General features: G+C 32.4%; 2 protein-coding genes and 1 long non-coding RNA gene across 3 annotated transcripts; all 3 read left to right on the forward strand.

Moving 5' to 3' along the window:
• Positions 1-5174: 5174 nt before the first annotated feature.
• Positions 5175-13588, forward strand: LOC132749751 (uncharacterized). The gene is made up of 3 exons (XR_009628463.1): positions 5175-5319; positions 12772-12798; positions 13556-13588. It is a non-coding gene; the product is annotated as an uncharacterized LOC132749751 (long non-coding RNA).
• Positions 13589-13844: 256 nt separating this feature from the next.
• LOC132749760 (uncharacterized) lies at positions 13845-43918 on the forward strand. Its single transcript, XM_060739653.1, has 5 exons — positions 13845-13865; positions 19816-19927; positions 28216-28331; positions 43450-43627; positions 43773-43918. Exons 3-5 carry the CDS (start codon positions 28296-28298, stop codon positions 43916-43918), a joined length of 360 nt encoding a protein of 119 aa, XP_060595636.1. The 5' UTR covers positions 13845-13865; positions 19816-19927; positions 28216-28295.
• Positions 43919-50203: 6285 nt separating this feature from the next.
• Positions 50204-62681, forward strand: LOC132749761 (uncharacterized). The gene is made up of 7 exons (XM_060739654.1): positions 50204-50611; positions 50743-50864; positions 52196-52385; positions 53259-53393; positions 53897-54259; positions 58344-59015; positions 59960-62681. Exons 1-7 carry the CDS (start codon positions 50341-50343, stop codon positions 60250-60252), a joined length of 2046 nt encoding a protein of 681 aa, XP_060595637.1. The 5' UTR covers positions 50204-50340; the 3' UTR covers positions 60253-62681.
• The last annotated feature ends 9408 nt before the right edge of the window (positions 62682-72089 follow it).

A 72089-nucleotide genomic window follows, 5' to 3' on the forward strand; every position in this document is an offset into this window, starting at 1 on the left:
GATGAAACTTTTTACCACTTTACATTGTCTTATTTTTACTGCACATAAGATGAAGATATAAGGTAAAATCTGATCGCCGTTTAACTTTGAAACTTTTGGATAAAAAACATTTAAAATGACAGTTTTAGTATTGTATTGTATAGAGATATCCACATTCTATATATTACCGGTATTTATACATATTATTTCCAAAAATGTACCTATTCTTAATAAATCCAGCTTGAACGTTTGACACAAAGGTATCTAAGACTCTTTTCAGTCTTTTGCTATACTACCTGAGGCTATCTAATATACTACATGTAATAAAGTAATTGGTCTTCATTTTTTTAATTGCACAGGTTTGCCCTTATCCCTTTAATTCCCTTATGGGCCTGTTTTAGTTAATATTATTTCACATTACATGTCCCACTCCGTTCACTCCAGGTTTATGTTTGGTGCCTTCTGGGTGCCCTACTTGGGTGTGTCTAGGGGCTGCGTCCTGTGAACGTTGCCTTTGCCATGTTGATCTTTATTCTTGATTTTTTTATTAAGAATGCGTGTTATTGTTTCTAGTTTTTGCTTTCTCACAATCAACATTATATGCCAAATTAATGGTTTTTATGACAAAATTTCTATTCTTTTCCAAAATGTTTTAAAATTTTGCTGTAAACTAATCACAGTCCATAAGCAACCAAAATCTCTCATGATCATTTTTGTACTTTGATAAATATTGAACTCTTAGAATTACAAGCATATAATATTTTGATAATACATGTATATGGATTTTATCATTAATGACTATTGTTTCATTTCAAGGAGAGAGTTTCTAAAAAAGCGTATAGCTTTCTACTTAATCCTTTTTGCGTTTTACTGTAATAATATTGTGTATATACATTTGACTGAAATAAAATATTGTTTAAACCAAACAAGCCGTGCTTTTGTTCTGTTTATATTCTTTATTGTAAAGGATAGGAAACATTCAAGCTTCAATGCTTAATCATCCGTATAATAATATCGCAGTTTCATATTCACTATCAATAGTCGATTCGTCAGTCAATATTACATCCTTATACAAATTTTCATGAATACAACATGTTTGGGTAAGTAAATGCTCTTGCTCATATATCAAAGTTCCGTTTTAAAGTTCGAGAAATGGAATAGTTTTTTGCTGACCATTGTGATTTTTCTAGGTTTAATAAGTAATTTGTTGGCTTTACTCCAAACTCAATACATTGTGACCTTTCCCTTGTCATAACACCTTTTATTATGTCTCCTTTAGTCAATTCAATTGAATTTGTAATAGTGGAAGATCTTCTTTATTTTCTGTTTTTATGCCCCCCGAAGGACAGCATATTAAAATCGGACTGTCCGTCTGTCTGTGCGTCTTCACTTCATTCGTATCCGGTAACTTGTCATACAATGAGGGATTTTGTAATAGCTTGGCACAAATATCTACCACATCAAGACGATGTGTCGCGTCCAATGTATTGTAATCTTGTTATCTGTATAAACTCCAACACAATAGGTCGACACAGTGTATATTCAATTGCCATTCAGTTTAATTGTTCTTAACTACAATAGTACATTTACAGATAGTTCAAAGTTTATTTATAATCATAAGTTCTAAGTCAAACATATTAGACAATGAGCTATAACTGCGTACCGAAATTAAGTGAATGCCAGCTAACATTAAAAACGACACTAGTCCGCTCACTGAGTATTTATAGGAATAACCATCTATGTTTAAGTATAATAAAAGGTGAATTATTGAAACCAAATTCTCCGCTTAGTGACAGGTAACAAATAAACTTATATGTATGGATTCCGTATTTAACGCCCACGGTGACTTCAGTTTCAGTTAACTACCAGCCAAGCTGTAAATCTTCTGCCGATGCCCTGTGTCTTCTCAGCGACGAGCACGCTCAAAGGGAAAGTGAGAAGACTGTGTGTATACCACACTTGCAAAAAATTATATAAGTATATAATTATGCAAATAAAACAATTTTCAAACATCGAAGACTATGTAAAATGTGTACTGCAAATATTTGTGCACATTATATTTAATCAATAAATTACATACATTTATTTCTTATTGGAAAATTTGACTTAGAATTTATAGAAAATAAATTTCTAATTACCTCCCTTTATTTACAAGAAATGTTAAACTGGGTTATATCTTTATAAATGATGCGTATTTGAAATTAAAATATTGACAGATCTTAATTTGAGCATCATATGTGTGAAATAAAACCATGAAAAAATTATTGTGTTACAGGATCTTTAATAACGAACGTTTAATCAACCTACCATATTATATTGCTCTAAATAATATACTTAAGTTCTGCTAATAATAGATTTTAAAACCGTTTTAGAAATTTAGTTCTTTCCTAAAATTTATCAAACGGAATGGGCTATTGTTTACGAGACACTTAATTACTAATGACCGGACAAGCGGTCCACCTAAGTATTCAATTATCTTTGAATATTTCTACTAACATGACCAAAGGGTTTTAGTTATAACATAAGGCAGGAAATCCGTGCTACAACACACTAAGACACATGTCCCTACCTCATGGGTCATGGTCACTATTATAACATTTTGATGTTTTGTTGCCTACTACATCAAGACAATGTGTTGCATTCAAGAACCACGTCCCTTCCTCAAAGGTCAAATTCACACTAACATTTTGAAGTTTCCCATGATCACAATAAGATTTAAAAGGTATACACATTCGTTGTCGGACTGTTACCACGTCTCTACCTCAAAGATCAATGTCACATTAATAGTTTGAAGATACTCATTATGACGAGAAGAGTTTGAAAATAAACATTTTTGTCCGGACAGTAACTTTGTCATGCAAAGATTTAAATATAATTTGGCAGGAATGTCTTCCATATCAAGACGATGTGTCGCGTCTCAGGCTCATGCCCGCTTGTTCATCCGTGTGTCCCAACTTACACAACAATCGTGTCCAGGCTATAACTTTGTCATGCATTGAAGGAGTTTCAAATAACCTGGCACAAATGTCTACCACATCACAACGTTGTGTCGTGTCTAAGAACCCCGCCCCTTCTTCAAAGGTCAAGGTCACACTTACATTTTGAAAGTTTGTGCTTTTACAATTAGGTACACACATTCGTTTCCGGACTGTTACTTTGTTGTTAATATAAGGAATTGAAAAACTTGGCACACATGTCAACCACATTCAGACAGTGTGTCGTAGACCCATAATTATATCACTACCTAAAAGGTCAAGGTCACAGAGGTTAAAGGTACACATTTGTGTAGAAATTGTAGCTTTGTCATGCATAGAAGAATTTTAAAATTACTTGACACAAAAGTCAAACACATCTTGAAAATGTGTTTCATTTAAGACTCATATCCGTAAGTCAAAGGTCAAGGTCACAATAACAGTTTCAGGATTTCACAATCTCACAAGTAGAGTTTAAAGATACACACATTTGTGTGTGGACTGTAATTTTTATGCGCGAAAAGATTTTTAAATAACGTAGATTTTAAAATAACGTAGCCTATATGTCTACCACATGAAGACGACATGTCGCATTCAAGACACATGTCCCTACCTCAAACGTCACTTTTACAGTTAGAAATTACTCATTTCTCAAGAAGAGTTTGAAGATACACATTCGTTTCTGGACTGTTACTTTGTTTTGCATTGAAGAGTTTTAAAATAACTTTGCAAAAATGTCTACCACATCAAGGCGACATGTTGTTTGTAAGACCTATTGTTCCTACCTCAAAGGCCAATGTCATTCTAGTTCTATAAAGGTATTTATGCTCATAAGAAGAGTTTGAAAGTACAAATAAATTTCAAAACTGCAACATTGGCATGCATTGAAGGATTTTAAAATAACTTGGTATAAATGTCTACCACCTCAAGATGACGTGTTGCATTCAAGACCTATGTCCCAAGGTGGTAAATATGCTATAAATAGCACTAAATTCCACAAGAACAATAGATATTAAGCAATTCATTCTCTTTTCATTTCAAAACACATTTCTGCAATGCTTAAGAAACATTTTCGGGGACAATAGTCACTTTTGCGTGACAGCTTTTGTTAAACTTACTATATTATAAACTTCTTTAATAATATTTTAGTATTTTTTTCTTTCCTTACCTTATATGAGCTATTGGAAATTGTTTTACCTCAAATTTCAAGAAAAGAGAGTGTGTGTGTGTGTATATATATATACACATGTCGACTTGTCATTTATATTAATATGATGTGTAACAGTATTTATTTCAACTATACGACACAACGAACACCAAAATGATTACAAAATGAAGGGATGAAAAATGACGTCTTTCTAAAATTTTTTACAAAAGGACACACTAATTTTTGTTCGTTCTTTTTAAAAAGTAATTTATTATCGCCAGACTTTATTTTTCTATAATTGACAAGTGTGCCTTGAATATGATGTGTGATAAACACCTGCAGATGACATACTGACCCAGGTGATAGCCGAAAAACTTATTTTATTCCTTAATTTTGTTTAAGATTTGTTTAAACGTTAAAGTTGTTTGCTTTTAGGGGTCCAACCTTGACTAAAACATATTTAGACTTGATTCTTCTTTTTTTTATCTTGAAAATTTGAAAGAAAAAAAGATTTTTTTTTTGGCCCACTTGCACATCAAAATTATGAATTTATGTCACGAAATACTCGTGCACTGCACAAGTAATATGACTTATGACTACTGCATATTCACACTACACAGGATAAAAAAATATTCTTACCGCTATATGTAAATAAGTAGATAATATAACACAACTACCTTTAATTCCATTTCATTTGCATCTTTAGTATAATTGAAAAAATAAGGGGGGCGGGGGGAGGGGGAGTTAAACTTGTCAGGCTCGAACTCGTAAAAATTTTAAGTTTTATTGCATCCAAATGACGACCAACTTTGCCATCAAGATATTTAAAATTCTTTTTTTTATCTTCTACTATATTCTCTTCTAAAAATAATTGTTTAACCTTTTTAGACAAAAATTGTAAACTTTAGTGTACACTAGAAATGCAACGTCACTCTTACATTATCATAAAGTCACTGTAAATCGAAACAAATTACAGACCTTATTGAAAAGACCACCAAATATTAATAAGACAGTAGTGTCAGGCAATATCAGATCAATACAATACCGATATCTTTACGCCTGACAGTCTATACAAAATGTACAGACTAAGTTTGTCCTGTTAAAGTAGGACTTATTTTACCTAACATTTATTATTGGGGAGTTTTATTTTTTTTATACGATTATTGTGACAACTGCAACCTTAATATGGGAGGTATTAAATCTAAATTTCCAGTGAAAAAGGTACTTTTTTATATTACGAAATGTTCTATTATTAACTGGTTTAAATTACTTTATGCACTTGTTTATTTAAGTAGATCTACGTGTACATGATTATAATGATTATAATTATGATAGTTTATATATTGATAACCAACATTGATTTTCTTATCTTACCTTTAAGCTCTTGTAAATGTATGCTAATGTTAAAGATAGTGACACCTCCAACCACAGCGTAAAAAACATGACCAATTTTGTCAATATCTCTTCTATCATTTATCGAATATGTCACTTCATTTAATTAAATTTTTAATTATTTTAAATAATGATAAAAATAATGATGATGATAATAAATTAAATAATGATAACATAATAATAATAAAAAAATATTATTTGTATTACATGTGTAATCATTATTATTATCATTATTATCATTGTTATTATCATATTATTATTATTTTTATTAATATTATTATCAATTTTATAATAATAATAATAATTGTTATTATTATTTTCCAAGAAGAACCCGTGTGTTGGAAAATAATTATAGACGCAGGACTGATGATATTTGATTCAGATATATTTTATTTAATATAAGCCCGTGAGTGGGATTGTTACGGCAACACCCGTAACCGTCTAATTTATACTTTGCCGCGTTATAATCACAAGTGACTACTTTTTCTGTGAAACTTTATACATATCATTTATGGCAAAAGATCTACATGTTAATGACTGCAACATAATTTATATATTGATAATTCATCAATGATGTTCTAATCTTTCGCGCTTGTGATTATTCATGTATGCTATTAGTAATAGAAAGAGCACCGAAACACGAGGCTATCTGATTTGTACGAGGGGGCGTAGCCCCCGAGTATAAATCATATTGCCGAGTGTTTTGGTGTTCTTTCTCTTTTGTATCATAGTCAAACATAAAAACACGTTCCCTGTTGTCAAAATTTTAAACCCCGGGAAAAAGTTACCAATGAACGAGAATCTGAATATGATATTTCTCCCTCTTTCCCTTTCTCTGCCGTCACTATATGTAAACCCCAGCAAAAATGAGCCAATCAACGGGCATAATCTGGAGTGCGGGAAACTGATACCTGCACTCCAGTTACCGCACTGTGCATGTAAATGTATACGATTTAACTCTTACACTTTTTCAACAGAAAGGTCCCCAAACTATGATACAACTAGAGGAAGTAACACCTCCATGCACAACAGCGTATATGGCCAACTTTAACAATATCTCACTTTTGTCATGCATCGAATCTGTCAATTTTTGTGCCCCCACATTAGTGGCGGGCATTTAGATTTACCCTTGTCCGTCCGTCCTTCCGTCCGTCCGTCCGTCCGTTCACTTTTTTGTCGCATGTAACTCAAAAAGTATTTGACCTAGAGTCATGAAACTTTACAGGAATGTTGAACAGCATGTGTAGTTGTGCACCTGGGTATTTTGGTCTGGATATTTTTAGTATTTTCAGAGTTATTGCCCTTGACTTAGAAATTTTTTGCAATTTTCACTTTGTGTCGCATGTAACTCAAAAAGTATTTGACCTACAGTCATGAAACTTTACAGAAATGTTGATCAGCATGTGTAGTTGTGCACCTGGGTATTTTTGTGTGCATATTTTTAGTATTTTTAGAGTTATTGCCCTTGACTTAGTAAAATTTTGCAATTTTCACTTTGTGTCGCACATAACTCAAAAAGTATTTTACCTAGAGTCATGAAACTTTACAGGAATGTTGATCAGAATGTGTAGTTGTGCACCTGGGTATTTTTGTGTGCATATTTTTAGTATTTTTAGAGTTATTGCCCTTGACTTAGTAAAATTTTGCAATTTTCACTTTGTGTCGCACATAGCTCAAAAAGTATTTTACCTAGAGTCATGAAACTTTACAGGAATGTTGATCAGCATGTGTAGTTGTGCACCTGGGTATTTTGGTCTGGATATTTTTAGTATTCAGAGTTATTGCCCTTGACTTAGTAAAATTTGGCAATTTTCAACATGTGTCGCACATAACTCAAAAAGTATTTGACCTAAGAGTCATGTAACTTTACAGGAATATTGATTAGCATGTGCAGTTGTGCACCAGGTATTTTCGTCCGGATTTATTTAGTATTTTAAGAGTTATTGCCCTTCACTTAGAAAATTTTTGCAATTTTCAACTTGTGTCGCAAGTTTCTCAAAAAGGATTTGAATAGTCAATAAACCTTATGGGCAGGTTGCTCAGCATATTTTAGATTTGCACCTGGGGTTTCGCTTGTGGATTTATCCAGTATTTGTAGAGTTATTTCCCTTGACTTAGTAAAAAGATTGACAGAACAGTGTTGCGGTGGGGGCACCCGTGTCCTATGGACACATTTCTAGTTTATATTTTTTATTACTTTAAAACTTATTATTATTGCTACTAAACTCGGTGGAATACATGCAACTGTGTGCTAAATTCAACATAAATAAAATTAAAAATACCATCGATTTTCATTCCTGTTAAAATATAACAAATACGCATAACCATTCTCATTTTTACAACTATCTTGAGAACTTAGTTAAAATGCAATTAATCAAATATCTCTAATGTCTTTGTTATAAATTTTGCTTTTTGGGTGTTGTTTTTACAAATATTTATGAGAAAATTAAAAACATAATTACATGTATTCATAAGGAAAAGATGTGATGTGCTGGCTTCATAGCCCTTGATTTTCATTTACATTTAAATTTTCTTTGTCCTCCGCCATTTGTTTGTTAAGGGCACACGTTAATCATGGAGACTGTTCACCGCTTTTCATGGAATGACACGAACAAATCACGTAGAAGGTTACATGACCACGGCTGTATGTTAAAATCCGTTGTTATTTCTAAGACTCTAGAGTCAAAAAATGGTCCCTCCCAGTTGTCCCTTTGATAAACAATTACAGAAATTACTTCAAATGATATTGGCGGCGGTAGGTGATTATTGAAAATTATTCAATATCTAAATAAACAATTAGATTACCGTTTGAGATTTAAAAAAAAACCCATAGAATGAGTGGATTTGAAATGGGGTAATACTAAAACCACAGTATATAAACCAGTCAACTTCCTGTACTCGCAAGAAAGATACAAGTAAAAGTAAAAATATATAGGCTCCAAAGAAGGGTACACGTGCTTGTACTTGCAAGACAAGGTACATATTGAATTATATATAGGCTCGTAAGACAGGGTACAGTGATTTTGTTTATATACTGTGAAAACAGACAAGTCATTGTGGAATGGTTAATTCCAAAGCATGCCAGCGGCGTGTATACAATGAAAACAGGTCATCAAGGAATCTCTTACAACTAAACTAAACATAATACAAGAAAAGCATTGATGCAAAGCATCAAAAGGCGTCCAAGCAAGAAATGCAGGAAGTGAAGATGAACTAGTAGACATATGATGACAAGATATTCTAATAAATTTTTCAATGGTAAATTGGTGTATATCACTTATGAATGAGCGGACGAAAGACATTGTTCATTATGAACTTTGGTAGGCATGCTAGAGATTAGAATATTACTTGTTTTTTCCACAGGAACTTGCAATTTTATCAATACAATGTATTAACGATAATATCCAAAATATACGGGTCAATGATATTCAAAATATACTCCTCATATGGTATAAGTTTATTTATACTACATAGGGGGGAATTTTTGGATATTATCATTAATATTTGTGATTTGATAGAATTTCAAGTTCATGTGGTATTTTCTTTGGAACATACAAAAAAGTAGTCAAAATCAATAGATCTTTTACATTTTAGAAGTAATAAAATACATGTATACTATTATGTTATAATTGTTATTTTTATGGTCATAAATGTAATATCGTGATTATTAATAGCAACGAATATATACAATCCTTTATAATCCATTTGCGTAAGGCATGATCAACACCACACTTGTGCATTGTCCCTTATTATGTAATTCCTAAAAGCGAAGAACCCATCTTAAGGTATCTGTACACACTTAGTAAAAATATGACACTGGTTATATTACCATGTTGATCATAATTGTTTTATTATACAATAATTGTAATATCGATTTTATATTGTTTTTTAGCTCACCAGAGCCGAAGGCTCAGGGAGAGCTATTAGTATCAAAGGGGGATGCTCCGGCGTCCGTCGTCATGCGTCAACAATCGTCTTCTTCTCAGAAACTACTAAGCAGATTTACTTCAAATTTGGTCTGTAGCATCCTTGTGATAGTCACACTTGAATTTGCTCATGTCATTCCAATTGGCCCCTTTTATGGGCCAGCAAAGCTAAAAATAGAAAAAAACCTTTAAACATCTTCTCCTACAGAACTAATGGATGGATGATCACCAAACTGTGTCTGAAGCATTCTTGGGTAGTCTGTTATCAAGTTTGCTCATATCAATTTAATTGGCCCCTTTTACGGGTCTCTAGGGCTAAAAATAGAAAAACCTTTAAACATCTTTTTCAATAGAACTAATGGATGGATGATCACCAAACTTTGTCTGTAGCATTATTGGGTAGTCTTTTATGAGTTTGCTCATATGAATTTGATTGGCCCATTTTAGGGGCCGCTAAAGCTTAACATAGAAAAACCTTTATACGTTTGTTTCTACAGAACTAATTGATGGATGATCACCAAACTTTATCTGTAGCATTCTTAGGTAGTCTTGGCCCCTTTTAGGGGTCTCTAGGGCTAAAAATAGAAAAACCGTTAAACATCTTCTTCTACAGAACTAATTGATGGATGATCACCAAGCTTTGTAGCATTTAACAGGAAGTGTTTTATCAAGTTTGCTCATATTAATTTGATTAGCCCCTTTTAGGGGCCGCTAAAATTAAAAAAAGAAATATGTTTAAACATCTTCTCCTACAGAATTAATTGATGGATGATCACCAAACTTTGTCTGTAGCATTTTTGGGTAATCTTTTATCACTTTTTGGGTAATCTTTTATCAAGTTTGCTCACATAAATATGAATGGCCCCTTTTAGGGACCACTAAAGCTAAAATTAAATAACATGTTTCAAAGTTGATGGTGTCATATTATTACCATAAAAATTCGCTGGTCTCTAGTAAATGCCGGTCAATATAGACCGGAAGAGACCGGGAATTACCGAAATCAGACCGGCGAATAGTACATCCGTCTATAAATAGATATTTGGAAGGTCATCACTCTATTTGCAGCTTTCGGATGCATGTACAACAATAACATACCATGTACTACAATATGTTTAATAATAAAACCGTAGAGCGCAAGTAATAGAGCGCGATTGATTGACGGAAGATTATTTCATTTTAATATGTTTGCATTGCGAAACTCTCCAGTTCGCTATTCATTTTTAATAATCAAAACACCCACTAATCGGAACGATTGGCTATTATGACCGACTTAAAGGCCCGAGAAGTTGCAATTGCCCTTTCACAAAATCTGATTTCATTCCATAAGAGGCGCCGCGCTTCGACGCGGACGCCAATAATAAGAATATGGATAGCAAAAGATTTTTGAAAACCCAATGGTACTGAATTATCTTAATTTCGTCTTCTACTTTGCTTCCTCGGACGCTAGTAGGTCATAAGAATTTTTTATGGTTATTTAGTTTTTCATTATATATGCATGATTTTCCGGGTTTTTATTACCATAACAACTGTTTGAATAACGCTTAACCGTTAACCGTCTCGTTTCACCATCAAGGGCACCCTCCTTTATATGTTTTGTTTCTTGCTACATTCTACACTTTTTGCGTCTTTGGAAACAGTACATTTTCGGAAACTTTGGTAAGGATCTTCGGATTTGTTTTGATCTTCAGTCTTTGTTGAACTATAATCCCATTCTTTTACTGGTTTAAAAGCCAATCCGGTGAATTAAACTACAGTTTGTGACTATTCTGTTGATTAAGTGTAAAGCGCTGCTTTGAAAATGTGCGGGTTTTTAGACGTTATTTATGACAGTTCATTCTGAAATACCATTTTCTCAAACACAATTTTCTTGATAATATATTTTCGGCATTTATCAACTAAGCAACATATTTTGAATCACTTTTCAGATGAAATATGATAAATAAGATCAACAAGGAAAGGCGGCGTTCAATGAAAGCCTCCTTTATTGAAGTGCGTAATGTTTTCTCACGAGTCTGAAACATTAAAGTCCGATAAACACCTCTTACAACTGGTATCTAGGAAGTTTTATCTTTTATTTGGAGCTTACCGCGACTTAGAAAAAGAACATTTTTGTCTTGATGTAGGTATGTGAATGTTCCATAAGCATTTATCAATGCATTACACCAACAAAGCAACCTAAAATTTGATATTGTTGTTTTCATTACTTCCTAGGGGTCACCCATTTTATAGATGTTTATATCGTCCATAACACATTTCGCCACGCTTCGACATGACGTTGATTTTTCAAGTCGTCTAATTCCTGGTCTTTGCTACATACCATAGCAATACCCTAGCAAACACCACAGTGATGATAAGCACGTTGTAAATATTAGAGTTAAAACCTTAGTCTTTAATTCAACCAGTAATTAATCATCCTAGTTTGAGCAGAGTAATTGCAATCAAAGCTGGATTTCGATATTCTTTGAGACACCACTGTCTAAATAAAAGAAATTTCCTGTAAGCATGTAAACTAAAGACATTTTATTTTAATATAGTACAGAAGTTGTCAAGTTTAACATTATTTAATGTATATTGTAAGGTTTTGTTGAATTTAATTTCTCTTTCCATGAATCCAGTGATACCTTAGATAATGTTAACTTGAGTACTGCCCTTTCTTTTGTTAAATATCATTATATTACTAAAACAAATAAACAGTTTTTACCAGTGAAGAAATATATATCATACATTAATATACTATTGAGAAGAACACTCTATACTTTAGTTTAATAATATTTTATTGTATATTTGTACATGATACATCATTGTCTTAAGCATACATACGATGTACATAAAAAGGGCTGGACCAAAAGTCATACCAAATAGGGACCTCCTCCACTCAGTGTGTGTTCTTTCCGTTGATGATACATGTATTGCCATTTTAGATGGATCAAACCTTCAATTATTGACTTTACCTTGATTTTTGTTGTTATTGACCATAAAATGTTATTTAAGAATTTTATCAATGGAATGTCTTCATACTTGAGCACACATACCTTAAGGACAATGTTTTCAAGAAGTTCAAAATAATTTTAACTTGCCTCATAAATGACTGTGACCATGAAGTATTTCAGTAGATTTTATATAAACTACTGTGAAAATAATTAATTGATTGTCTTCATACTTGGGCATTACAATCATAAGACCAATCATTAAGACGATTTAATTGAACTTGACGTGGAGTTTGTTTTAACATAAAGAAGTTAACACAAAAAAGACATGCAACGGGTGCGAAATTCTAGTTTAGTGGCTGTTTGATTAAGAACTGACATTTTCACCAAGCTTTACAAGTTTACAGAAATTATTTTTATCCTTTCAGAGCATTTATAATACAAGAAGACCAAATGTAAGTATTTAAGTTTTTTTTTTGTTTTACTGAATAAATCTTGTATGAATGACCTGATAATTTGCAAATAGGTTTTTGACGGCTATTGCTATTGTAGTATTAAGAACATCATACAATTAGGAATGCCTTACAGCAAGAAAATAAATGTTCTCATTATTTATTGTGTTGACACCTTTGCTTATGTATGTTGCAAGAAGTCCGCGTGTCGGGCATTATAGGTCGAAAATATGTACTGCCGTACGATGTACAATGTTAAAATGTGGTAGAATTCAATTTAGAAGAACGAAAAAAGAACAAAAAAACCCCAAAAAACAACGAAACAATCAGAATAGGCAAATGATTGGAAAAGGACTTAATAATACAAAACGATAGCGGTCAAAAACCTATTTGCAAATTTGCAAATTTCAAGGTCATTTATACAAGATTTATTCAGTTAAGCAAAATAACCAAATATCAAAAGTGTATTTATAAACGCGTTGAACAGAAATCAGACTAATAATCGCTAAAATCGTTTTTAGGTTAAGTTATGAGTATATTCTTTTGTTATCTTTTTGCCCCAGTTGATGTAATGTTATTGTGTCGTAATTTATGGTTTAGGCTTTTTGACCTCAGTGGAGTCCATTCAGTTTTCTAAAATTCTGCAAGAGATGAAGAGAAGTTTTTATCTTTGATTATTTATCAAATGTAATACTTTCACATTTCTTCAATACTTTTAACAATGCTGTTGCATATTTATTAATTGTTTTTCTTGTTTCAGGAAACTGTCCGGTTTGCTGGATATCTTCAGGAAGTAAGTGGTCTTAAAATTAGACATACACAGTTGGTTTTGTTTGTTATTAAAATATCTTGTCGGTTCGTTTTATTCGAAATTGAACTGAAATGCGCAACTGTCTGTATTTATTGACACATAAAAAGGCTACAAAAGTTAATTTTATTTTTAAAAAATTTAGAAATCTTTAATCGCATTATTATTATTATTATTTTTATTATTATTATTATTATTATTATTATTATTATTATTATTATTATTATAAATTCAGAGCATTTATGGTGTAGGGAGGCCAGATGTAAGTATTTTTAAAATCATTATTCTTAGAGAAATCAGTTTTTTTAAAAATATTTCATCAAGAATTATTTTCTTCTGTTTGATGTATTGCGTAAGTTATGTTTCTCTTGAATGACATGTAACTTGCAAGTGTATTTTAACCAGTCCACGAAAATATTGATAATGCACCAATATTCATTGTAGAAGGGAAAGTCATTGATCAAGAATTGTCATACCATTTACCTGCATGATAATGATTATAAATTATTTTTTCAGATTCACTCTCCTTGTTTTGTTTTTGTTTTTTTTAGTTGTTTTTGTTTTGCCAATTGAAAAGGTCTGATTATGTTTTCCCTTTTCTTAAATAAAGAATTGAGCATGCCAAAGTTACATATTCTCCATTTATATAGCTTGCAATGAATTTTTTACTTTCACGAACCTGTGGAACATCACGGCATTGAATGACAGTGACATATTCATTGCAAGCTATACTTAAAGGTATACTATAATCAAATTTGACGTTTGACGGTTGACAGAAGATAGATTGATATCATGCAGTTTGTTAAATATCTCAAATTTGATTTCTTTTCATCTGATATTACTTTTGGATCTCATGACTATTAATTTATTCATTGTTTTTACTTAGATTACAATTGTTATCTGGTTATATTGAACTTAATTAAGGCCTGATTATATTACAGACCACTGTTTGTCTATAATACACCAAACTATTCGCATAATTAAAAATAAAATACACTATATTAAGGAAAATATTTTGATATGCTATTCTTTACTGAGACACACTTTCAACAGATATAAAGAATAATGTTCTATTACATGAAGGTTATAACTATATGTTTATAAAACATAATACTGTACTTCTTGAAGAATTTCTTTTTATAAGTTCCAGCCCATTTAAGATCTCAAAGATGTTTTGGTCTAGAATGTTTCCTCCCAGAAACACTTTGGCTCAAAAAAAGAAGACAAAAGTAAACCTTTTTAATATGAAAGTATATAGCCCCCCTCACTATACGTTAGTGTTTTAGAAAAGTTAAATGTATGTATCGAATATGCTTCAGAAATAGGTAAAATTATTGTAATAATAATTAAGATCAACTTAATTCAAACAATAGAAAATTCCTTAACACGATGCCGACCATAATAGCTCAGCAAACTCATGTAATCATTCGCGTACTTTAATGGACCCAAATAATTCTTCTAATAATATTTTACTGCATGACTCAGGAGTTTGAATGTCGTGTGTAGAATTATAAAAAGAATTATTACAATAAACACAAACAACAGTCTTTTTACATAATGATTCAGTTGATGCAGAATGTCACTGTTATGATAACGTAATACCACTATTTAAAAAGGGAATAAGAAAATTCCATCTAATTATATCATTAATCATTTTTCTCGGTAAAGTAATGGAAAGAGTAATTTCTAAATATTTATATAATAACCTACATTTAACAGAACATTTATCGAAGTATACAGATAATTATCTGATACTTTAGTTAACAAACACAAAAGTTTTATAGATAAACAGATAATTATCTATTATTTACCTGGTAAGTGTTGGCAGTTCTGGGCACTTTTTAGTATTTTGGAAGTGAGATTCTTATCCTGTATTTATTTATCTAACAGAAGAAATATCAAGCTAGCCTGATAAATATATGTTATTTATCGTGTTAACACAAAAACCAACTAGTTAGTCAAATAGTTAGCTCGATATAATATGGTAAACTGTTGGAAGAAAATCTGCCATCATACTTAAACCAATTTTGGAATATGCGTCAATTTTATGGGATAGCTAAACTAATGTAGAGAAAGAAACTGTAGAAAAGATGCAATATAAATATATGTAATAATAGTAACTGGTCTTACACGTTCTGTTTCATGTGATACATCTTTTAATAAAGTCCGTTGAGTTTCTCTATTAGACCGGCGGATAATGCAAAAATAGACTAAGTATAAGTTTATAAAGAGAAACATGGGTCTTTGTCAACTTATATTTCTGAGTTATTCCCTACGGAAGCGTATCAGGGCCTCCACTTATCTAAAAGTTTCACGTCATGTCAACTTGTTTCTTCTCGTTTTGACCAAATACATTCCATGAAGATGTTATGATTAATACGTAATACATAAAACATTCCGTGAAGACGTTAAGATTCATACGCAATACATAGATGTTTTTAATCATTGCAAAAAAACTTTGTTAAATTACGTGAGCTATTTGTCAATACGAGTAACGTCTTTGCGTCTTACTAAATGTTTCAGCAAAGTCGTGAAATCAAGAAGTGTTGACAGGATTTTTGTTGAAGAGACAAAAACTTCAAGCAAATCGAGAAAAATTCAGTTGCAATGCCTAAAAGCTTCTCATATTTGTTAGTAAATTTTATTGAGAAATGCAAAAACATCTTATCAATGCGAATAAAAATAAGTTGACTTGGCGCAAAACATCTCACCGACTGTAGGCCCTGATACGCTTCCGTAATTCCCACCAATGGTCAAGAAAATAATCATTATGATCTGAGAAATAACTCGAGCTATTTAACTATACAAAGACGTATAGAAATCCATTCTAGATCTATAATCTCTTAATGCACGTGTTAAACTATGTAATAACTTTCACAAACCATTCGCGATGCCCCAACCCTCTCAAATTTAAAAAATGTAATGAAAAATCTTTTTTAATCGCCTGTTGTTCTCAAAATATTTCAAGTGGAAAACGTATTTCTTCAATTCAACATGCTAGAATAAGAAACCGGTGCTGAATTATTTACGTCAAAATCCATTATGTGCCTGAAGTAGTGGAATGGAAGATGCAGAGCACTATTTTGTCTTAAATTAAAACAGGTTACCGAATAAAGATGCAACTTATTTTTAGCTACTAGACCTTTTCAGCCCTTAAATGCAGGAACACTTTTATTTGGAAACTCATTATTTTATCATGCCGGAAATGAATTTGACTTTGTGAAGAACAGGAATTTATTTAAAAGTCTGAAAGATTTAAATCTAATTGATACATCAAAGTATAATTCAAGTTACAGACATATCAGGACTTGAACATGAGACCTTCCTATCACCATGTCAGTCTATACAAAGTCTAGGCTGCTTTAACGGCTGAGCTATCTCGAAAACTCGTAATTTATAATGATATATTTTTTCTTTATAATGATTTTAATTTGCCTTTTCTGTATAATTTTCATACAAAATAAAACCTAATCACCTGTACCCTACTTTTTGTTCCGTTCTATATTCATTTTTGTATTTCCGACTTTAAAAAGAAGCCGATAATTATATTTTAAATACATTACCTACTTATTTGAACCCATTTGCATCTGTCAAAGATATTAGAATCCAGAAAACTCTGTTGGACTTTATTTGAGTGGTCATTCTACAAGCGTAGATATCTAAATGATAGACATTTTCAGCGAAAAGGTGTTTAGAAAGATTTCTGTTTTATAAAAAATCCAGTTAATTTCGTAACAATATTACCAAACACACTTATATGATCGATTTAACCGTGAAAAGAAATTTTGCTGCTCCTTTAACATCGGAAAACCTTGCCTATTATTCCTAATTTGAGTATGTCCGCGGACAGATGGAAATAGCCGAACTATTTTTATTATCCGCAGTTGCAATTCGACCAATCAGAACTTCTTACTTTCACGCCATTAGAAAAATATTATTAAACAATCCCCAAAAGCTGCAAATAGACCTCTCGCATGCCTCTTTTTTAACTTGTAACGTTCAAGATAAAAAAAATCACTCCTTTGTTGGAACGTGTTTCCGAAAGTAGATAAATGCCGAAAAATAACTGCCGAATTTTAAAAAAAAATTTTACTCCCTTTTTTCTTAATTCCACTAGAATTCCGTGATTTGCAACTATTCTAAGGAAACAATCCGAACAATTTATATTATCAAAACAAATGTTGTACAAAAAGTAATAACTTGTTGCCAAACCCATTTGCAATTCACTTATCTGACATAGATTTTTGTGTTATCTATATTTTACATGCATTATTTGTTGCAATAAAATATCTTTAAACTAAACTTATAGAAGTTTCAAACGAAAAGTCTAATGGTTGAGTAGTTATCAAGTCCATAGCAAGCGGAAATTCCCTTTTCCTCGCATTTGTCAGTTTTTTTTTTTACTTTTGGACAATATGCCGCTTTTGAAGGAATGGCACTATCGTGTAACATTGAATGTTCCTTGATAACCCCCATAAGAACACATCTGCGAATGTTTGTTTCTAAATTCAAAATTTCACCATTTTCGTGGTTAAATGTTGAATTTGCTAAAGCCGGTGATAGAGGGGGGGGGGGCGTGAATGGTAACTTGTACGTTTCAGTTCCGTCAATTAACAGGCTCAATAAAGCAGAGCCTGCAACATTTCAAATTTTGCCGTGTTTGGGTCTCTCTTAAGCAATATTGTTTTTCTCTATTTAAGAATCCACCATAATTTCACTGACTCGGTTTTTTAACATATCCTGAATCAAAAGAACGTTTTTATCATAATATTATCTGATTTTCGAAATTTAAATGATGATAACATAGAAAGTGAATCTGAAAAAAAAACAACAACAACAAAAAAACAAAACAAATGTATGAAAAGAATAAATCAGTAGCATGTGCTTAAAGATCCTGTATGTTTTGTGATTGATATTGTTAGTGTTTGTATACTTTGTGTGTGTATTTGCGTTTATTAATACTCGCCACCGGTTGCCCATATGGGCGAGTCCTCCAGAAGAGTATTAGTCATTTTAGATTTTTGGAGAATAGTGCAATTACAGATACAGAAAGATGCCCCAATTCCAAAAGCTTCTCCTGGTTCTTTAGCGTGCCAAGTGTTTAAGCACCCATACACGGGACCTCGATTTAAAGTCTCATCCGAAAGACTGATTAGTAATTTTAGTTGGCCAGCCCGGGAATCGAACCCACAATGTCGAGATTACAAGTCTCGCACTCTAACCGATTGAGCTATGCGGGCTGGCTTGTATACCACACTTGCAAAACATTATATATGTATATAATTATGCAAATAAAACAATTTTCAAACACCGAAGAATATGTAAAATGTGTACTGCAAATATTAATGCACACTATATTTAATCAATAAATTATATGCATTCATTTCTTAATGGAAACTTTGGCTAAGAATTTATAGAAAATAAATTTCTAATAACCTCCCTTTATTTACATGAAATTTTAAATTCGGTAATATCTTTTTAAATAATGCTTATTGGAACTTAAAATATTAACAAATCTTAATTTGAACATCATATCTTTGAAATAAAACCATGAAAAAAATGTGTTACAGGATCTTTAAGCAGTATGTATATATACATATACATGTATTGTCAGGTAGTCTCATTCTAGATGCAGAATGATTTTAAAGAAAGTTGAACATACACACATCTTTAGAACCGTCCGTGTAAATATGGATAAAATCTTCTTGCTCTCCTTATTATATTAGATATTATGAAAATGTTACTTAAAATTGTCAGCCGAATCGGATGATTTTTGAAGTAGAGTGGCCACTTTTAGCTTCTGGGGCATTGTAAGTCCACAGAGACATGTATCTCTCATATCCCTTTTGGGAAGAAAATTGTTTTTGATTATTTAATTTAAATAGGTATTTATTGGCTAAATAATGCTGAATCTGGTAATAAATATCGTAACTGATATTTTCAAAGTGTGTAATTAAATGAAAACTAGACGGTAAAAGTATTTAATATTTTACAAGATCGACCAATATACTTCTTTAAAAAATTTAGGGAAACTTTGATAACAGAAGCACAAGATAATATTATTCAAGGCCATCTTTTTCGTGTGAAAGAACTCTTGAGAGAATATTATTTTGAAAGACAAGTAAAAGTATACATTTATTATCAATATGTACAATGATGTAGTTGTATCAGTTTTTAGTTTAGTGATATATTTGTAAATTAATGAAAATTAGGACGTCTGGATAAAAAGGAAACCTGACAATGTTTCTCCAAAGACTTCACCAATCATTGTCAAGGAAACAGTCATCTGGACAGAAGGAAGGGGGCGAACACTAAAACGACATGGTAAATATGACTATTTAAATGATTTTAACATTAAGAAATGATGTCTGTTAATTCAACAATATTACATTTATGAAAGCTTTAACATAGAGTTTTGCAAATGAACGATGTTGAATGTGAGCAGGGGAATCGTTGTGCGAAAAGCCTTTTTTTTGTTTTTGTGAATAGTTCTGTTTGCATGAATGACCTAGATACAGTGTTTTTTTTAAATATATTTAAAAATCCTGGTCACAACCTTTAAAGCCTTAAACTATGGATAAATATATATACGCGTACATTGTTTGTCAGTTGCATTTGCAGTTTTTGCAGCTACACAATGACGTCTAAAACATATATGTGCAATTATATAATAAACCACAACATTGTAGGAATCGGAAAGATTAATTTCTTTTGGATATATTAAATTGTAACAAGCTTTCCGTGCGCGACGACAGTCATTGACGTTCCTGTATGTATGTCTTCTTCTTCATGGTTTGTGATAGGCATTGTTTTAATTTTTTTGGGGCAAACATCGTTAAAACCACAAAGGTAGATATTTTTCTTTTCAAAATATTAAAAAATCCTATCATTTTAGTGCATTCTTTTCGAATTCTTTTCTTTTCCTATTGCTACAGTCATTTTGCCGTTCCCAATCCTGTTGCTGTTGCTATCTAGAAACATTTGTCAAATATTTTAAATCCCCTGTCGCGTTGCAGGGAGGGTATATATTAGGAATGGCCTCCGTCCTACCGTCAGTCCGTCTAGGCGAACTCGAGGCGCTTGCTGGGTTCCCAATACAATTTGTAGAGCGCTATAAAGTGGTTGCTCCCTCAAGGTCAAGTTTACACTAAAAGGTCAAATGTTAAATGTTCTCCATTTCGTATCTGATCGATTCTTTTCAAACAGCTGAAATATGTTTTTTAAATAACTTGGCACAAGTGATCACCAATTTTGAGACGATTTTCAGAGCGTAATAATTGGACTGCATCGCCCAAATCACACTTAAAGGTCAAGTGTTAAAACTGTGTATTTCTTGACCGCAACATTACTTTTAACCGCTGGAAAAATGAAATATCTTAGTACAAGTGACCACCATTATGAGACAATGTGCATAGCGTAACAATTTGGTTGCTTCCCCCAAGGTCAAGGTCACACTTAAAAGGTCAAGTGTTACAAGTGTACATTTTGTGTTCGTTCCATAATATCTTAACCCCTGCAATGTTTTAAGGTAGCTTGGCAGAAATGATCACCATCATTACACGATGTCAGAACCCAACATTTAGGTTGCTACCCCACGGTCAAGCTTAAATGTTCTTCATAACGTTTTGACTTTATGGTATATTTTAAATAGCTTGGCACAAAAAAACTATAATGCTTATTTTATGCATGGCACAGCAACAAGGTCATTGTTGTTTAAAGGTCAAGAAGTACACATTTATGTCCGCTGCGGAAAGGGTTTTAGTTGTCCTTCAGACTGCCTTGTTCATTCTTTAATTGTTTTTTTTTCATTATTGGTCATAACAATTATGTAGAACAGACATTTAAAGATCAAAATTGGCCATTCTCTTAAGTAATAAATGACCTGCAAAATTTTCAATTTTACCGCATTTGACTTTATTTGAGAATTCTGTTTTTCTCTATTCTTTTCGAATGTCATATTATGATTTTTTTATGGTATAACTGGCTATAACTTTGTTATTTATAAATGGATTTTGGTAAACACGGTTTCGTGCCAATAACTTGACATTCCAATTAAGGGCATTGGCCTTCAAACTTTATAGGCGCATTGGTCTTCGGCAATTCATGACACCTTTTTATTTTGAACGAAAGCGATCCTATACGATTTTGACTTAAAGTTGGACAAAATAACACGTTTGGAAAAACTATTAGTGTAAGTTATTCAAGTTTGACTTTGATCTCAAGTAACATAGACCATCAAGGTCATGTTTAGAATTTGATATTTTACCGTAAGTTTGACCTACAGTTAAAACTGTGTATTTGTCCTACAAAATCGCTCAATAGATAGTTAAATAAACAATTGTATACCACACTTTAGTTAAATTGTGCACATTATATGTATTCATTAAAATATATGCATTCAATTCTTATTGGAAATTTTGACTAAGACTAGATAAAAAATAAAATTTCTAATTACCTCCCTTTGTTTACATGAAATGTTGAATTTCGTAATATCTTTATAAATAATGCTTTTTGGAACGTACAATATTGATACATCTTAATAGACCTTTCTATCTTAAACGGACTTCGTAAACGGACTTCGTAATACGTAATAAACTGGGGGATTTTCTCAAAAGATAAATGATGAAAAGATCAATAAAACTGTAATACATCGGTTTTTTACATGCTATTTATAGTTTTTCTATCAACCATCAACAAATTAAAGATGGAGACAATATAACCATAATTTATATAAAGACCCAATAAAAACTAACAAACGAACAAACTTCATTTATATACTCTATTGTAGTGTTAATTTTTCAACCAATGACAAAAAAGCGATGTTTTCAAGATATGCTAGTAAATATTGGTACATGGTGTGGAAGCAGGACAAAACGTAAATGTCATCATATGTATAATATGTAGTAACGCTTCAGTGGGCATTGCACGAAATCTCGAGTGTAAGAATTATACAAAGGTCGCCATCTGAATTCACAATAACTATGCGTTGATGGTGTGGAAGTGACAGAATCAAGAGTAATTCTTGTGTTCTTATATATATCCATTGGTCCCAATATTTCGTGTGATGTTCCATCTATTGCACCCACTGCAGGTTTACAGTTTATCCCAGCTGCCATGTTTATTAAACCATTGATTTATGATTGGCCGAGTGATGTAATTCACAAATGCTGTGTAGAATGCACGTATAAATGTGCGAAATTCAACATGTACATACGCGGTGCACACATTGAATACTAGTATGGTGGCAAGTGTTACAATTAAGGGTTGGATAACGATGTATTCATATCGCAAACAATAAAATTATATTTACTGGAAACAGTTTGTGGCGACTGTAATTTCTAAGTTTATGATATCTAACATATCTATTAATGTTTCTGATGCGTTACAAGTAAGATTATAGAAAGTGTACATTTTTTCTGAGAAAATTTGAAAAACGTTTCTTTCGGAATATATAATCGAATCATTTGAAAATAAACGGTTGCGAATATCTAGTACAGTGTGTAGAGATGGCATCATTACAGCAACTTAACATGACCATGCACTAAAAGTGCTGCTAAAAGTAGCCTTCGCCTGCTAGTGTTAATTCTGAAAATCAAAATACAATGCAAACAGTACAGTGTTGCAGCAAAATGTAGCACAATTGTTGTCTAACATAACAACAATTTAACGACACATGTATAATAGCAATGGACAGGGTTTCCTACTCAAAGGTATTATTGTAAGAAAATCGGCAACTTTTGATGACCTATGGTTTAATGTTAGCCGGTATAGCATATGTACTATTATTGTTTCTTTCTAACGCTCGAGAATTTCGTATATTTTCACACTGAAGCTTTACTACATTTTATACATACTTTGGTAACAGAGATATTTATACAAATAATACGGCGATGATATTGGAGGAAGTTATAAAGGTCCGCAGCTCGCACACAGTCTACGTCAGAATAACGATGATAGAGCTGTTAAAGACCAAGTTCAGCACCCAGTGCTCGCTGTTTCAAATGTTGCAGTAGGTCAACGTAATCGACCGGCTCATCGCATGAGTCATAGGCGCTCCCATGTTAATCAAATAAGAGAAAATAGTAGGCTCTCTACAGGATATAGCCCCCACCCCCAACAAAAACAATCCAAAACTACTCTGTGAACTTGGCGTCAGCATTGACAGCAGTAACGACATTTACCTTTAGACACTACAAACTTAATGGCATGTTGGTCTTTGGTTGAATTAGCACTACAATAAGGTCTATGAATTAAGAAACTGGTATTGTCCATCTTTAATATTTTGATATGTTGAAATCGCAGCATCACAGTTTTAGCGTACTGCTCATTTTATCTTATTTTCGAACATTTATGTTTTGAGAAAATCCCCTAATTATTCCGTATTAAGAAGTACGTTTACGAAGTCCGTTTAAGATAGAAATGTCTAGTTTGAGCATATTTATGAAATTAAACCATGAAGAATTTATGTTACAGGATCTTTAAAAATGAGCTCTTCCTAAACAATAGTTCGGATTTGGCCAAACCGTTTAGAAAAACCATTGGAGGGACCTCCTAAAATAACTAGGGCTATCATTATAATAGGTGATGAATAGCACGTCCCGCGGCCTAAACTGTTTGAAATATAATTTGTCTGACACAAAATTCGAGCTTAACATATATTTTATAATGTTTCATTTGTGTACTTATAATTGTTACATTTATTGCCTATGTCGCCTGTTAACCATTATCTTTAAAACATAGGATAGATATATAGAAAAAAATAGTCATATTTGAATGAAATCTCCATAATATAGTATAATCATGAAAGTTTATGATAACAATTATTACAATCTTTTTATCTAATTAAGGGATACTCATTTGAAAAGGAAGGTAAATATTTGTTGTAAAAAAAGGCAAGAAGTGTTGAAATTATATGAAACATACGTGGTCTGGAGCAAAATTCCGACTAGACCTGCATTCTATGATGTTTCATCTATGAAATAAAAATATTACTTCTATTCATTTCCATCTTTAGGTCAGATGTCCCTAATGGGCCGGTAAGGATCTGTAAAATTGACAACATAGGAAAGTTAAATACATTAAAAGACACCTTCAAAATCTAAACTAAGAATACCGTATGAATTATGAATTATTGATATTTTCTTAACTAAAACTTTGCTAGGAGAAAGCCACTTTTTCAAAAATGAGCAAACTCTAAATAATTTATAATAATTATACTTATATTAAATGATTTCCTATTAATTGTTGTTAAGATACAAATGATAGCATTCAGATAACAAATCACACGACAAAATAGTTGTTTCTACGCAAAATGTTTGAAATATATATACAAATGTTACACTATCCCACCCATTTTAAACACTCATTTGATCATTCTATATTTAAAAAGTCTCCCTTTTTAAAAATACTTATTCAAAACAACCCCTTAACTTTATGATTTTAGTAACAATGACGTTGTCTTTGACCTATAGAAACCAAAAGCAATGCCAAGCAATATCTGTACAGTAAAATTTAATAACAATATCTCATTTCTAGCTCTCATAATCTGGTAACTATTTTAAATTTTACTGATGGCGTCACAAAGCCATCCCAAGCGAGGTCTCTATACAAGCTAGCTATATATACCAAATATGATTATAATATCTATTTCCATATTGTAATTTTTGTCCAGAAACCGTTTTCTATCTTTGGTAAAAATTATCTCCATCCTAATCCTAGGGGGTCCAACAGGAATTCGATGGTAGGTATCTTCATAAAATTGTAACATGCCGAGTCTAATTACAATATGTCATTCCTATCTCCTCTAGTCATTACCTACAAACCATTTTCTCTATTTTTAGTTACAGTTTTAAGACCGCCTCCGTGATCGAGGGGTTAGAGTCGATGACTTCTAATCAAAATACCTCTCTGGCGTGGGTTCGATCCCCGGGAGATGCTTTGGTAGTTTAGTGCGGAGGAAGGTAGTCTAGTACTGGTGTAACTCTCCAGGAACGATGGTTAAGAAACTACCCGCCTGTATGACTGAAATACTGTTGGAAAAAGGCGTAACATTAAACAAACAAACAAACAGTTACAGTTTTCTTGCTTTTGAACCTAGACCTTAGTCTCTTCATGATCATAAGCTTGCTATATGCCAAGTGTTATTACAATATCTCATTCTTACTTTTCTTATATGCCAGAAATAATTTTTCTTTTAAAATTTTTATAGTGAATTTGACATTGACCCGAGGAGGTGCTAAAGCAAAAACAACCGCGGATTGCCTTCATATAAGCTTGCTTCACACCAAGTTATATAACAATATATCTTTGCTTACTCATCTGAAAACTATTTAGGTTACATTGACTTTAACTTTGATACAAGGGGCCCAAAAACAATCCAAACCAGGGTCTTCGTATAAGCTTGCTGTATACCAAGTTTGATTACAATATCTTATTTCTTTTGGTATTTTCCGGAATTCATGTTTCTATTTTAAATAACATTGATCTTAACATTGACCCCAATTCCAAACTGTGTTTCAGTATAAGGTTTTTATATACTAAGTTTGATTGCAATAGCTCAATCCAAAGTCTTGTTATTGCCAGGAAACAATGAAGTGGACCGACCCACGGACGGGTCGACTGACAAAGTTTACTCCTATGAATTGTAGAGTCTGTAGAGTCATGCCATTATTGTGGATTATATTTTAGGTTATTTTTATAGAAAAGTTAACCTAATTTTCATTAAATTATATATAATATAGTTCAGCAGACTATTTATAGTTTTTATAAAAAAAAACCTTTTGAATGATTATATTGTCAATTTTATATAACACTTCCATACAAATCAACATATACATTTACTGGTCTTCATATTTATATTTCTCAAGCAAGAAAATAACTTTACTCATATTTTTTGTAGTATTCAGAATGTTCACATGAAATTATCAATGGTTGTTCATTAATTGTCATCTGATCAACTTACTTTTACAAATATTTTATTTCCTAAAATTTTCCTTAAATGTTCACTGGAGCCTCCATCCTTGTTTTATGTGGGTTCGTAGTGACATCCGCCATTTCGTATCAAATTGAATCATATTTAACTTTCGAAAATAATATGTATAAGAGCTATCCCATTAAGAATAATGCAACAAAACGTATTTATGACAATGGAGCGTGGGCCGCATAGCTTCACCATGTCGTATTTCAACAGCCAAATAACTAAATGTTATCAGGTCAATATACGGACTTAGTAAGTTACCATTAAGGAAATGATCGTGAATGCGAGTTTAAAGTCAGCTCGGCTGAATATTAAGTTTAAGTACAATTATCTAAATAATTACCCTTGAAGCATTTCTTTCAAAATGTTTTTAATTTTGTTTAAATGTTCAAATTATGTTCCACATTGACTTACGTTGTAGCAAGACGACACGTTCAATTGATAAATACTGGCGTCATTTAAGGTTCGGCCTATAACTAGCATAACTAGTTTTCGGCTATAGTGACTGTAACTAAGAATAGAAAAATTGTTTCCGAAAGCAATGACATATTATCATCAAACTTAGTATATAGCAAGCTAAATTTAAGATCCAAATTACGACTGCTTTATAATGCCTTGGGATCAAGATAACTGGCACTACAAATAGAAACATTGTTTCCAGAACGATAGATAAAGAAATCAAACTTGGTATAAAGCAAGCTTGTACGAAGACCCCAGATGGGATTGCTTTTGGACCCTCTTGGGTCTCTGCCTCTTTTACTAAAACTAAAAAATGGTGTCCAATAGATAGCTGGAAGTAAGTTTAAGATATTGAAATCAAAATTGGATAAAGCAAGCGTATTTTAAGATTCCAGTTGAGATTGCTGCAGAGCTCCTGGATACAAAAATAGAAAAATTGTTTTAATACAAAAACAAATAGATTTTAAAATGGGACATTGTTTTCAAATTTTGAATAAAGGGAGCTTATGTGCAGACCTAACTTTGGTTGATTTTGGACCACTTGGGTCAGGATCAATGTCACTGTTACTTAAAATGAAAATAAATGGTAACTGTAGTTAGGAAAGAAATATTGTAATAAAACAAGTCTTGGCATAAGAATTTTTTTAAGATACCAAGCTTTGGATTGTCATTGGACCCCTAGGTTCAAGGTGTATGTCATAAAAATTAGTTTATTGATTGTAATTATATTCTTTACATAAATGTCATTTGATCATAAACAGATTATATCAAATTTTGTAAATATTTCCTACTATCTCTCTTTTTGTTTACGCAGGTAATATTTTACAAATAATAATACTCTATATAAACAAAGAAATTTATTGTAATAATTATGGTTAATTCGATATAGAAACTTCATGAAATAAAGGCCGAGTTCAAATTTTTCAGACTTATTAAGTTTTAAAAGGTTAAGGTATGAATAACTTTTTGTGAGAGCTTCAGTTTTGTTCTGTAAATATTTAATATAGCAGTTTTGAAATGGTGAATAGCTTAAGTACTTTGTTTCGGCTTTATAAGTTTAAGCTATTATCCTTTGATTTGTATTTTAATGTTTGTAAAGTCATGATCTTCCATTATATTCTTTACCTGTTTAGAGCTAGATTTTGCGCTCCGTCACTGCTTTAAATTGATCTTGTAGGTAAAGTACCAGCAATACCGGACAATAAATCTAATAATCATGAAGATGAGAATCATTATAACACAATCAACGAAATTGAAATGATTGATCTAGAAGATGTGGAATCTGAAAAAAAGGTACTGGTTTATTTGAAAATTTTTCATTTTGTTACATTATGCATGCATCTTAAGATAGATATTTAAAAAATGCTAGGTGGTGTGTGCTTAAATATTTACATCAAAATTTCAGTATATTTTCAGTTTATCTCTTGGTATATTCTATTTTATTTTCCCCGCTTACTGTGTTCTCGTTCAAGGCATATGTATTCTTTTATTTTGGGACCATACACAGTTTTTCATGATATAGTTCTAACGTGTCACATTGAAGGTTCAATGAAAACCGCCGAATGATCACATCTACGGATGTTTCAAAATTCGAAAAGTCACCCTTTTCATATTTAAATGCTGTATTCTGCCTAAACCGGTGATAGAGGAGCATGGACGGTAATGCCCCATTATCGTACCGTCAATTAACAGACTCCACCAAACCGAGCCTGCACAGGTTTCAATTTTGCCGTTTTGTGCTCTTTGGCAATTTGCTTTTTTATTTTATGTTATATTTCAAAAACAAACAAAATCTCAAAAGGCCAACGAAAACGGCAAGATTGAAAATGTTTGAGGCTCTGACAAACACAGTCTGGACAGGTATCGAATATGAAGAAATCAGGATTGAAATAGTAAAAATGATTTTTTTTATTGTAACACGAACTTTTTATTAAACGAAAAGCGGAGTTTTGTTTCAAAGATAAATGATAAGTGAGCCTTAAAGAGAGAAAAAAGAGAGGTTTTAAAGGGTATCAGAGGCTATGAAGCCTCTGTTCTATACATAACAATAAAAAAGAGGAAAAGAAGGATATAAAAAAATGACCAACACAAAGTGCATCATTTTTTGTTGATGTTGTTCTTTTCTCATTTGGGGCACACGCATGTTTTTTTACACTAAACGCCACCGCTTTTTATGGAATGACACATGTCACATTGGAGGTTCCATGATGACCGCCGTACGAAGACATCTGTGGATGTTACTAAATTCAAAATTGTACTATTTTTTATGTCTGAATAATAAATTCTGCTAAGGCTTATGCCAGCGGGCGTGATCGGTTATTTAAACTTTCAAGTACCGTTCGATTTCAATCAAACCAAGCCTGTAACAGTTTCAGTTTTGTCGTTTTGGCCGTTGTTTGGGGATTCTTTTTTCATTTATAATTTGATTGAATTGACATTTATGTTCATTATTAACGCTTACATTGTTAGATGTATATTTAAAGGTACTCTACTGAGGTCTTGCCTAACGTCACAAAAGTAAATTTCCACGACCCGATATGTTACCTGCATGTTAGAGGCATTTAAACAGAATCGGTATTTATTGATATGTGTTTTATCCAATTTGCAAATCCTTACATTTGGTCTAAAAATAACGGACACCTGATGAGTCTCGGAATGACTAAAAACGGAATGGAGAATTTTTAATGCATCCGCAGCAACCAAGATTGCACGAATTTGAGAGTAAATAGTGAGTTCGTTTCAAATTGTTAAAATTCTTATTGTGCACATATTTTCGCGTGAGAGAAATCATTCACAAGCAATTTTGATATATTTAAAGCCTTATATTGTTGTAATCATTTGTTTATCTCCGTTATGTCGACACATTTGACTACGTGGTGGAAAATTGACATAAATATGTATATATTAAAGTGAGTGTAATCGTAAAATTAATAAATATTATACATACACTATGTCATGATGAAAATATCACTATGTCTAGGCTTGATTTTTTCTTCCAGTGTCATGGAATGATGGGTCCCTTTTCATAGGTGACTCGCACTGTGTATAAATTATCTGACATAGGTTCAAAATAAAACAAATCGTAACGTCTTTTATACAACGACAAAAACCTTGAGTTTTTGAAGCATTAGAATTTACAAAAAAAAAATATTCAAAAGAAAAACTATATCGTTTTCTTTACAATCTAAATAAAAATACTGCAAGCACTGGATGTGACAGGCTAAACGTAGCTCATAAGAAAATGTATTTAGGCATCATATCAATCAGTAAACGATATTTGGGCATCTTTAATAATAATAATAAAAATATATTTCATTCCTTCAAATTAAAGAACATGGTACATGTTACAACTTAATAAATATTTACAGACATTAAATAAAAGCATTATTTTGTAAAAATCAGTCAGAATCAAAATAACAAATACGTACTCTGTTGTCTAATCGACGAAAAGAAGATCAAAAGTATTAAACAAAAGGGTAATTCATAGTAACAGTATTAATCATGAACAATTGACCAAAATTATGTCCACCGGTAATAATTAAAACGGTGAGTTAATTCACAATAAAATTTGTCTACATGTTTCAAATAAAAGTTATGGAGCAGAAAGTGAGGGTTATATTTCAGAAACAAATGATGATGTAATACAAAACTATAATGCATAATGTTAATCGAGAATTTCACAGAAAATAAATATCTGAAAAACAAATACATTTCTTCTTTATCTCACCACTAATTGAACATTTCCCCATTAATTGTAACATCTTGCCATAGGAAATAAACGCAGTTTTCGGGCGGCGTTAACAGAACGAACGCCATTTAATCTTAATGACCATTAATTTCTATCGTCAAATATCACAACACTCACGTATTTAAGAGTTAACTTCACAATAAGACATGAAAAGTTGAACTATGTCTTCAGTCAACCGATCACACTTAAACATTTACAAATGCATTTCCTGGACAAGTACCACGCTTAAATATTTATAAGTTTGAAATATAGGTGTAATTATCGTATTTGTCCATACAATACAAGATTGCGCCCCCAGGTGCAATAAAAACACCAAGGCATATCATTTAATCTACATTGACCCCGCTTTGCTTAAAATCCGATGAATAAGTATCCGCTTCCATTGAAGTTTAGACGGACTTGTATTAATAAAACCATATAGTCCGATTTTTGTGTTACCAAGATAGAAGTTTCTCTCACTACCAATATTTCTCTGTTCATTAAAAACCATATCGCACATTTGTCTGCATTAAAATGTATGAGGCTGTTGAGTCCTCATTTGAATAGGGTTCAAAAATTTACAAAATTTCGTTTTTGGAAATGTTTCGTTGGCATAAGAAATTTTCTACCACAGTTGTACATACCGAATCTAAGTTTACAGTAATAAACTGACAGTTTGCTTTATATCAGCGCCTAAGAGGCTATTATATTGATTATTGTGTTTATTATTATCGTATAAGTACCTAATCTCACACCCAACCTATTCTCAAACCTTTCGTTCATGAGTTGTTTATTAATTACTAGAAGTGACTATGATGGCATCAACTTGTGTGCATAAAATCTAAGTTTCTGACATACATGTCTGCTGCTGTCAAATCAAAACAATGCATTGGTACAGATATTTAGATTACATATTTCATTACCTAGTGCAATTTCATACAAATTGCTTTTACCTTTGTAAATCCTGTAAATACATCATTGATTTAACTAATGGTGAAAATGAATATTAACAGCAAATAAATCTTAAAGCAGGTACCTGCATCCTGTAGGGTACTTCAATGTCAAGTGATATTTGTATAACAATCACTTCATTGGCCAAATTAACCAGTAGAATTTCAGAGATACTTGAAAGGGTTGAGATAAGATCATTTTTTAAGTGGCCATGTCAGTTTTACAAAAAAGGTTGTGCTTTTCCAAGAGGACAATTAAGCTGTTTTAACCCCTTAAGTGCTGGACCCGAAAGCATTAAGTCTTTGCCACCAGTATAGAGCCAGGCCAGCCTGCACTTCCGTGCAGTCCGACCAGGCTCTATACTGTTGGCTGACAAATTTTAAATATTCAAATGAATATCCCTAAAATTGATATGGACAGTCCCAAAAATGGAAGTCCATTTAAAATATTCAGCATGTTCAGGGTTAATTGTTAAATTTCAGCCAAATTTTACAGAACTGTTACAGAAAGATAAAAGTGTGCATATGTAAAGAATTTTTATAAAGATATATATCTGGTATGCTTAGAGGTTTGTGACTGGTTTGTGCACGAAACATTTACTCCAGTTTACAGACATTACATCACTAGTATAAAGATCGTACATTACACATGGAAAGTCTATTGTACATATAATCGACCTGTTACACATCATGTACTAGCGGAGGACAGATTCTTCTAACATCGATTCATTGATCTTTCGGCCGACTATCATCACTGACTCGCACTCTTTCCGAAAAATTGATAGTATGCAGTAGAGTTGATGACAATTCAGGTTTTGGATACTGCGAGTTTGAATCATAAACACAGTATCTGTATTGAAAGGGATAACACTCGGGGAAATATTTCTTGTTCTACTATTGGACTGCTTAGAAAGCTCTCCAGTTTACAAATCCGGTTTACCTTGGACTGATTTAAGTCGTCTTCTTCGAATTGAACTGTGCTGAAGAACTGGCTTTAATATCTGTATTGTTCTCAAGTGTAATAATCAAGTTCAGATAAAAGAGACACATCCATCATTTATGGTTCAAAATAACGTATAACGGATGTATTTAGAGAGTAAAGAACATATTTTTTATTTGTTTTATTGAGCTCTACGCTCCTCGCCTATATAAATATAATACAAAAGTCAAATCAGATATAGCATGTATATATAGAGAGATAAATAAGTTTTGTGAATAACATTTTATGTGTAACAAAACTAATGCAAGCCATGAGTGCACATGGCCACACCTCAGCTAAATAATCTAAAATCGAGGTTACAAATAAATCGAATAAACTACACATAGTTTTTTGGGAAAAAATTGGAACTCTTTTGTATTAACTAATAATGTATTCATTGCTTTAAGCGCTTTACCCACTAACATTTGGGAATTAAGATTTAATCCACAATTTGAACCAAATACGACACCTAGATAGTTAAAGTTCTCGACTGTTTCTAATGTAATTCCATCGTATGTCCATTTCTCATCAACATGTAATCTTCCACTCTTTCTAAATACCATCACAATGTATTTTCCGTGTTAAGTTTCAAACAAAATGCATAAAAATGTCGGGTTACACATTTTTAGAGACATGTTGGCCATGCAACATTGAGATTTCAAAAATGGACTTATTTGCATACCTTTATCACAAAAAATGTTTCATTTTATATCCACATTTAGCACTTATTTACAAAAAAATGTATCAAGCTCATTTTCAAAACAGACATTAACACTAAGCCTTTTACTACTTTTTGACTAAGACATTCATAACAATAGGTCCTAAATAGTTGTTTCATGCAACTAGCACGTGAAATACATAATAAAGAAGGTAGGAGAAGAGTGAAAATCTGGCTCTAATATCATTATTATTTATATCATTATTAATTGTTCAAATTTTGCGGATCATGCTCTAACAGATATATTGAAAAATGTCTGTATTATCCGACCATCTGATCTCTTCTTAAATATTATCGCTATATAGAAACTCCAATGTGGAAAAAGGATTGAGATTAAGAGTAAACAAAACAAAACAAACAAAACATTATGTGATGAACTTGGGTTAATGTCGTGGCTAGTGAAATTAACTTAAAACTGACTATGTAGTTGTTGTTTTAACAAAAGCCCTCTTACAAAAGACATAAATGAGACAAATGGAGGCTTTCAAGTAGTTTATACTTTTCCTTCATTCCCTTCTTAAGTGTACTTTTTGGTTTGACCCCTTTTGTTTCCTGTTTTTGCTTGAAATGCCCTATTATCCTCTCTGGTAGAAACAAATTGTTGATTATTGGAAAAATCTTATACATGTATTTGGAGTAAATTGATTTTGATATATAACTTTTATCGTAAATTGCAATAAGAATCAGTTGGTAGTCTACTTGCAAGGGATTAAATGGTACCATGGCATCATTGGTGCATAAGAAGCGTCATGATACAGAAAGTATCACAGTTTAAAGTATATAACAGTTAATTCATAAGTATTTCGGTTATAATATATATACCGTTATGCTAAAGGTCCCCTAAGAAATTGTCCTTGGAATTGAATGTTAATTGCAAACTCTTAAAAAGAGGTACACCAGATTGTTTGCAATATGATTCAAAGGAGACAAAATTCTCATTTGCAGAATTATTAGGTTTACAGAACATTCTTTTTCATTCAAACATGTGAAAAGATTGTCTTTTTCTTACTATTATCGGATGATAGCACTTTTTCAAATTTATACTCAGACAAACAGTAAAAATAGACAGAAAGTTCTTAATGTTTGAAAAGAATGTAAGAATAGTACAATTTATAAAAGAAAAATCGGTGGTCACTAAGATCCAGGTTGATCTCGGCTCATATTATTAACCCTGCACCATCTGCAGGAAAATGTTTAACAGCTTTTAAAAACATATTTTGGAATCAGATGATAGGCCATTTCATCAAGTTCCAAGACGCTTGTCACTGACAATGCTTCTTACAACTTTGGAGTAAAGTGGATTAACTTAGAAAAAGACAACAATATTTCATGTTTCATAATATTTTATCTTAATTGAATTTAGGAACAAAGTTTGTGATATAATATCGTTGACTTGTATTTCTTTGATAACTGACTATGAACGGCATTGATCATATAATTAATATTATGTGTACGAACCGATAGGAAGTGCTATTAAAAGTTATTCATATAAACACCAAAGTACATTTAAGTATTGATCTTATTTGTAGCGAAACAGTGAGTGCTTTTTTACAATTTATGCACACGTGCATGCATGCACGTTCAACATATAACGCAATGAGTGATAAATTATTCCAAAAGTTATTTTGCTATAAACCACTTTTTAAATGAATTAAGTAAATAATTTCAATACATTTATAAGGCACTTTATGACGAACATGCCAGGGAAGTTATCGGCATCTAGTGAAATTTTTTGTCCCTCCGCATGGTCCCTTTCTATCACCCACTCCACCATAATTATAACAGCCATGCCAGCATTCGGACCGTGAGTTTGAGTACCATAAGAGCAAATAGTCTCATTCTCGTCTACAAGAAAGTTGTATTGTGTTGATGTTCCGTCATTGCGTACACCAAACAATTGCACTTTGCTCAATGTCATAAAATAAGTTGGCCCATCTGTATTGTATGGTGTGATAGCGATAAAATTCTGGCTGAAATCAAAGGTGAATTGAGAATGTCGCCTGTCCCCTGCCTCAAACAGAACTTTAGCATATACAATGCGTTTGGTGTAGACTTCTCTTTCTTTTTGTGCTTTGACAATGTGGTCTCTAAGATTTTCGGTGCCCTGCAATTTTTCATCCTCGGTTCTGGAATCCATCACAACTTTTCTTAATTTTTCACAAGTTGCACAAACGTTGTTGCGTGGAGAGATGCAATTTTGATGTGTGGTAAACATTTCTTTCAGATGTTGCAGAAAGTTTTATAATGAACAACCCTTTTTGTTGGTACAGATTCAATGCACGATGTTTCGTTTTTCTTGTGAATATCGAGTTTTGTAGTAGCACTTGGTAAGTAAACTGGTGGTATGTTGTCTGATCATATGTCTTCAGCAGTTTGGGAAACATATGTCACCGCATGTTAAATATCTTCAAACTTTAAAGATTTGACAGGTTTTTTCCCTTTGTTCCCGTGAATTCTTTGAATCACACCATGCTGATCAACATGTGTTAGGATATTTTGAAGAGCGCTCCGATTGATATCAAAGGCTAAAATAAACACAGTCCTACAGACTGGTTTCCCCACTAATGAAAGTCATTGTGACCTTTCTGACGATTTTCCCGCGCTTTGTCAATTCATTTTGAGGGCTGTTAACTACAGTTGCCATTATATACAGTTCTTTATCTTGTTTTTCCATTTCCCTAATATTCAATATGTGATCAAAAATGTCAGAAACTGTTTAATGCAGTGTTTGTTGCACCCACAACCTTTCTTATGATACAGGGCAATTCTGTTTACGTCTTCATCATTTTGGGGCAGATCACAATTAACTTCTGCTTCACCCTCGCTGTCACTAGTAACAGGAGCCCATGTTGTGTCATCTGGAAACGTGTCTATATAGTCTTGGACCCGCTGATCAACATCTAACTCGGGATCATCTTCGTCCGAGTCTAAACACGTGGTAGACACATCAACCTCCTCCTGCGATCCCCCGGGTGTCGAAACGGGTGTCACACCAAAGTGCTCCGAAAGCAAACTGTCAAAATCCTGTAAGATTAATAGATCCGGTGGCCTCTGACAATTATGACAAAACACACAGCTTCTGCGCTAATTAATGGGCTAATATAAAATAAAACATTTCAGTCATTGCAGAATACAAATCTTCCTTTACTATACTTCATTTACTTATGAAACTAGCGTAAAAATGTGTTACCCAAAGTCCCTAGTTAAATTGTCTTTTAAAGTGCCTTTAGCGCTTTGCTCTTATTTGTAGTATAACTTTACCATATCAATTTCCCCCCCCCCTAAAATAATCTAACACAAGTTTCCAATAAAATCTTATACGTTTAATTACATACCTTATGACATAAAAACACTTAAATGCTCTATTTCTCTGATTTAAAAAGACTGTGTTTCGAATGTGTAATTACCATACCATTTAATGTTAGAAAGATATCAAGCCAGCTTACTGTACTCAGATGCCCGTTTGTGCCTGAAACAATTTTACAAATGTGGGCATGTGAGTTCTTTCTCCACTGTATCACTGAAAAAGTTGTCATATGACCTACACTATGTTGGTGCGACCTAATCCCAACATAAAAATATTAAATGAGACATGCTTTTAAATGTATCATCTCTTGCATGGTGGAATTTCTTTAAAAAAGAAGTTAAATTGTTTTTGATTCTATACGTAAAAGATAATGTTGAATAATTTTATAAGTGTGATAAATATAAATGCATTGTGCTGATTATATTAGAAACATCTGCGTGCATCTAAATCTTCAAAAATATCAAAATTGGCACTTTAAAAATAGACTTTGAAACAAACTTCCTGTAATTTCTTATACCCAAGTAACAGATATTTTTACTTTTGTTTATTTGTATAGTAAAAATAACTTAATTTTTTTCCTTTATTTTCGTCATTTCGACGAGAAAATGATGTCCATTTTTTCGGCATTTAATCGTTTCATACACATTAACATCTACATGTTGTATCTTAATAGTTTTGATACTAACTCTATTTGTTAAAATGATTTAAGAATATAACCACCTTAAGTTTAAATGTAAGAATAAAAAATCAACAGACATTTGTACTCCGTTGCCCCGCAAAAATCTCCGTATCGTATTTCAGTCAAAGAATTATGGGTAACTTCTGTACCTGCCAGAGAAAATCAACTTTCATTTTTGCATCGAAGCTCGTGTGCATTTTTGTAGCGTAATTGTTGTTACAAGATTGATGATAGTGTTAATTATGTCATGTTAATTAGGGAGCAAACAGGTTTACGCTTCTATAATCGATTGTCCGATATAATGAGTTAATTCACACCTTGTAAGTTGGTATACAAACAAAGGCAGATTTACAATAGCATGTTAACAAAAAAGTGAGTTTAAAATACCAAATACATTCTTATAAGTAATACATCAATAGGGCAACTGAAAACAAAGTTTTACCCGTGAAAATAAAAACAAATTTCTGGAAAAAAGAGTGGTCTCCCTTTATTAGCAGAAAAATGCAAAAAAGCATTAACAGCAAAAAGCTTATTTAAAAGTAAGATTAATTTCACAATTTGCCCTACGCAAAATTAACCTGACATACGGTAATTTTGGTATTTTAAAGACATCTATTACAATTTTATTTTTCTTTCTTTTTTATATTTTCTTTCTTTTTATGCCCCTGAGCATAAAGTCATTAAACCTTCCGTCCGTTCGTTGTCCGTATGTTCGTCCATCCGTCTGTCCGTACAAGTTAAACACAAAACGGCAATTTTGGAGTTGTTCTTAAGTTCTACTTGTACCAAATGGCTCATTATTTACACACTGACTTATCAAATAAATAGAACATAATGTGGGAAAGTTACATAAAAATTGATTTAATTTTTCAAGTGATTGCCCTTTTCAGCACTTTGGAAATGAATATGGTTAACCTGAACCGGCAAGTTGGATTTATCTTAAGTTTCTTTCAAAATCTATGGCTCCAAAATTTCTACACATACTTAACCGTACAAAGTTAATGCTATTGCCAAGTTATATAACTCTGCCATCCAGTTTTCCCAATTATTTCCCTTTTGATTACTTTGATAAATGGCCTTGTTGTATATTTAATCTATTCCGACAAGCTTGAATTAACTTAAATTTTTCTTTATTACTGAATTCATTTAATGATATCTTCCATATTTGGCATGTGATAATAGTCGTATAAGTTTGTGGAGTAGTGGGTCATAAGAAACAAGGTCAATGTCACTGTTGTAAAAAAATATCAACGTTTTTGATTTAACAGCTTTTTCAGTTGATGTCTTTCATTACATGGACATGCCATAGGAGTTTCTCTTTCTTTGAGCAAACTTTGACGTCATTTGGTCTAGGTCAAGTTCTTCAATGTCAAAAAATGATTTTCAAATTTTTATGCTCCCCGAAGGGAGAGCGTCAGTGTATAGCTTTGTCCGTCTGTCCGTCCATCGGAACATAGTTCTGAAACTATACGTGATATCAACAAGACACTTTGTAGGTAGATATATCCCAATGTTAACATACGAGATGCAAGAGCACAGTTATGACGGGACATAACTCTAAAACAATATGAGATATCAACAAGACACTTCGTATGTAGATATTTCTCATTGGAAACATATGCAGTGCAAGAGATCAGTAACTCTGCCTTGGCTAGTTTTGAGTTTTTGATCTTTGTTCATTGTTATACTTTGAACTTTGTCCGGCACATAACTCTGAAACTATATAGAGATATCAAGTTATCAACAAGAACATTTATAAGTAGATAGATCTCATTGGATTCATGTGCAGTGCTAAATTAACCGTAACTCTGTCATGCCTCATTTAAAGTTATGGCCCTTTGTTCATGTTTACAATTTGAACTTTGTCCGGAACAAACTTTGAAACTGTAAGAGAAATCAACAAAAAACTTTGTAGGTAGATATATCACATAGGGTAAAACCCAGTGAAAAAAACAGTATCTCTGTATTGCCTAATTTTTGAGTTATTGCCCTTTGTTCATATTTACACTTCGAACTTTGTCCCGGGCATATCTCTAAAAATTTAAGAGATATCAACAAAAAACATTGAAAATAGATAGATCTCATTAGGTAGTTGTGCCGTGCAAAGTAACCGTAACACTGCATTGTCTAATACTGGAGTAATTGCCTTTTTAATTTTTACACTTTAAACATTGTCCTGGATATAACTCTGAAACCACAAAAGGTATCAACAAGAAATGTTGCAAGTAGATTAATCTTAATGAGTAGAATTTCAGTGCAAAAGAACCATAACTCTGATTTGTGCAATTTTAGTTATTGCTCATTGTTCATTTTTACATTTTGACCTTTGTCCGGGACATAATTCTGAAACAATAAGATGTATCATCAAGAAACGTTGTAGGCAGATAAATCTCACTGAGTTAAAGTGAAGTGCAAAAGAATTGTAAATCTGACTTGCTTTATTTTTGAGTTATTGTCCTTTTAGCCCATTTTTAAACTGGCATTGTGAACTTTGAACGGAACTTAACTCTAAAAACACAATAAGTATCAACAATAAACATTGAAGGTTAAACTATCTCAATAAGTAGTAGTGCAATGCAAAGAAGGCACCCTGCCTTATTTTGGAGTTATCGCCCTTTATTTTAACACTTTGAACTTCGGTCGAGACATGACTCTGAAACTACAACAGGTATACTTTTCTGTGTCCAAAACCTATTCGGGGAGCATCACTTGGTTTGACCAGCTAATGATACAGGTGTAACCATATTTACATATGTCTTTTTCTATTTGGTAGAAACTTAAAATTGAGAGACCTTTTTTTATTGAGGAAGGGTCAGTGGGTCAAGATAACCAGTGCTAAAAGTAGATTTTTACACTTTTGCCAATACAGCCTTTATTTTTTGACTGATTTTCGTTCATATTTTGTAAGATGATATATTTCATGACCTTCTTCCTTTGTATTTAATAAGGGGTAAGTTTGGTTATTGCCACCAGTGCTAAGAATAGATTTTTACATTTTTGCCCATACAGCCTTTATTTATGCACAGATGTATTTTAGTTTTGGTAGGGTGATAACTTGCATGCTTTATTTCCTTTGGATTGATTAAGTGGCCAGCGGGTCTAGGTCAATGTTTACAGTGATATATTTCTACACATTTGCATTTCATATTTGAATGGATGATAGCTTGCATCTTTTGAACGGAGTTAGGGGTCAGTTGGGTCAAGGTCGCTAGTGTCAAAAATAAATTTTACACCTTTGCTAACTTTTATTTATGGGCAGATGTCTTCTTTCTATAGATTGAGTATGGGGTTATATGGTCAAGATCAGGGATGCCAAATAGATTTCTTCACATTTTCTTATACAGCTGGTGCTTTTTTATTATTGGAAGGAGCGTAATTTGGATGGTCCAGTGCTAGAAGTCACAAGGTCAATGCCACTTGTGCTGACAATAGATTATTTTCAATTTAAACCATATTCACAAGGATCATACCTAAGGTGGTTCTTTAAGTTTTGATGGAGTTTGGGGTCACTAGATTCAAGGCAAAATCATACAGTTATATACAGTTGTAAATTTGATAATTTAAAAGATTGGTAAGTTGAATATTTTTCAACTTCATCACAACTCAAAGCAATGACTTGACAACCTATATTTTCCACAATTACAAAACACAATGACTCTATCAAGTTATATAACTGTGTTTACAGTCATGTTTTTGGCAATTTTTCTGTCCATAACTGAGTGAATTGGTGAAAATGTTTTTGAAAATTGTAACGAACAATAATCTGAGCCGGGGGGCATTGGTGTAAATTAACAAACACGTTCTTGTTTTTTATGCCACCGCAGCATCTGCGATGCGGTGGCATATAGCGATTCACCTGTGTGTATGTGTGTGTTTGTTTGTTTGTGTGTGTGTTCTATAGATTATATAGTGAACTTAAAACATCGTCCTTGTGAAAAACCACTAGTCCATTTCAACCAAACCTGCAGGATTGATCCTTGGGTGAAGGGCCTCCAAAGTTGTTCAAGAATTTTATTCCATGCAGAAATCTGCTTGCCATGGCAACCAAAAGGATTTATAAGAATAAATTAAAAAATCTTCTTGTAAAGACCGAAAAGGCATAGAGCTTAGATATGTTGCATAAGACATTGTCTGGTAGACCCTTACCAAGATTGTTCAAATTATAGCCCTGGGGTCAAAATCGGCCCCGCCGGGGGTCATTGATTTTCACTATATGTACATAAAGTATAAACTTAAAATACCTTCTTGTAAAGACCCAAAAGGCCTAGATCTTAGATAATTTGCATAATGAATAGTCTGGTAGAACTCTTCCCAGATTTTTTTTTAATTATAGCCCTGGGGTCAAAATCAGCCCCGCGCCGGGGGTCATTGGTTTTCCTTATATGTCTGTATTAAAAACTTTCTTCTAGCAATTGACAAATGCTAGAGAATAGAAATTTTGAATGAAACATTGTGTAGTGAACCCCTATCAAGATTGTTCAAATTAAAGCCCTGTGGTCAAAATTGCCCCCGCCCCGGGGTCATTGATTTTCAATTTATACATATAGTAAAAATTAAAAAAACTCATATTGTCTGCAGGTTCAGGCTTAGAACTTTAATTTTTGTTAAATGATATCATCTATAGGTACTCTATCAAAGTTGTTCAAACTTTGCCTCTAGTGTCAAAATTAGCCCCGCCCCGGGGCCATAGGTTTTCCTTATATGTATATTATAAAAACTTAAAAAAACAACATCTTCTCAAAATTTACAAAGGCTAGAGTTAAGATATTTTGCATGAAACATTGTGCAGTGATCCTCTAGCAAGATTGTACAAATTATAGCCCTGGGGCCAAAATTGGCCCCACCTAGAGGGGTCATCGATTTTCACTATATACATATAGTAAAAAATCAATAAATCTTCTTGTCTGAAAGTACAAGGCTTAGAGCTTTGATATTTGGTATAACATATCATCTACTGGTCCTGAACTGAAGTTGTTTTAATTATGCCCCTAGTGTTAATATTGCCCTGCCCCAGAGGCGATAGTTTTCCTTATATCAATGTATAAAGTAAAAACTTCTCAGAATTGACAAATGCTAGAGGTTAAATATATGGCATGAGACTTTGCGAAGTGAATATCTACCAAAATTGTTTAAATTATAGCACTAGGGTCAAAATTGGTTCCGCCCCGGGGGTCATTGATTTTCATTATGTACATATAGTAAAAAAATAAAAAATATTTTTGTCTGAAGGTACAAGGCATAGAGCTTTGATGTTTGCTATACATAATATGTATAATATCATCTATAAGTCCTCTACCAAAGTTGTCCAAGTTATTTTTCCCCTGGTGTCAAAATTAGCCCTGCCCGGGGGCAGTGATTCTAATTATGTAAATATAGTAAAAACAGAAAATAAAACAAATGTTTTCTGAATGGGAGAAAGCTACAGCTTAGATATTTGACTTGAAATGTTGTTTGGTGGACCTGCATCAAGATTGTTTTAAATTAAATCCTTGTGTCAAACTTTTACCTTGCCCAAGGGGACAGTGACCTACTTTCTTGTCCTTTGATGTACAGCAATGAAATTTTGACCATGTGCACAGTATTAGTTTTAAAATTGATCTTTGATATCAGGTGACCTAGATTTTGATGATGTGACCTACTTTCTTGTCCTTTTATGTGCAGCTATGAAATTTGAACCATGTGCACAGATTAAGATGTAAAGTGAACTTTGATATCAGCTGACCTAGATTTTGATAAAGTTTCTTACTGTGTTGTCCTTTGATGTAGTCATGAAATTTAGGCTGTGTGAAAAATGACCTTATCCACCAAATTCACTAGACTCCAGTGCATTGATATATTCCTACTCTGATCTTTTATTGGATTAACAATAGATTTAACCACTAATCTGATAATAAGATTTAGATAGGTCAGGGATCTATGCATTATGACAATCTTCAATTGTAGACAAACAAAATAAATCTGTTCCGACACTACTTTTTAGTGTTGTATAAATGCGGTGCTATAGCATTTTTCTCAATGCAATCTTGTTTCTGATTTCTTTTTTATTCCAAGGAGGTTTATCGAAAGAAGAATAGTGCATCAGACGTTACAGTGTATGATGTGAATACACGGTCGAAAGAAGGAATGAATAGTACATGTTTAGAATATAGTGAAATGGTGAAAATCTTTCGAAGGTTGATTGTTCAAAACGTGCATGTTGAAGACGTCTTACCATCTTTACAATTTCTTGGTATGTTTAAATCTTCTTTCAAGTTCTTAAGAAGAAAATTAATTAACTTAATTGAACAATTTTTATGAATTCATTTGATGAAAGTGTATAAAAATATCATTCATAAACTGATTGGTTTGAATATAATTTTATATTTTTTTCCCAGAGAACCATGACGATATATATGAAGAAAGAAATAGTTCTCCTAAAAACGCTGTACAGTTCCTATTGGACGAGTTGAAGAAAAGTGAAGAACCTGGGAAATGGCAAAAATTTATTGATGCATTAAGGGTTACTGGCATGTATTTATGATTTATGCTGTACTCTAGTCAAGACTTACAGGTATCGGCACCGTCCACGAATAGGCTGAATTAAAGAATGGCTGCTTTCATTAACCCACCCTAGCCTAAGGGAAATAAAACCGGTTATAAGAGCGAAATGAGTGGGGTAAAATAAAAAGAATTTGGAAAGGATGTGATCCCTCCGTAGCAAGCACCGAAATAACAAAATAGTAAAATGGTAGACTCGCTTTGATTGAGTCGATTCACTTTAGACAATAAAAAGGTGCAATCTGCAATACTTACGTATCCCGAAGCACCTAAAAAACTGTACAACAACAAAGTTTGCTATTCAGTGTCTAATAAACCTAAGGCTAATCCTATTAATGCAATGTCCGTTAAGAGTGGCCAGTAGTATAGGGGTCTCTTTGGGGGCACGACTGCGCATGCGCGACGCCATATTGGATTCTATTTTTAGAATGACATCATCGTTCTATTTTAAGAATGACATTATCGTTCTATTTTTAGAATGACATTATCGTTCTATTTTTAATCTCCCGGAAGTATACGGAGCTGACTCGTATACACGATTTAGGGCTTGAATCGCGGACATTGAGGGTCAGGTCCTCGGCCCTAGACGGAGAGATAATTACCATCATGACAGATAAAAGAAATGTTTGTAAATAGATACGTACTTAACATTTTAATTTATAAAAAATAGGTTTTTAATAGGTTCAAAATAATATTGATACAAATATAACTCGTTTACTTACCTACATTTAGTAAGGAAATGACTGTCATAGCGTAACGTTCTTGTAGACTGCGCATGATCTATTTTTAGTGCGGTATTTCACAACCACCAGGAGCTATTTCATCAGCCCCACGCGGGTGTCAATGAAAGAAAAAGGCATTAAGTACAGTCGCCGCTCAGTCTAGATTCACAATACCTAGCGGCACTATGTTGAACAAAAACCCTTTATCCTTCGTTACTAAATATAACTTTTTATTAATCACAAAAGAATTCATTATCCTTTCAAACGCAGCAACCGTCAAGTACAGTCGCCACTTAGTCTAGATTTACAATACCTAGCGGCACTATGTTGAACAAAAACCCTTTATCCTTCGTTACTAAATATAACTTTTTATTAATCACAAAAGAATCTATTATCCTTTCAAACGCAGCGACCGTCAAGTACAGTCGCCACTTAGTCTAGATTTACAATACCTAGCGGAACTATGTTGAACAAAAACCCTTTATCCTTCGTTACTAAATATAGCTTTTCATTAATCACAAAAGATTAATAGAATTGACGGACCTTTTCTGTTACGGTTGATAAACCGGAGGGGATGAATTAATTGAAATATGGACCAATGAAGATGGTTTATTTTTACAACGCATCAATTATACAGATTCTGCCGAACTAAGGCGTGTTTGGTATCAAATGAAACGTCTTAAGCCGCTCTTTATGAATACGGACTAAAATCGAAATTAAAATCACTCATGCGTAAAAAACATTAAAATAACTAAAATAAGCTTACCCCAGTCTTTACTCCTTGCCTATTAAACTATTTATGACAATTTACGACAGGTTTAAACCGGTATTGCTATTTTTGATCAGCCAATGAAATTGAAAAACGATGACGTCTAACAATAGACAGCCTCGTTTTGAACCCACTCTTTTTCATTAACCAATGAAAAGTGGAGAAGAATGACTGGATAAATTTTGACATAAAAAACGCCTTTTTGTCTTTTATGCAACACTTTACGATATCGATTTTCAAGATTTTTGTTTCATTTAATAGACCTTACCAAATGCTTCAAAATAAACCCTAGGTTCTCGATTCGATTTTAAGCCGTTCTCGAGTAATGGCCCTTTAGCGATTTTTAAACCATTTTTTCAAAGTCCATAAAACCCTTATATTAATGTACCAATGGAAAGATCTCTGCGAGTAGATACAGAAAATGTATTATTATATGGTTCTATTTCTTACCGTTTCTGAGATAGGAGAGTTTGAATATGGCAGACAAAATCACTCATGCATATAAATACGTATAACGTTTTTGTTACTGGACATAACATAGGCATGTTGCATATCAAACGAAAGGTCTTGACAAATGCTACGAGCTCGTACTGTTAAACCGAGAGTGAAATCACTCATGCGTAAAAAACATTAAAATAACTAAAATAAGCTTACCCCAGTCTTTACTCCTCGCCTATCAAACTATTATTGACAATTTACGACAGGTTTAAACCGGTATTGCTATTTTTGATCAGCCAATGAAATTGAAAAACGATGACGTCTAACAATAGACAGCCTCGTTTTGAACCCACTCTTTTTCATTAACCAATGAAAAGTGGAGAAGAATGACTGGATAAATTTTGACATAAAAAACGCCTTTTTGTCTTTTATGCAACACTTTACGATATCGATTTTCAAGATATTTGTTTCATTTGATAGACCTTACCAAATGCTTCAAAATAAACCCTAGGTTCTCGATTCGATTTTAAGCCGTTCTCGAGTTATGGCCCTTTAGCGATTTTTAAACCAATTTTCAAAGTCCATAAAACCGTGAAATGTATATGCCGTTTGAAAGATCTTTGCGAGCAGATACAGAAAATGTATTATTATATGGATCTATCTCTTACCGTTTCTGAGATAGGAGAGTTTGTATATGGCAGACAAAATCACTCATGCGGAAAAACGCGCATAACTTTTTCGTATATGAACGAAACATAGTCTAGTTTGGTATCAAATTGAAGGTCTTGACGAGTACATTTTACTTACGCGATCAAACCGGATGTTAAGTCACTCGTGCGTGAAATTCATTTATTCTCCCCAACCAACGGACCGATCTTATCAATACCTGTATCGAACGAAAGGTATTACTCACTAAATTCAGAAAATGTATATTTTTGTATCGCTGACTCGGATAGGGCACGAGATATGAAGTAAAATCACTCAAGCGTAAAATGTGGATTGACGCCTTCCTTAGTCAATATAACCCGGTCATGTTTGGTATCGTACGAAATGTTTTAAGGTGCTCTTTATGAATACGGACTAAAAATCACTAGTGCATAAACGCTCTATTTCTATTAAACATTCTTCATTGAAAATACTGTACTTGAAATATAAACTCATATTACTGCGTAATGATGTTTACTCTTTGACGTCCAATCACCAAATGACTGAAGTCACCACTGCGATACATTATGCGCATGCGCTGATCTAGATTTAGAAATGACATTGTCCAATCTAACAGCAGTTACTCTTTTCTTATGGACTGAATGTAACCAATCAGACAGAAGATTTATTTGACCAATGATTCTGGTCACGTGACTATTTATAACATAAATAGATGAATAACGTCATGCCAAAAATAGCAGCCAATCAGATTTTAATACGTGTGTATAAAAAAAGAATGTTTTTCTGCGTAAACTTTATCACTGGAAACAGGATTTGTCTTCTATTTATCTCCTGCTCCACCACCACCACCGCCGCCGCCGCCTCCACCGCCGCCGCCGCCGCCGCCGCCGTCACCGCCGCCGCCACCTGGTTGTGGTGGTGATGGCGGTGGCGGCGGCGGCGGTGTCGGCGGCGGCGGTGGCGGCGGCGGTGGAGGTGGTGGCGGCGGCGGCGGGGCGGTGGTGGTGGTGGAGCAGGAGATAAATAGAAGACAAATCCTGTTTCCAGTGATAAAGTTTACGCAGAAAAACATTCTTTTTTTAGATAGATCCATATAATAATACATTTTCTGTATCTGCTCGCAGAGATCTTTCAAACGGCATATACATTTCACGGTTTTATGGACTTTGAAAATTGGTTTAAAAATCGCTAAAGGGCCATAACTCGAGAACGGCTTAAAATCGAATCGAGAACCTAGGGTTTATTTTGAAGCATTTGGTAAGGTCTATCAAATGAAACAAATATCTTGAAAATCGATATCGTAAAGTGTTGCATAAAAGACAAAAAGGCGTTTTTTTATGTCAAAATTTATCCAGTCATTCTTCTCCACTTTTCATTAGTTAATGAAAATGAGTGGGTTCAAAACGAGGCTGTCTATTGTTAGACGTCATCGTTTTTCAATTTCATTGGCTGATCAAAAATAGCAATACCGGTTTAAACCTGTCGTAAATTGTCATAAATAGTTTGATAGGCGAGGAGTAAAGACTGGGGTAAGCTTATTTTAGTTAATTTAATGTTTTTTACGCATGAGTGATTTCACTCTCGGTTTAACAGTACGAGCTCGTAGCATTTGTCAAGACTTTTCGTTTGATATGCAACATGCCTATGTTATGTCCAGTAACAAAAACGTTATACGTATTTATATGCATGAGTGATTTTGTCTGCCATATTCAAACTCTCCTATCTCAGAAACGGTAAGAAATAGAACCATATAATAATACATTTTCTGTATCTACTCGCAGAGATCTTTCCATTGGTACATAAATATAAGGGTTTTATGGACTTTGAAAAAATGGTTTAAAAATCGTTAAAGGGCCCTAACTCGAGAACGGCTTAAAATCGAATCGAGAACCTAGGGTTTATTTTGAAGCATTTGGTAAGGTCTATTAAATGAAACAAATATCTTGAAAATCGATATCGTAAAGTGTTGCATAAAAGACAAAAAGGCGTTTTTTATGTCAAAATTTATCCAGTCATTCTTCTCCACTTTTCATTGGTTAATGAAAATGAGTGGGTTCAAAACCAGGCTGTCTATTGTTAGACGTCATCGTTTTTCAATTTCATTGGCTGATCAAAAATAGCAATACCGGTTTAAACCTGTCGTAAATTGTCATAAATAGTTTGATAGGCAAGGAGTAAAGACTGGGGTAAGCTTATTTTAGTTATTTTAATGTTTTTTACGCATGAGTGATTTTAATTTCGATTTTAGTCCGTATTCATAAAGAGCGGCTTAAGACGTTTCATTTGATACCAAACACGCCTTAGTTCGGCAGAATCTGTATAATTGATGCGTTGTAAAAATAAACCATCTTCATTGGTCCATATTTCAATTAATTCATCCCCTCCGGTTTATCAACCGTAACAGAAAAGGTCCGTCAATTCTATTAATCTTTTGTGATTAATGAAAAGCTATGTTTAGTAACGAAGGATAAAGGGTTTTTGTTCAACATAGTTCCGCTAGGTATTGTAAATCTAGACTAAGTGGCGACTGTACTTAACGGTCGCTGCGTTTGAAAGGATAATAAATTCTTTTGTGATTAATAAAAAGTTATATTTAGTAACGAAGGATAAAGGGTTTTTGTTCAACATAGTGCCGCTAGGTATTGTGAATCTAGACTGAGCGGCGACTGTACTTAATGCCTTTTTCTTTCATTGACACCCGCGTGGGGCTGATGAAATAGCTCCTGGTGGTTGTGAAATACCGCACTAAAAATAGATCATGCGCAGTCTACAAGAACGTTACACTATGACAGTCATTTCCTTACTAAATGTAGGTAAGTAAACGAGTTATATTTGTATCAATATTATTTTGAACCTATTAAAAACCTATTTTTTATAAATTAAAATGTTAAGTACGTATCTATTTACAAACATTTCTTTTATCTGTCATGATGGTAATTATCTCTCCGTCTAGGGCCGAGGACCTGACCCTCAATGTCCGCGATTCAAGCCCTAAATCGTGTATACGAGTCAGCTCCGTATACTTCCGGGAGATTAAAAATAGAACGATAATGTCATTCTAAAAATAGAACGATAATGTCATTCTTAAAATAGAACGATGATGTCATTCTAAAAATAGAATCCAATATGGCGTCGCGCATGCGCAGTCGTGCCCCCAAAGAGACCCCTATACTACTGTGGCCTTTTGAGCGTTTTCTGTTACTATTCATTTCATGACGAATTTTAACCGATATATCCTATGCAAAGTCACTTATATTTTGTAACTTGAATTATATAATATAGTTTTATAATGGTAAGTTAAATTTTTATAATTCTTTAACCAATAGAAATAAGTATCAGGTCGGTAAGCAGTTCTCAACAGGGGAAGGTCAGGATTTTTTTATCAGGATTTTCAAAACTCCGGGTAAACATTTTAATATTTTGCTTAGACATGTATGATTTTCCAAAATAGACTTAAGGTGCTTACTAAAGTGCATCGCTTCAAACAAGTTTTAAGTAAGTTTCACCACGGATACTTCGAGTATCAAGGGGGAATAATCCTTTTTTTGTCCAAAAAGCCAAATCAACAGTCCGTAAATACTAACAGTTTTCTGGTTATATTGACTGGAAGATTTTCATCTTAGAGTAACTTATGAAAATTAACATTAATTTTGTCAATTATATTTTCATATGTTTTGTTGGAATTGATTAAAAGATGATTTTCTTTTTGCAGGATATACTTATATTGTGGATAACATTCAGGGCTACAAGGTCATTACTCAGGAATACCAGAAGGAATATGTAAGAAAACTTATTCCAAAAATAGGAAAAATGATTACTCCAAGTAAAGTTCTTCCACATCTTCGTCGTAAAGAGCTTATAGCAAGATGCGATATGAAAAAAATTGAAAAAATATCTGCAAATTGTAGTAATTATGCAGGTGCAAAACTTTTGCTTGAAAGACTACTAGAAAACAAAAAACATCACAACTGGTACGTTCTGTTTATAGAGGCTTTACAAGAAGCAGGTATGAATGAGGTTGCCATGGACCTTCAAATCCCAGCTTTATTACCAGGCTCGGCACAAAACTTTACTGATACTGGTTAGTTTTCAGTTATCTAAACAGTTCTGATTATTGTATTTAATACAGTTAAAGAATTGCATTTTTCAGCATGTGTCAATTTCTGAAGCATCAATTGAAATATCATTTTTATTTTTATTGTCATATAACAGGTACCGTGAATGTAAACCTTGACACAAGCTTGATGAATAATTCATTTGTAACTAAAAATAAAGAAAAAGACAAACGCAAAAAATCAAGGAAAGAATCTATTCAGCCCAACACTCTGGATAAGGTAAATCGACTTATTTTTAGACAAAATAGGTAATACATGCATAAAAAAGTTGTATGAAGATAATTATATAAAGCTGTATTTTGTGCATAATATGTGTATTGGCTCTCACGTATAACTTGCAAAATGAACTTAAAACATACCGGTAAACAAATGAAAATTTGCAGTAATAAAACAATTTGAGATTCTTTCGTGCCAAACACAGTATTTAAATGCCGATTGCTGATTTGCTGAAAACCAATTGCCTCCATTGTGGTGATTGACTACTAATTTCATTGTTTATATGTTCAGAAGGTCAGTCCATTTTTTATGTTCACTGTCTAGCCCGTCTGTAAGAAGTATATTTAAGGTCTTTATATTCAACGGCAAGAACTAGAGATAATAAAATTGATGTATTATATATAAGATATAGTATAACTTGAAAAAGATGTCACAGATATCATAACATGTATCGGATTGTTAGGTCATGATCAACGTTATACGTATATCACAAATGATTGCAATCTTGTTTCAAGAATAATCAAATCAATATATGCAATGTAGAGGTTAGCTGTCATAATTGTTTTGCATATGAAATAGTGTTTTATAAATGAATTATTTATATTTCTTATGCTTTGGATATGTACAATTAACTCACTGGTTTTATGTACCAAGAGATTTTTGCTTTTAACAAATTTTGTCATTTCAAATAAATGTATACGTAAAATCAACATCCCTTTACAGTATTTGTTTCTGGCGTAGTTTATAAAGAATTAACACAACCTTGACTAGTTCCAAACCAACCAACGTCACTTTGACGACACAATTTATTTTAAACCTTTAATTATAAAACACTTTGGCCTGCAGTCGTAACATTTTGGTGACGAGGTAAGTAGAGGCTAGTGAATGACCTATTCCTATTTTAATGTCAATATGTCAAAGATACGATCACAGCGCCTAAGACGTGTTGTGAAGGTTTGTGAGTTTGTGAGCATTATTTATTTCGTCCCTCGACCTGATTTAAGGCTGAATTTTTAAAAAATAAATATTAAACTAGTGTGTTAGTGTGACAGCAAACTTATAAGGATAAGTAGGAGCGTAAGTGTGTAAGGGACACAATTCTAGCTTTTTCATTTCTCTCGTACATGGCCAATATATTTAGTATTGTTTATCTCTTCGATTCATTTCTGCTGACCAACGGCATTTGCTTTGAATACAACAACAGTAGTATTCAACATCATTTTAACTAAGTAAATACAACAATATACAATTCGTATTAATTGTAAATTAATCTGCTCAACTGCATACGTGAAGGAAATTTTTTAAATGAATTATTATTATATATTTCAATTAAGCAATCACAGAAAGCAAGAGATGCTGCACTTGTTAAAGGGCGAAAAGGACAAATGAAAACAAATTATAGTGATGATACAACAGAGGATGAAAGTAAATGTTTAGAATACAGAGAAATGGTTAGAATCTTCAAGCCATTGATTGTGCAGAATCTGCTTGTACATGATATTTTACCTTCTTTACCATTTCTAGGTTTGTATTGAAATGCTTCTTTTTTTCCATAAGCTATCTTTTATATTTCATTTTCTGCAAAAGAATGAAGAGCAACTCTAAGAAACATACCCGGACAATAAGACTTATTCAACTTGGTTTACCACCGCTATATGTATTTCATATGTTTATTGTTAACACGATATTCCTCTATTTATATAAAATTATTCAAACCGAGAAACATGTGATCCCTGGAAAGTACTTATCTCAATAGAAGCACATGGACGTGACTGCCTATGTTTGTTTTTGTACACTTTAGCACTTTGGGGAACTATGTTTATTTGTACCTTCAGAACCGATGTCTGTTTGTCGTCCGCACATGTTTAAAAAAAATTACTTCTTAAGTTACAAAAATGTGTGTGTGTGTGAATGTTGCTCTAGTATTGGATTTGTTGATGAATCCTTAAGTACATTTCTGTTTGGTTCAATGCTTAGCTACTTTGCATTAACTTTTTGCCACTTTTATGTATCAATGTAAATGTCAACAAGAATGAAATATATTCTTCTAAATCTAACTCTCATATATTTATAAATGTCGTACTAAATAGTTAATAGTTGAAACTACTTTATAGATTATGCAGTTGTCAACGATTTTAAATTGTGTATTAATATCTGTTAGCTCTCTTTGAAACAAAATAAAGGAAGACAGAAAAGCTTCAATTTTTATTTACTACGTGAATGTTGCTTTTTCTACGAGAAACAAAGGCGTATTTATTGCTTTTGTTCATTTCTAGAATGGGTACGTATTGCATTTTACATCTGTTATAAATTTGTTATTCAACTTTTATTTTGTATCATAACAATGACTGTAAAAACGGATAAACATTTACTTCGATGAAAAACGTTTATTTGTAGATAATCATGACGATATATATGGTGAATTGAAGAATCGTTCCGAAAAGTCAGCTGTACTGATCCTTTTAGACGAATTAGAAAATTGTCAAGAACTTGGAAAGTGGGAAAAATTTATCAGTGCCTTATCTGAAAATGGTACCATGACAAATTATGTTGAATACATGAAAAATTCTATAGTTTTCAAAATTTAGGCCAAGGTTAAAAAAGTTGTATCATAAGAAACTATCGTGTTCATGGGTATGTTAAAGGAACTTCACTTGGATTTATTGACATGACTTGACTAGAAATATTAATACAGCATTAAGGTCTAGGTGCAAAGTGTCTGATCAATTACTAACATTTATCGTAAAACTTGAACTAAAACTTGAAAAGATTAATTAGGCTTTTACTCAAATCTTGCCTAAAATCACCCGAAAACACTTTTTTCAATTTATGTCTATGTTGTATGCTTATCTTTCGACTTCTTCTTTAACTTCACAAATGATCTATGTAAGATATGATAATCAATGTAAGAAATTAAAATGTTATGTTTTAAGGCATTTGGGCTTAAGTGAAGTTTCTTTAAAGACTGTTAACATAGTTGAAAATAATTTGTTGACTTTTCTTTACTTACGTCAAAGCTTTCTTCATTAATACAGGGTACTCATACATCGTCGATAACATTAGGGGTTACAAGTTTATCAACCATGATTATCAAAAACAGTACATAAAAAACATTACTCCTAAAATTGGCTACATGATAACAGTATGCGAAATTCTTCCTCTTGTTTCGGCAAAAGAAGTAATCAGTGAAAGTGACAAAGAAAATATTAAAAGAGAAGATGTCAACCATGGTAACTTTGCAGCCGCAGTTTTACTACTCAACAGAATCCACCGTAAGCATCGCAATTGGTACCTGCTATTTATTGAAGCCCTAAATGAAGCAGGAATGAACGATGTTGTAAAATGCCTAGAAATACCAGAATTGTTAGAAAGCAAAAGGACAAAGGACTTCGAATTCTGTAAGTGTAATTACATCTTTATATTTGCCATCATCTTGGTCTAAGCATTTAATATATTTCACTGCTGTGTATAAAATAAAGTATTATCGTGTTTTTATAATTAAATACTATTTTACTTCCTTTATACATTTTAACTTAATGAATCAAAGCATCCCCCTATCTGCATAATCAATTAGCCAAACATTTATATTACCTCAGTTTCGTGCTTTTTTATGAGTTTTTACAATTATTTTGATTTCCTTTTCTATAAAAATCTAAACTTTAATATGATATCCCCAAGTAAAATATTAATAATATTATTATAAAAAAACATAATAAGGAGGCATCTCAGAATTAAAATTGAATATTAAAACCGTGTGAAATGTTCATAAATAGTATTTATAATGTAGTTATTCATACATTTAAGTGTAAAACAATATATTTTAATATCATATTGGTGTTTCCGTTGGTTTTACCCAAGCCTGGACAATCTTCTGGGATAGGGTGCCAGATGCGTTCTATACGATGACGTCATTTTATCGCATTTTATGAATGAACCGCGAAAATAGTTACTGATGAAATCACATTAGTATTCATTATACTAATTGAGATAAAACATTTGAAATTTGATGAAAAATGGTAGAATATGCAATGTGTTTGAAGTTCGAATCGAAATATCAGTCCATTGGGTGCCCGCCTACGGGCGGCAACGTTGCAAGCCTTACCTACTTATATATCATTTTTGTGCACGGCTGTATGTTTGCCATTTCCGTATATAAAGTTGTTTTAACATGGTGGAGCAGTAAACACCACGCATTTCCTCCGTACTACTAGGCCGGGTTTTCTTCCAGGATTGAGAAGTTAGGTGACTGTAGGTCCCACAACAGTAAGGTCCATCTCCCAAAATTTTCTGTTTGGATTTTCTTCCATCCAAAGTCACCCACAATGCAGTATGGCTATTTGACCCATAGTTGGGGTAAGGATGACGAGTGCAAGGGCATATCCACACGCCGGTGGGCCTACACACTGCATCTCTGGGGCCCTTCCTGCTCCGAGATCTCCTTCAATTTAGCCTAAGATATTTAGCCTCAGTTACTACGCATTTCCACGAGGAGGCATTTAAGGAGTCTTGGTAGTGTAGAGGCTATGTACTGGCAGGAAAGATGTACGCACTCGACTATCCCAATTACCTACAAGTAGGCAAGCCAGCGACAACAAAGATCTAGAGACGCTCGATATCTGTCGTACAAAACACATATTACTACCCAGTAGTGTTGCCAATGGACAGGTTCCCTCGGGACAATTACTGATATCTGAACTTCAACATATGACATATTATGCTACTCTCAAAATGTTTTAAAAATTTTGTCCCTTGATACTTCTGTTAGTCCAGATTTCATTTCAGATTTATAAAACAAACACGTTTGCGAAAGGTCTTTTTGCAGCTGTTGAAAATTTTCCTGTTCAAATGAGGGAAAGGAAGAAATTTTAATTGGTCGAATTTCATCTGCGCACAAAAGCAACACATTAGCTTTTTTCGTCAGTCTCCGGATACACTCAAATAAGGAATAAATGTTGAGATGTTCCAAAGTTAAATGAGCAGCAAAGTTTCGGTACACAGTTCACTCGGTCATATAATAGTGCTTGGAGAATTGAAATTTCTCTTTTTAAAAACAGAAATCTGTTTATTAATTATCAGATTTTTGCTGAAAATGTCTATCATTTATAATCTATGATTGTATAATGAATTTGAAGTTCAAAATAAAGAATGATAATATAATCAATTAAACTAAAAGTATGCATCATAATTATGTATTAAACACAATTCAACTCACCAACAACATCCTTTCAAATCCAATAAACTAAAAAAAAAAAACCAACAAATTGAAAAATCCTAGTTTATATAACCCTTTGTTGGCACATGCAGATACCATGGTGTGCAAAAGAGGACTGGCCCACTTGCGGGAACCAGTCTGCACGACCCCTTGCACAACCTATTTAAGTGCTTAAATACTTTAATGTTAAAATTCCACAATGCAACTAATTAGTGCAACGTATACTTTCATGCATAAAGTAAATATATTTGTACTACTTATGGTATACAAGATTGATACATATTTGAACCAAGCAATCTTTAATACCGTAAAGCAGTATGGTTTTTCATTCATAAAATCTGATATTATGTCAACCACATTGGAGACGCTGACGGGCTAAGAATAATACTTAAAATTTGCTCGACCTCTTGTCCATTATCATTCACGTATATCAAAACGAGATGAATTTTGGTGTGGTAAATGCTTCCGAAGGATCACATTTTCTCCAGATTCTTTTTTACATAATAAGAACAAGCATGCCTTGGAAAGCCGATTTTCACATTCTTTACTGGCACGCGACAATTAGCTGCGTAACCTTACCTAATTTGGAATGAGTAATGGTAATATTTAAAAATAACTGAGCTTTACCACTGATCTGAACTTTTTATGACTCAATTGTTTTATAACAAAATACCAGATTGATATTTTAGAAATGTTGGCCGGATACACCATCCTAAAATCAAGACACCTTGTCTAATATAAAATTCGACAATATTGTAGCTATTGTACATGTTTTCGAAATCGCTATTCACAAAACAATTTATACAGTAAAAAGGATTATAAACCGAATGAAACAGTAACGAAGATGTAATTGGCATTTTTCGTTCAATTAATGCCGTATTTTGAAGCGGAGCATGCGCATAAGTGTTTGTAGGCTGGTTATAGTGATTTTAGGCTGTAAATTAAATTCATCAACTTCAATGTGATACGCTAAAATGGATGCCGCCAGCAATCATCCTCAACACTGAGGTCTGATAGTTCTAACAAAACTACTACCTTGTCATCAGTCTAATAAATATCTTAAAATAAAAATAATTTCATCACACGCTCGAAAAAAAATTGATATCTGATGAATACTTAGATCAGGCATTTTATCCTGCACTGTCTATATCATCAGCTAGATAAAGTCTTGCCCGATAAACTTATCTATCTCCAGTCATTACGTCACATGATGACGTCACAAGTTTAGCAGCAAAACAAAACGTCATATAGATGATATTTTATCGGGGAAAAAGAAGAATGAAACCATTTAATTATTCTAAAAACATGATAAAAAGCAGGATAAATCAAATACATGGTTGATGTCGGAATGGAGAAGGTTTATCCGGTTCGCTGCGAAAGTAAATCTTGGCTCGCTAAAGCTCGCCAAGATACACTTTCGCGCTCACCGGATAAACCTTCTCCATCCCGACATCAACCATGTATTTTCTATAACTTTAGTCCATATTTGACTTACCTAAGAGTTTAAATAATTTTAGTGTATTTATCAGGCAGACAAAATAAAGAAGTTTGAAAAAAGTAAAACTGTTTTTGCAAAAAAAGGACTTTGCCAAGGCTCCGTTGGGGGGTAAAAAGAATGAAAATTTCTGCTACGTGAAAAACCTTGATAGAAATAAGAAAAACTGGGTTTTAAGACAATTTAGGCATTATTTTTTGTTGACATTACATGACATATTTTCCTTTTGATTTTTTGATTAAGTTTTTAAAAATGGAATAAGTAAAAATGTATTGTTAAAAATTTATTAAGGTTAGGGGGAAATTTTTTTTGAGTATTCGTTGTTTTTTTCGGGGTTAATAAGATTCTGAAAAATTGTTGTAAAAACTCTAAGATAGCAAAAATTTAAATTTGGGTTTATTCTTTTTTATTTTATATTTTAACTTTCCATTATCGTAGTGGGGAAGAAAATCACAATCGTTTATTTTTGGGGTTTTTAAAAGAGAAATCAAACTGGGGACATTCTTTTCAAATGTATGTAGCATATACAGCTTACACCCTTTAATGAATATACACCACTTTTTCAAAAACAGATACCTCTCATTGCATTTGAAAAGGTAACCTAAATCTTTATTCAACATATAGACGTTGAAATGTCTCATTTCAGTCATTTTATCGCTAATACATATATATATTTATATATTTTTAAGTTACGAATTGTCCTTCAATAAATCATATTTAACCTTGATGCCTGATCAATATAAGGACTCTTATAACTTTAATGTTTTACTGATAGATAATGAAAACACCTACGACGAAAGAAAAGACACTCCGTACAGCATTCCACCTTCACCCAAGTCAACCGAATATGACACTTTTTCAATTCAAAACGTGTCTGGATATGAGGAATATGAAATGTATGTACCACCAGTTCCACCTCGACCGCCGTTGTCAAGCAAATTGTGTGACTATAAAATACAAGGAGCCTGTCTAAAACAAAATAAAAGAAGAATATCTAATATCTCTGATGACAATTCAACCGAATATGACACTTCTTTAAATCAAAGCGTGTCTGGATATGAGGAATATGAAATGTATGTACCCCCAGTTCCACCTAAGCAGTCGTTAACAAGCAAAAAGTGTAACTATGAAATACAAGGAGCTTGTCTGAAACAAAATAAAAGAAGCATATCTAATAAATCTGATGACAGGGCAGAAGGCCAGCTGACTAACACTTTGGCTAATGTTGATGATGGTTTGGTCAAGTTTTTTAATGCTTCGGAAAATGTAAGATTAATGGCTGAAAACGAGGAGCTGAAAAAAGTACATAATGCTCTAGCTGTCCAAAACTCCCTCTTGGAGCAAAAGTTTTCCATGTTTGCAGATATTAATAAAAACATTAAAGAACGCCGTGTCCTTTTGGAAAATATAGCACTAGAGGAAAAGGAAAAGAACGCTTTACTTGCAGGTAATTTTTTTGATACTTGTTTCATTTTACACTCGCTCACACACAAGTAAACACATACGCACACATTATTTGGAGAAAAACCTTAAACATTACATATCTGGTTGCAAAATTTATGTTGTTGTTGTTCAAGCAAAAGTGTTGTTATATTTGAACCTCTCCTTTAGTGCACATATAGAAAGGTAAAAATCTTAATGTTTAAAAGCTTTAAAAGATCTCTGAAAGGTTTTGTCTAGTATGGACTTGGGATTAAATTCCTGTACTTTATTGAAATTATATTAAAATCTCATGAGATAAAAATTTGATTATCGTTCTACTGTTTAAGGTTCGGCATTAAGCGTTATACTCTTAACCATTAGTTTTAGCATTATCAAATAGTCATTTTAAACCTCAAGTAAGTACGATTATTTCATTTCAATGGACATCGAATCGTAACAAAGCTGTATTTAACACACTTCATGATAGTAATCCTGGTATTCGCCATCTCTATCTTTCCCTAACTGTCATGATAAAGTTGTTCTTCTTAGACGTAGAATTTGAAATACTAGAATTAAATAGTCTTACCTTTTAACAGGTGACGATGCTCCATTTTGTATAGTTTGCAAGGAATAGTTTACTTTCAAACATTTCCTTAATGAATATTCATTATTGTGTCAATTCATTTTGAGAACGTTTTGCCTCAGTTCCATCTAAAACTCTGATCGTTTACTTATAGAAAGTTAACACATTATCTTAGATCTAATTAACTCACTTTATCCACTCTTTTAGGCTTAGTTTGACCAGTAATGTGTCGCCGTTTGCCAAAACAAACAAACATACAAAACGTTCATAATAACCGGACAGCTAGTGATATTATTTGACAGATTCAATGATATTTATTTAGACACATATCTGCTTACTTTGTCATTTTTCAGGTAGCATTTAATATATTTATAACATTTTTTAAGGCCCGGTAGCAAGTGATGATCTTGAAACTAATGACGAAGCAAACGATTTTTATCCAACATCTAGAACCAATGGGCCAGCTGTAGATACACATACAGGTGCATGTGCTCCGATTAAGCAAACATTTGATTACAGGGATTCAATACTTGAGGAAAAGTATTGTCAAGGCATTGGATCAAATGTCACATTTGATCATTCGTCATTGGTAAATATATACCACCCACACTTCGACAGTCGAAACAAAATTGTTGCTATGTTCGACAAAGACAGTGGTATCGGTATGGATTTAAACTAACCTTGATTGTGAAGGTTTTGCAGTGGTGGAATAACAAATGACATTCTCCCTGATGAAGTTTTTAAAAACTAAATTGTACATGACTAATTATGTTTCTGAAATTCATAAATGTTAAATTCTTAAGTAATGTCAAACATGTGTTTAATAATGTTCCATAATTGATTGAAAGCATTTTACATGTTTTACAACTGAGGAAAGTAGCGCTAAATGGTCGTAAAGGTAGCAAAATGTAAACAAAATAATATTTTAACTTTCATACAAAATACCCCTATTGCCAACAAAGCAATACAAGCAAAGAGAGTTCAATTTTATGGCAATTGAGTATCAGACACCATAAATAAAAAAGTTTTTGAGAAACAAAACTTAAAGCATGTCTTGAGAATTATGTGTCTTTTAAGTAAAAGCGAATATAAAAAGACTTACCCATGACTGTGAAATCACTCAAAATATCGTCTTGCGGGATTATATATGTTAAATATATGTTGCACTAAAGTTTAGTAAACAAATGAATTTCTCTAATTATGAAATTCATATTTTTAGTAATTATTTGTATAATATGATGATAAAAGTATGTATGGAAATAGTACTGGTGTATGATAAAAGAAATGAAAAACTGATGAAAGAAATGAAAAAAATATCGAATCAATGAACTTTGGAAAAAAGAGACTTAAGTAGAAAAAACGTCTGATTACCATGGTAGAATGTAACGATATCCCATTTCTGGGCAAATCAACAGAGTAATAAAGAGTTAATCTTCTGCTCGTTTAACGCGGTTTTACATTTTCTAACGATTAAATATGCTATTTCAATACAAATCGTTTCATATAATTGTCACACGAAAAGAATTAAAGTAAATAATAAAATTTGCTGTCGACAAAATATATAAATAAAAAGAAATCACTTCGATGATTCTAATCTACTGGTCTGCTCTCTATATGTAAATACGAAAAGTGGATTATTCGTTTCGCGATCTTCTTTTTTAAGAACTGAAAGTCACTGACACGTTATAAATAGCTCTCAGGACGCTGTTTTGAAGAAGACTTAACAGTGATATGATGTACTTTTCAAGGTAAGATCACTGAAATACCTTCATTGAAACAACTCAAAATCTTTATTCCCACAAAAAATAACAGCTGAAGGCCGCTTTAACGAAAGATATGTAAGAACAATATACCAAACATTGGTCCAGACGTATGCATTGTGTTCTAAAAAATAGAATCATTTTTCTATTTCGCTTTTTAAACAAGATGATTCTTTTGCAAGAATACCGTTTATATTGCAGGAAGTAGTATAATATTTATGATACAAAACAGCAGATGAATAATGACACATGACAAATATATGATGTGTAAATTTTGCTCTTTGCATTTTTGGTAATGACCTGTCATCGTTATTATCATTTCTAGTTTTTGCTTTTTGAATTTTCAATTTCTTACATTTCTGTGATTGTAATGTTTGCTCTGTGAACAATTTAAAACGAAGTCTTAACTTATTATGATTTCTAATTATAGCTCTATGAATAATTGTAATTCCACCCTGTACGTTATTATGATTGTAATCTTTGTTCTATGAAGAATTGAAAATGAAGTCTCATTGTTATTATCATTTCTATTTTTACTGTATGAACAAGTGTAATTCAACCTCATACGTTATTATGATTTGTACTTTTTGCCCTATGAACAATTGAAAATTTAGTCTCATCGTTATTATGATTTCTATTTTTGCTCAATGAAAATATGTAATTCCACCTCATGCGTTATTATGATTGTAATATTTGCTATATGAACATTTGAAAATGAAGACTTATTGTTATTATCATTTCTATTTTTTGCTTTGTGAAAAATTGTAATTCCACCTCATACGTTATTATGATTGTTATATTTGCTTTATGAACATTTGGAAATGAAGTCTCATTGTTATTATAATTTTTATTTTTACTGTATGAATAAGTGTTATTCAACCTCATGCGATATTATGATTTGTACGTTTTGCTCTATGAAAAAAATGAAAATGAAGTTTCATCGTTATTATGATTTCTATTTTTGCTCTATGAATCATTGTAATTCAACCTCACACGTTATTTTGACTGTTATTTTTGCTCTACTAATAATTGTAAGTGAAGTTTCATACGTTATTATGATCATGAATTGCCATCACTATATACCCTTTCTCATGTATTTGTGTTGATTGTTATTGCGACAAACTTTGTTAGTTTAAAGCTGAATGAAGTGTGTTGTATTTTATTGTTTTACTTGGCAAGTATACTGTTATGATTGTGTTTTCAATAAGAATATTGTTAGGTTAAAATTTTTTTTATTTTTTTTTTATTTTTATATCAGAGCATAACAGAATATAAACTTTATTTGTCGAACTTTAAACATACGTAGCGAGACATTTTAAATATAGTGAGGCTTAAAACGCACAGACTATTTAATAAGTGTTGTGTATTAAGATTCAATCATTATGAAACCTTTATGCACTGTACTTAATTCATCTTGTCTAGATATCTATAACACAAATTTTTTAAGGTTCTATATCATTAATATGAAGCTCAAATTACGACAAGTTCCAAAAAGCATTATTTGTAAAGATGTTACCGAAGTTAACATTTCATGTAAATAAAGGGAGGTAATAAAAATTTATTTTCTGTAAAGTCTAAGTCAAGTTTTTCAATAAGAAATGAACGCATATATTTAAATGATTACATATAATATGTATAAATATTTGCAGTACATATTTTACATATTCTCGATTTTTATAACTTGTTTTATATTAAAGCATTATTATATAAATATATATAATTTCACTGCAGTGTGGTTTTAGCTCAACAGGTACAGCGTTGGACTGTGAATCGGGCGATCGGTTTGGATTCCCACGACGGGTCCAGGTCACTTTCGTTGTGATTGATCATGAAATCCTTTCTACGGTCATTGACACTGGTCTCTGCTCTGCAGAAGTTCCAGTTCCTTGCGAAAGTGAAGGCAACTAGTAATGGTAGACTGCTTGACAGCCTGCCCAGGAAAATGCGGTGGTTGAACTGTGCTCTTGTGAATTCAATGTGGCTTACTGTCATGATCGGAAGTGAAAACTATCACCACAACCACCACCGTGTACAACCTCAATTACAACATACAAAATCTTTAGAACGGTACAAAATTGTCTTTTGGTATAGCTGTCATGTGTTGTTTTTTTTCAATTATTCTTGCTTTGATATGGAAGAATGGAAGAATGAAAAATCACAATACGTTCAGGTATTAGAAAGTAAATTATAAAACAAAATGAAAATAAAAGGAAAATTAAAGAAAATACTGAGCCAGAAAATGATGCATCAAGAGCTCATACATATGGATAAGATAATTCTATTTCCGAGACTATTAGAATGTGTATATGAAATGTTAGATTCGGTAACATCTTTACAAATAATGCTTTTTGGAACTTATCTTAATTTGAGCATCATATTTATGATATAGAACCTTAAAAAATTGTGTTATAGATATCTAAGCAAGATTTATTAAGCACAGTGCATAAAGGTTTTATAATGATTGAATCTGAATACACAACACTTATTAAATAATCTGTGCTGAGATCAAATCCCGTTTTAAGCCTCACTATATTTAAAATATCTCGCTACGTATAGCCTCTCACATAATACATAGTTATGCATTCATCCATTGTTGATAAAGATGTACAATGCGCATGTCCACCAGAAGGCGATGGCACGATGGTGAAAACGCGATGGTACGATGGTGAAAACGCGATGGTACGATGGTGAAATCGCGATGGTACGATGGTGAAATCGCGATGGTACGATGGTGAAATCGCGATGGTACGATGGTGAAAGCGCTATGGCACGATGGTGAAAACACGATAGCGCGATGGTGCGATGGTACGATGGTGAAAACGCGATGGCACGATGGTGAAATCACGATGGTACGATGGTGAAAACGCGATGTAACATCGCGTTTTCACCATCGTACTATCGCGCCATCGCGATTTCACCATCGTACCATCGTGATTTCACCATCGTACCATCGTGTTTTCACAATCGTACCATCGTGCCATCGCGTTTTCACCATCGTAATTTAATTATGGTTATAGGAACAAAAAGTGCAGAATGTCTACATGTTCACATGAATTCGACTTTGCTTATACTTGTTAAAAAGTAAGCATTTTTAATTGATAATAATCGTCACACATATTTTCAATTACCGATGTACATTTATAGTCTTCTAATTTTTTTAACAATCTCCATAACATTCATTCGAAGTATGCAAACTGTAAATAATATGAATTAAATGTTTTTCTCTTATCTGCAAAAAATAATAAAATAATCGATACTTTCAAACAGCATGACCGATTTTAAAGGGAACTTTAAATTTTAAAAATGTATTATTTTGGCATTGTTCATGTATATGTTATGCATACTACACCAACGTGCATCTAAGTGGTTGAAGCTACAAATGTTCGAGGTTTTGTTTGTTACATTCGACTTTTTTTGCAGTTATATCTAATTTTAGAATCACGAAATAAAATCCAGGAATATAGTATATGTATGTTTATGTGTTTATTGATAACATTACTGGTGTATGGGCTGATTGTCTAAATCCATCAAAATAAAGAATTAAATGAATACATTTTGCTATTTTAATTCCATGATACTTTTCTTTAAAATATGTCTGAATAAACTCTTATACATAAATAATGGTCTATGTTATATATCAAAGATTAAATTAATTAATTCGGATATCAAATGCCGTTTTACAAACTTTGCTTATTTACATTTGTATATTGTAACAATTCATGAGATTTTAACATACTTGGGCGTGTATTAAAATGTCGTTGAATGCATTGCAATCTCAATGTAGTATAAGTTGAACATAATATTACATAGTGAAATTCATCTCTTATGCAATTACACTCATAAAAGTGGTATTATCAATGTTTCTGTGTCTACAAATTTCACTAAAATGTTGATAAGACAACGAAAGTAATTTTGCAAACGTTTATTTTGAACTTGGACATTTTATCTTAGTTATGTAGTCGGATATATCAAAATAAGCCTGAAAGGAGAACATTAAGTCGCCTCTTTGTCCTTATGTCCGTCCGTCTGCTTTTCTTGTACTAGACAGTAGAAATGCAGCGCAAAAGAACCGTAACTCTGCCTTACCTAATTTTAAAATAATTGCTCTTTGTTCTTTGTTACACTTTGAACTTTGTCCGGGAAACAGTAAATAAATGATGTATCAACAAGAAATTCAGAGGGTAGATATATCGCATTTGGTTAATGTGTAGTGAAAAAAAAAGTAACGTTGTTTTACCTAATTTTGGAGTAATTGCCCTTCTTTATCGTTACAAACTTACAATTTGAACAGGACATAGTGAGGTACAAACAAAAAAAATGTGTAGGTATATACATCTCATTTAGTAGAATTGCAATGCATTATAACCGTAACTCTAAACCGTAAAAGCTTTTCGGAGAGCATCACACAGTTCGACCGGCTCTTATTTATTCGGACAAATACAGACAAGGTAGATGAATTCTACAAAATGGTATCACCCCGTCTCCCTCCGTAGACCAGGGGTCTCCGTTGGTTATTAGCGTGAATCACCACCTACGAAACAGAAGTTAGTTAGTTTTTTTAACATAACATGTATTTTTATCAACGCACAACGTAATTTTGAAGAACAAAAATATCAGATAATATGACACGATAGATTAATACTTTCTATGTTGGAGATAACATGTTTCTTGTTATATATCTTTTACATTTATTCCACAAATGTATTTTCTGTTATGAAGGGAGAACATGTTAAGTTCGAATAACCAACATCTTTCTTGTTGATAGTTGGGAATTCTCACGAAAAACAAGGTGATACTATAAAAATTATAATTGTATTTCATTGATAGCAATGATTAATTAACACATGATTCTGAAAATATAAAAGTAAAGTTGTTAATTCGGCGTCAATAGTAAGAGATTTTTTTCTTCTCCAAATGCTAGTTTAAATGACGCTTGTTTGTTTCTTTCTTTATATTTTCTTTATAAGTAGATATAAAGATACGGTTTCCAGTATTTTTTTCAAATAAGTAAAAAGTATGTATGTATGTTTTATCAAGACAAAGTAGTTTTTGTGAAACAATTGAATTTTGCAGGGTACTTTTCGAAGGATTTTAACAAATGTGTTTATATTTAGCAGGTTAGTACATTATATCAAGATACAGCTTAAGATCGATTGTAGCTGCAATCAAATGATGATTGACAGATTAAATTCGATCTCCACTTTAACCTACATAGCATTGATAGAGTTAGTACCCCTTTTAAGCAAATTGGCTGTCCCTCATATATTGAGCTGATACGTAACCACATTTCAGGTAAGCCTACGTAAGAGTAATGTGAATTCGTAACGTAAGATAGTTAGCTATTTAACTCAAGTTTTATTATATTTCATTACATGTATAAAAAATCTTTTTAGCTACAATGTATATGCCAGAACCACAATAAATTCGCAATGTTGAGGCAATTTGGATTATACTTTAAACTGCATAAACAGATACGTTACTATGATATCCCACTGAGAATCGTTTACCATTATCGGCACGCACTTTATAGTAGGATCGCATTCATGCATCATTAAAGTAAATGCTTACAAAACTGCTTATTTAAACATATTTGGCACACTTTCGGGGGTATCTGATATAGTTAGCTATATGAAGCCTTAAGCGACATTTAATGCTTCGAATTTCAGGCTTGTTAACCATTGTAAAAAGTGATCAGTAAATTGGCTAGTGTACTATATTACGACATCTATTTAGATTTGATCTATCTTGGTCATTTTAACACGAAAATGGCATGAAACGAACCGTTATAGTTAGCCATTGAAAACCTCATTTAATTACAATAAAGCGTTTTAAAGTAGTATGAGGATAAAAACGACAGCAACATAATTATTAGTGTGATAACTTAGCCTCGTTATACAGAAGTTGATCTTCTTTTATCATCCCTGTATCTTTTCTTATATCGTCCCTGAATCTTTCTTATATCATCCCTGTATCTTTTCTTTTATCATCCCTGTATCTTTTCTTTTATCATCCCTGTATCTTTTCTTTTATCATCCCTGTATCGTTTCTTTTATAATCCCTGTATCTTTTGAACAGATAAAAAGAAACATAAACCATTTTGGCAGACAAAATTAATATAAAAAGCCGATGTGCAACAGAGCGTTGAAATCAAAATTGGCCCTGCCAAATGAATCACTTGATTTGTATACATATACTTATACAGGAAACACATTTAAGTTTTATTAGATGAAACTAAAATGTCTAAAGCTTAGATATGTTGCATGTTGCATTGCCTTATTGCTTTGAACATATTTTATTCAACAACATATTTAACATTTTGCAAATAATGCAAACCATATCAGATATCCCCGAAAACTTGCCAAATATGTTTAAATATTCAGTTTTGTAAGCATGTATTTTAATGATGCATAAATGCGATCCTACTATAAAGTGCCGATAATGGTCAACTTACAATTCCTTAGAAAAATTACAAACTGAAAAAAGTACCCCGGCTTATATGCTTTATGGTGAAACGGGCAGATATCCAATAGACATAATTATTCAAAGCAGAATCATACAGTTTTGAAATAAAATTATACATAGCGATCAAAATAAGTATTCAAGTATCATTTATAACATAATGGTTCATAGTGAACCCCACTTAGATGGTCAAAATTTGTTAAGTATGTATTTTGAACAATACTGGTCACTCATATTTGTGTTTGAATCAATCTTCCATAACTTCCAAAAGTATACATGTCTTAATTAAACAAGTACTCGTAGATCAGTTAATCGCTGACTAGAATGCACAATTACGTATCAAACAAAGGTAAACTGTATTATCTTTTCAAACAGCAGTACAAATGTTAAGAATATCTTACAATTTTACCAAGACAGTTTTACTTACCACTTCTGAAATTTCGTACGTCAAATCATAAATTGCCGGTAGAATTACTCTGTTATAACAATACTCCATATAATGAAAGAATTTGTATGGAATGCCAAACATTTAATGCAATCATGTCGTGTAAATTGTTTCGAAATAAAATGAAACAATTGATTCCAGAATATTATTAGAAGAATCCAAATGTCATCAAGCATAATCAACTACTTAACACTACACCTTTTGAAACACTAAAACAGTTAAGCTTATTCGTTTCAAATATCATGAAATACTGTAACTGATATTTACGTATCATATAAAATTATCGTTGTTTTGCTCATGTTTACTACCTATCCCAAATTGCTTTACGACACAAATTTCTAGACAGTGGCATACCTTATTTCACGTTTTCCCCGTGATCTAATTCTCCCAACATTATTTGTTATTCTTCACACTGTACCCGTGACTCAATTCTCCTAACCTACTCAGACTCGATCGTCCTGACTATTAATATCAATGACGTATTTTACTATACATGTTTTTATTGTTGTTATTTTTTCATCTCTGTTAGATGACTTTTGCTTATTGTAAAAAACAACAAACGAATAATACTAACAGTTTATAAAAGATATCTATATTTGTGTATGGAAAAAGGCGTCAAGAACTTTTTTCACTGGTATCCCGTCAAATTCACCTGTCATTCTGTTGTCAAATAATGTTATAAATATCCAGTACATGTATTTATTTTATAGTAACTGGTACGCTTTTGGTGATAGTTCTTTATTTCTTATAGTACTTATCATTTTGGTCTCACCCACATGTGTTAAAACAGAATAGTTCTTTTGTTGTGTCTGTTGTCATGTAATTGTGACAATTGACCAAATAAAAGGATATGTTGTTGTTGGTAAACGATTCTCAGTGAGATATCATAGTAACGTATCAGTTTTTGATCACTTTAAAGTTTAATCCAAATTGCCCCAACATTGCGATTTTTTTGTGGTCCAGGCATATACATTGTAGCAAAAATATTTGTAATAATGAAATGTAATAAAACTTCAGGGTTCGTACAGACATCCAATGCCAAAATTCAAGGACTTTTTAAGCACTATTTAAGCACATTTTCCAAATTTTCGAGCACATTTGTTGCACATACACCGACACAATCTTTAACCTATGATAAGATAGTTTGATCACCATTTTTTGTTAAATATATATTTTCTAACATTATAGAAGAACAACTAAGAGTGCATCAAGTACAGATTAGTTCAAAACAACTGCAATTTGTCTACTTACTGTTACCTTGAGTAAACATTTCATTGATTTTGATACTAAATTGGATCTTTATTTTTATTTTGTTAGCCGATGATTATTATCAAAACTATGTCATTCTGTGATTCAAACATTTTCAAGCACATTTTTAGCAAATTTAAGCACTTTATAAGCACTTTTCAAGAGAGTAATCAAATTCAAGGACTTTTAAGCACTGTTTTACATTTTTAAGCACTTTTTAAGAAAGAGACTCAAATTTAAGCACTTTTTAAGACTGTACGAACCCTGAACTTTAGTTAAACAGCAAACTATTAATACGTTACAAGTTCATAATACTCTTACTCAGGCTACCTGAATTGTGGTTACGTAACTGTTCAATAAATGAGGGACAGCTAATTTGCTTTAAATTGGGCCTGATTCTATCAATGATATGTAAGTTAAAGTAAAAATCGAACTTTATCTGTCATTAACCATTTTATTTCAGCTACCCTCGATTTCAAGCTGTATTTTAATGTTGTGTACTTACCTGCTAAATACAAACACAATTGTTAAAATATTTTAAAAGGTACCCTGCAAAATTCAATTGCTTCACAGATATTACTTTGCTCTGATACTTATATTCTTCAAAATCACAATTTCCTTTGAGAAAAATACATGTTATATTCGGTCAACGTAGAAAGACGGGGTGATACCATTTGGTAGAAGTCATCTATCTTGTCTGTATTTGTCCGTATAAATAAGAGCCGGACGAACTGTGTGATGCTCTCCCAATAGAGTTTTGGACACAGAGAAGTAGTTTCTTGTTCATATCTCTTGGCCCGTACAAAGTTAACAGCGGAAAAAGAATAACACTAAAATTAGACAATGCAGAGTAACGGTTATTATGCATTGCACTTTTAATTAAATGAGATCTATCTCCCTGCACACTTTCTTGTTTAAACCTGTTGGGGTATCAAAGTTATGTACGTTCAAATTATAACAACCAACAAAGGGCAAAAGCTCCAAAATAAGGTAATGCAGCATTATGTTCCTTTGCACTGCACATAAACCCAATACGATCTATCTACCCTCTGAATTTCTTGTTGATACATCTTTTAGTTTTCCGGACACAGTTTTAGGTGTAACAATGAACAAAGAGCAATTATTCCAAAATAAGGTAAGGCATAGTTACGGTTGTTTTGCGCTGCATTTCTACTGTCTAGGTCATGAAAAGCGGACGGACGGACAAAGCGGCGACTTATTGCTCTCCCTACTGGAAGCTTAAAAAAACTTATTTTGAATTATGCGACTACTTAACTCAGATAAAATGTCCAAGTTCAAAATAAACGTTTGCTAAATTACTTTCGTCGTATTCACAGAAACATTTATAATACCAACTTTATGAGTGTAATGGCATTAGAGATGAATTTCACTTTGTATTATTTAAATCATATTATACAACATTAAGATTGCAATGCATACAAAGACATCATTATACACGTCCAAGTATTTTAAAATCTACTAAAGTGTTACAATCTACAAATAAAGATAAAAAAAGTCATTTGATTTTTGAATTAACTTATTTAACCTTTGATAGATGACATAGACTATTATTCATGTATAAGAGTTTATAAAGAAAAGTACAATGGAATTTAAACAGCAAATTTATCCATTTTATTATCAAATTTGATGGATTTAGACAAACAGCCAAAATACAAGCCATGTCATCAATAAACACAAAAACATACATACACTATACTCATAGAAAAATTGTTCGTGCTTTTTAAGTTAGCGTTTTTCGTGGTGAGCATATTTCTGCAAATGTTTATAACCGCGTAAGGTCCCAATGTATGTGACTTCACTTTCAATTGTAATTAGAGCAAAAATAATAGTCAAAATAACGTGAATTACAATTATTCATATAGAAAAAAATAAAAATCATAATGGTAATAACACTTCCCTTTTTAAATTTACAAGAGCAAAAAACAAAAAATAGCAAGGGTTTAAGTACAATTAAATCATAGAGAAAAAATAAAACATAAAAACGATAAACTTTTTTTTCAATTTTTTCAAAGCAAATTTTTGAAATTTTAAAAACGATGACATTGAGTTAAAAACATTTATAAGCAAAAAAAAAAAACATATCAACAAAGACTTTTTTTTTCAATAACACAAAAAAAAACCACAAATTTTAAATTTTCAAATTCATTTTTTCACCCTTTTTTGTACAAAAATATCAAACACCAAATAACAAATCGAAAAAATTAAAACAATAACGTACATTTTTATCTTTAAAAAAAACGAAAAAGTATAATCAATAAAGAAACTTTTTAAAAACAAGGCCCTCTCTTTAATGATTTCCCGGAAATTTAAATTTTTTGCAATATAAACGTATTTCTTGCCAAAACACCATCGGCTTAAAAAAAAAAGAAAAATTGATTCTTGGTTTTATTTTTGCGAAAATTATAAGTTCACGACTTCCAGTGGCTTTACCATTTTTGTTAACTAACTGCACCGCAATGAATATAAAATTTGATCAACATTTTTTTTAATGCTTCTCTATTGTCTTTTAACCCATTTAGGCCCCCCCCAGGATTTGCTATCATTTTTATTTATCTTGTTTGTAGCTATACTCATTTGCAGATA

The sequence above is a fragment of the Ruditapes philippinarum genome, unplaced genomic scaffold (assembly GCF_026571515.1).
Source record: "Ruditapes philippinarum isolate M1 unplaced genomic scaffold, ASM2657151v2 ctg2034_1_1_1_1, whole genome shotgun sequence".
NCBI classification, from domain to species: Eukaryota; Metazoa; Mollusca; class Bivalvia; order Venerida; family Veneridae; genus Ruditapes; species Ruditapes philippinarum.

Excerpts from the sequence above, each read along its gene's own strand:
- LOC132749760 (XM_060739653.1), top strand. The coding sequence starts at position 28,296 with ATGATTGATCTAGAAGATGTGGAATCTGAAAAAAAG. Across the intron at positions 28,332-43,449 it reads ATGTGGAATCTGAAAAAAAG|GAGGTTTATCGAAAGAAGAA; the intron begins GTACTGGTTTAT and ends TTTTATTCCAAG. Across the intron at positions 43,628-43,772 it reads ACCATCTTTACAATTTCTTG|AGAACCATGACGATATATAT; the intron begins GTATGTTTAAAT and ends TTTTTTTCCCAG.
- LOC132749761 (XM_060739654.1), top strand. The coding sequence starts at position 50,341 with ATGATTACTCCAAGTAAAGTTCTTCCACATCTTCGTCGTAAAGAGCTT. Across the intron at positions 53,394-53,896 it reads CAGTGCCTTATCTGAAAATG|GGTACTCATACATCGTCGAT; the intron begins GTACCATGACAA and ends TCATTAATACAG. Across the intron at positions 54,260-58,343 it reads GACAAAGGACTTCGAATTCT|ATAATGAAAACACCTACGAC; the intron begins GTAAGTGTAATT and ends TTTTACTGATAG.